Source organism: Lucilia cuprina, chromosome 5 (assembly GCF_022045245.1).
Source record: "Lucilia cuprina isolate Lc7/37 chromosome 5, ASM2204524v1, whole genome shotgun sequence".
NCBI lineage: Eukaryota > Metazoa > Arthropoda > Insecta > Diptera > Calliphoridae > Lucilia > Lucilia cuprina.
In genome coordinates, this window is record NC_060953.1 from 27,413,968 (window position 1) to 27,486,056 (window position 72,089).

At 30.5% G+C, this 72,089-nt stretch overlaps 2 protein-coding genes across 2 annotated transcripts in view; both read left to right on the forward strand.

The window, feature by feature from the left end:
• Window positions 1–5,782, forward strand: part of LOC111679326 (vacuolar protein sorting-associated protein 13D) — a 476,071-nt gene extending 470,289 nt beyond the window's left edge. The window contains exons 12-13 of the mRNA XM_046952421.1: window positions 5,120–5,434; window positions 5,777–5,782. Of these exons, the coding sequence (XP_046808377.1) occupies window positions 5,120–5,434; window positions 5,777–5,782 (321 nt within the window). The remainder of the gene's footprint in view (window positions 1–5,119; window positions 5,435–5,776) is intronic.
• A 5,054-nt stretch (window positions 5,783–10,836) lies between these two features.
• LOC124420343 (vacuolar protein sorting-associated protein 13D-like) lies at window positions 10,837–49,827 on the forward strand. Its single transcript, XM_046952827.1, has 4 exons — window positions 10,837–11,155; window positions 27,865–28,362; window positions 43,889–44,992; window positions 49,656–49,827. Exons 1-4 carry the CDS (start codon window positions 10,895–10,897, stop codon window positions 49,710–49,712), a joined length of 1,920 nt encoding a protein of 639 aa, XP_046808783.1. The 5' UTR covers window positions 10,837–10,894; the 3' UTR covers window positions 49,713–49,827.
• Window positions 49,828–72,089: the final 22,262 nt, after the last annotated feature.

The following is a 72,089-nucleotide window of genomic DNA, read 5'->3' on the forward strand; positions in this document are numbered from 1 at the left end:
AGTTTATTATCAACTAGCTTTACCAAGTGTGCTTCGCTACCCTCATCGTAATGGAATAAAATAAATATCATTATTGTAGATGTATATATATCTGCAATATCAAAAATTCCCCTTTTAGAGAACTCTTTAAGTTTGATTTTATGATTTTAGTCTCAATATTACAGAAAATTAAAAAAAACAGCTGAAGAACGAAAAAGTACCAGACAGTGCCTTTTTATATAGTTTCATTAAATCAGGATGACGCATGTTTAATTTTCAACCAGAAACCAAAAAAATCGCATAAAGATTTCTATACAATCAGGAAGCTACATGTCTAATTTAATGTTTTTAGGTTCAATATTATAGAAAATTCGAAAAGTATTAGTAAAAGAACAAAAAAGTACCAGAGTATGCTTTTTCAATTTTCGTTCAATTGGGATACTGCGTGTTTAATTTTATGTTTGTGTATTCAATATTTTAGAAAGATCTAAAAGTACCAGTACCAGTGAAGTACGAAAAAGTACCAAAGGACCTATTTTATTTAATTTCATGTTCCTAAGTTCAATATTATAGAAAATTCAAAAAGTACCAGAAAATATTCCAGTTTAAATTTTCATTCACTCAAGTCCCTGATTGCTTTTATGGATTCTAAATAACTCCGGGCTCCACATGCTTAATTTCATGTTTCTTGGATCAATATTATAAAAAACACAAAAAGTACCTTTTGAAGAACGAAAAGGTATCAAAAAGTCCCCTTTTATATGTTCTCACTTAATCCAGGCTCTACATACTTAATTTCATGTTTCTAGGTTCAATATTATAAAAAATTCAAAAAGTACCTTTTGATGAACGAAAAGTCCCCTTTTATAGATTTTCATTTACTCCGGGCTCTACATGCTTAATTTCATTTTTCTAGGTTAAATTTTATAGAACTCAAAAAGTACCTTTTGTAGAACGAAACAGTACCAAAAAGTCTCCTTTTATAGATTCTCATTTACTCCGGGCTCTACATGCTTAATTTCATGTTTCTAGGTTCAATATTATAGAAATTCAAAAAGTACCTTTTGAAGAACGAAAAAGTACCAAAAAGTCCCCTTTTATAGATTCTCACTTACTCCGGGCTCTACATGCTTAATTTCATGCTTCTAGGTTTAATTTAAAGAAAACTCAAGAAAATACCTGTGTGGAACGAAAAAGTACCGAAAAGTCTCTTTATTATTAATTTCATGTTTCGATTTCAATACCAAAGAAAACTCAAAAACTACCAGATGGAGAATGAAAAAGTACCAAAAAATATCACTTGGTACCGGGTTTCCAAATAACACCTCATTAGCATATTTAGTGTTTCTAAATCTAAAAATTTTATCTAAATTGGATCATTGTGTTTGAATAGAATCAAATTTCCAGTTTTTACCCCTTTTGGTACTTTTTTCTACCCACTAACGAAATAAAAATTCTTTTCCAAAATGTTGCAACATCGTAGTAGGAGCCAGTTATTACGTATTTATATGTATAAGTTAATAAACCAAAATCAATGTTTTATGAAAAAAAGTACCAAAAATAGGTACAATTTTCACCCCTTAAACATCCGAATAACCAAAAAGTACTAAATTTATATTTTTATTTTTTCGTCAAGTTATGAAGGAGTCAAATATATTGTTTGAATGTTTACTGGTTTAAAAGATACATGGGGTGCAAAACAAGTACCAAAATACAGTTTTTACCCTTTTATTCCCTAAAGGGGCCGAAATTGAAAAAAAGTACCAGACACCTGTCCGCATATTTTTTATATGAACGACGATAAGCTTTAAATTACTTTTGTATTTTTTCTAGTTTAGGAGATATGAGGTTACCGATTTTATCCGTTTTTACCCCCTAAACATTCGAATTTCCAAAAATCCCGTCTTAGTGGATCTATTTGGTGGGAGACCAACCCCCTGTCCAAATTTCAGCTCTTTAGCTTTAACCGTTTAGGCTGTGCGATGATGAATCAGTCAATCAGTCAGTCAGCAACGTTAGAATTTTATATATATATAGATATTTAGGAAAACCTGTTTTACCCGTTTTCCCCTTTTTACCCGTAAATGTGCAAATTTCCAAAAATCGCTCCTTAGTGGATCTACATAACCAAAAACACATTTACTGTCAAAATTTCATGATTCTAGGTTCAGCCGTTTGGGCTGTGCAATGATGTATCAGTCAATCAGTAACGCTACTCTTTTATATATAGATGTCCAAAAAAGATTATTAACTTAATAATGGTTTAAAACTGTTTTTATTAGAAAAAGGAAAATGAAATATATATTAAAATTTAAATTAGTTTTTTATTTAATGTATTAATTCTTAATAATATTTTTTTCTTTAGATCGCTAATTGTAATGCCTTTTGAAGAACGAAAAAGTACCAAAAAGCCCCCTTTATGGGTTCCCACTTAATCCTGGCTCTACATACTTAATTTCATGTTTCTATGTTCAATATTATAGAAATTTCAATAAATACTTTTTGAGGAGCGAAAAAGTACCCAAAAATCCCCTTTCATTGGTTATCATTTACTACGGTCTCTATATGCTTAATTTCACGTTTCTAGGTTCAATATTATAGAAATTTTAAAAAAGTACCTTTTGAAGAACGAAAAATACTAAAAAGTCCCCTTCTATAGGTTCTCATTTACTACGGTCTCTATATGCTTAATTTCACGTTTCTAGGTTCAATATTATAGAAATTTTAAAAAGTACCTTTTGAAGAACGAAAAATACTAAAAAGTCCCCTTCTATAGGTTATCATTTACTACGGTCTTTATATGCTTAATTTCACGTTTCTAGGTTCAATGTTATAGAAATTTCAAAAAGTACCTTTTGAAGAACGAAAAAGTACCAAAAAGTCCCTATAGGTTCTCACTTAATCCGGGACATACATGCTTAATTTCATGTTTCTGGATTCAAAATTATAGAAATTTCAAAAAGTACCTTTTGTAAACGAAAAAGTTCCCTTTTATGGGTTCTCACTTAATCCGGGCCATTCATACTTAATTACATGTTTCTAGTTCAGTATTGTAGAAAATTCAGAAAGTACCTTTTAAAGAACGAAAAAGTACCAAAAAGTCCTCTTTTAAAGGTTCTCACATAATCCAGGCTCTACGTGTTTAATTTCATGTTTCTAGATTCAACATTATAGAAATTTCAAAAAGTACTTTTTGAAGAACGAAAGTACCAACAAGTGCCCTTTTATAGGTTGTCACTTAATCCGGGCTCTACATACTTAATTACATGTTTCTAGGTTCAGTATTATAGAAATTTCAAAAACTACCAGGCGAAGAACAGAAAGGTACCAAAAAGTCCCTCTTTATGGTTTCTCACTTAATCCGGGCTATACATATATAATTACATATTTCTAGGTTCAATATTACAGAAAATTCAAAAAGTACTTTTTAAAGAAAGAAAAAGTATCATAAAGTCCCCTTTTATAGGCACTCACATAATCTGGGTTCTACATGCTTAATTTCATGTTTCTAGGTTCAATATTATAGAAATTTCAAAAATTACTTTTTGAAGAACGAAAAAGTACCAAAAAGTCCCCTTTATAGGTTCCCACATAATCCGGGCTCTACATACATAATTTCATGTTTCAATATTATGAAAATTTCAAAAGGTACCTTTTGAAGAACGAAAAAGTACCAAAAGGTCCCTGTTTATGGGTTGTCACTTACTCCGGGCTTTTCACGTTTCTAGGTTCAAAATTATACAAAAATCCAAAAAGTCCCCTTTTATAGATTCTCATTTACTCCGGGCTCTACGTGCTGAATTTATTTTTTCTAAGTTAAATTTTATAGAAAACTCAAAAAGTACTTTTTGTAGAACGAAAAAGTACCAAAAAGTCCCCTTTTATAGATTCTCATTTACTTCGGGCTCTACATGCTTAATTTCATATTTCTAGGTTAAATTTAATAGAAAACTCAAAAAGTACCAGTCGAAGTACGAAAAAGTACCAAAAAGCCCCTTTTATAGATTCTCATTTACTCCGGGCTCTACATGCTTAATTTCATGCTTCTAGGTTTAATTTTAAAGAAAACTCAAAAAAATACCTGTGTAGAACGAAAAAGTACCGAAAAGTCCCTTTAATATTAATTTCATGTTTCGATTTCAATATCAAAGAAAACTCAAAAGGAACCAGATGGAGAATGAAAAAGTACCGGGGTTCCAAATAACACCTCATTAGCATATTTAGTGTTTCTAAATCTAAAAATTTTATCTAAACTGGATCATTGTGTTTGAATAAAATCAAATTTCCAGTTTTTACCCCTTTTGGTCCTTTTTTTCTACCCATTAACGAAATAAAATTCTATTCCACAATGTTGCAGCATCGTAGTGGGAGCCCATTATTATGTATTTATATGTATAAGTTAATAAACCAAAATCAATGTTTCATGAACCAAAATCAATGTTTCAAAAAAAAGTACAATTTTCAGGAGATATGAGGTTACCGATTTTACCCGTTTTTACCCTTTTTTACCCCCTAAACATTCGAATTTCCAAAATCCCGTCTTAGTGGATCTATTTGGTGGGAGACCAACCAAATTTCAGCTATTTAGCTTTAACCGTTTAGGCTGTGCGATGATGAATCAGTCAATCAGTCAGTGACGTTAGAATTTTATATATATATAGATTAGGTGTTGATAAAAAATCGTAAGCTGATAAGAGCAAAGAAAAAATGTTAATACAAATTAAGGGAAAATAATAAGACTCGCAACAATTAAAGCAAACATCAGCAAGTAACGTACTCATACACATTTAGCTTGGTTTATGTATTGTTCAAGAATAACAAAACAAGAAAAAGGAAATTATAAGTTCCTGCAATATTTTTAGATTCAAAAATGTATACAACTATAAAAAGTAATTTTTTTATAAAAATCTTGCCTTACACTACCCATTTAAGTGGTGTAGGGTATAAATAGTAAAATGTCACTAAACATTCAAAGTCCTTTTTATCGAAACGATTTTTTTTATTATACCAGCCCTGTAGAAAATGAGCAACATGATACAAATAATAACCAGTCGTCTTACTTTTTTTGTTAAATTTGCTAATTTGTCTAAATTAACTCACACAATAATAAACATTACACTTTCAATTATTTTATTTGTAGGCTGCAAATGGTGTATATGGATTGCAACCTGGTTTTGATGCAGTTGTGGGAAGAATGGAGACTAGCTCAAGAGCTTCTAATTCAGAACATGTTCCATTTGAACAAAGCATTGAAATTCAAAAATTACGGCCGGGTTCAGGTCATCTCGAAGTAATGAATAAAATGGATGGACCAATAAAATCCATTCAAATTCACGATGTAAAATTTAATTCTGATGAAATAATACTAGCTCCAGATCCAATGTGGAATCATGCATCTGTTTTTAATAAAGGATTAACTAATAACAAAAATCTTCCCATTTTGGATGAACTGATGGTAAGACTTTGCAATTATGTATGTATGTATGTATGTATGTATGTATGTATGTTGTATGTATGTATGTATGTATGTATGTATGTTTTTGTATGTATATATGTATGTATGTATGTATGTATGTATATGTATGTATGTATGTATGTATGTATGTATGTATGTATGTATGTATGTATGTATGTATGTATGTATGTATGTATGTATGTATGTATGTATCTACGTATGTATCTACGTATGTATATAATTGATACATACTTGTCGTCGCCTGAAATGCAAATGAGCGACACTTTTGTTGCTATAAAAACGCAATTTTTTTACAAGTTGTATATCTGAATATTGGAACAGCGCTAATATTGGCGTAATTATTTTGTTTATTATTTGGGCGACATTTTTTTATAGAACGAAAATTGCGAAACATATTTCAAATCCGACTTTAGTATACATTTCTACAGGAAAATTTAAGATATAAAAACTTAATTTGACAGAATTTAGATGCATCATTCGTAAATATAATATTCAATGTCCCTAAAAAAATAAGTTTTAGAATTTTTAATTTATTGTTCAGCCGTTGTTGAGCTCTTTGCTGCGGTGGGTTGGTGTGCTGACGATTTCCCCGCACGGCTGCCTGTGATCGTGGTTGGGTTCGCTTCTGCTGAGGACGACGATTTTGCCGGGATCCCTGACCTGCATTCACGGGATGAAGCAGGGTGTGGTGCAGATCGCAACAGATCTGGCAAGCCCCCATCGAAATACAGCTCCCAATCTGATGGACCGAGAAAAAACAGTACTCCAATGACAATTTGCGAAACATCTTGCAGTAACGCAGCGGATGGTAGATGAAACAGACAATTCTGGATTTTGAGCTGGGTCCATTCTGGAAAGATATTTAAAAAAAACAAAAACAGAGGCAGATTAAGGTCGAAAAAATTGGCTTTGGAACACATAGACACGACATTGTATGGACAATAATATTGAACCTAGAAACGTGAAATTAAGCATATAGAGACCGTAGTAAATGAGAACCTATAGAAGGGGACTTTTTAGTATTTTTCGTTCTTCAAAAGGTACTTTTTAAAATTTCTATAATATTGAACCTAGAAACGTGAAATTAAGCATATAGAGACCGTAGTAAATGATAACCAATGAAAGGGGATTTTTGGGTACTTTTTCGCTCCTCAAAAAGTATTTATTGAAATTTCTATAATATTGAACATAGAAACATGAAATTAAGTATGTAGAGCCAGGATTAAGTGGGAACCCATAAAGGGGGCTTTTTGGTACTTTTTCGTTCTTCAAAAGGCATTACAATTAGCGATCTAAAGAAACAAATATTATTAAGAATTAATACATTAAATAAAAACTAATTTAAATTTTAATATATATTTCATTTTCCTTTTTCTATATAAAACAGTTTTAAACCATTATTAAGTTAATAATCTTTTTTGGACATCTATATATAAAAGAGTAGCGTTACTGATTGACTGATACATCATTGCACAGCCCAAACGGCTGAACCTAGAATCATGAAATTTTGACAGTAAATGTGTTTTTGGTTATGTAGATCCACTAAGGAGCGATTTTTGGAAATTTGCACATTTACGGGTAAAAAGGGGAAAACGGGTAAAACAGGTTTTCCTAAATATCTATATATATATAAAATTCTAACGTTGCTGACTGACTGATTGACTGATTCATCATCGCACAGCCTAAACGGTTAAAGCTAAAGAGCTGAAATTTGGACAGGGGGTTGGTCTCCCACCAAATAGATCCACTAAGACGGGATTTTTGGAAATTCGAATGTTTAGGGGGTAAAAACGGATAAAATCGGTAACCTCATATCTCCTAAACTAGAAAAAATACAAAAGTAATTTAAAGCTTATCGTCGTTCATATAAAAAATATGCGGACAGGTGTCTGGTACTTTTTTCAATTTCGGCCCCTTTAGGGAATAAAAGGGTAAAAACTGTATTTTGGTACTTGTTTTGCACCCCATGTATCTTTTAAACCAGTAAACATTCAAACAATATATTTGACTCCTTCATAACTTGACGAAAAAATAAAAATATAAATTTAGTACTTTTTGGTTATTCGGATGTTTAAGGGGTGAAAATTGTACCTATTTTTGGTACTTTTTTTCATAAAACATTGATTTTGGTTTATTAACTTATACATATAAATACGTAATAACTGGCTCCTACTACGATGTTGCAACATTTTGGAAAAGAATTTTTATTTCGTTAGTGGGTAGAAAAAAGTACCAAAAGGGGTAAAAACTGGAAATTTGATTCTATTCAAACACAATGATCCAATTTAGATAAAATTTTTAGATTTAGAAACACTAAATATGCTAATGAGGTGTTATTTGGAAACCCGGTACCAAGTGATATTTTTTGGTATAAATTTGAGCATTATTTAAGAATAAAGATATTCGAATTGAGCTGTAAACAAAATTTAAATATTAAGATATAGGGATGGGATATGTATAATATAGTGTTATACAATAAAAAGTGTTAAAATTATTAATTTGTTTCCAAATGTGTTCGTTTAAAAGTGTATTCGCTTAATATTTGTTTAATGAGCTTTTAATGTTACCAAAGTTATTGCGTAATTATAGGGAAAATCATTTTTCAAAGAGACGATTGAATTATTTAAAAGTTTTTAAAACTATATTTTTTCGAGCTTTTTAATTAAATTTATTTAATTATTTAAAAATTGTGAATGGCATAAAATTGTCAATAATTGGGTTTAAAAAAATCAAAAAATTTTTTTTCGTATGAAATTTATTTCAAAAAATAATAAAAATGAAAAAGACACGATGGCAACACTTCTTGAGAATGAGCGAGAATATATGGTAGGGTTCTATAGTTGAAACGAAAAGTCGACTTTTCGACTTTTTGCATTTTATGAAAAGTCGTCTTTTCGACTTTGCATTTAGTTAAAAGTTGATTTTTTGACTTTTCGACTTTTTTCATTTAATTAAAAGTCGATTTTTCGACTTTTAATATTTTATAAATAGTCGACTTTCCAACTTTTTTCGACTTTTCGACTATTTTCGACTTTTTCCGACTTTTCTACTTTTTCCGACAATTTTCGACTTTTTCCGACTTTTCGACTTTTTCTGACTTTTCCACTTTCCGACTTTATTCGACTTTTATTTACAAAGTCGACTTTTTTCATAGACGATAGTCGAGTTATCGACTTTTTTGGAACAAAATAGTCGACTTCGACTTTTAAAATTTTTTCGACAAAAAGTCGATTGTTCGATTATTCGAAAGTCGATTTATAGAACCCTAATATATGGAAAAAAGTAAGTGATGACAACATGACCACTATTAGGCGATTTTTATTTTAATACACTTTTACACTTCCACTTTTAAAGGTTCTCACATAATCCAGGCTCTACGTGTTTAATTTCATGTTTCTAGATTCAACATTATAGAAATTTCAAAAAGTACTTTTTGAAGAACGAAAGTACCAACAAGTGCCCTTTTATAGGTTGTCACTTAATCCGGGCTCTACATACTTAATTACATGTTTCTAGGTTCAGTATTATAGAAATTTCAAAAACTACCAGGCGAAGAACAGAAAGGTACCAAAAAGTCCCTCTTTATGGTTTCTCACTTAATCCGGGCTATACATATATAATTACATATTTCTAGGTTCAATATTACAGAAAATTCAAAAAGTACTTTTTTAAAGAAAGAAAAAGTATCATAAAGTCCCCTTTTATAGGCACTCACATAATCTGGGTTCTACATGCTTAATTTCATGTTTCTAGGTTCAATATTATAGAAATTTCAAAAATTACTTTTTGAAGAACGAAAAAGTACCAAAAAGTCCCCTTTATAGGTTCCCACATAATCCGGGCTCTACATACATAATTTCATGTTTCAATATTATGAAAATTTCAAAAGGTACCTTTTGAAGAACGAAAAAGTACCAAAAGGTCCCTGTTTATGGGTTGTCACTTACTCCGGGCTTTTCACGTTTCTAGGTTCAAAATTATACAAAAATCCAAAAAGTCCCCTTTTATAGATTCTCATTTACTCCGGGCTCTACGTGCTGAATTTATTTTTTCTAAGTTAAATTTTATAGAAAACTCAAAAAGTACTTTTTGTAGAACGAAAAAGTACCAAAAAGTCCCCTTTTATAGATTCTCATTTACTTCGGGCTCTACATGCTTAATTTCATATTTCTAGGTTAAATTTAATAGAAAACTCAAAAAGTACCAGTCGAAGTACGAAAAAGTACCAAAAAGCCCCCTTTTATAGATTCTCATTTACTCCGGGCTCTACATGCTTAATTTCATGCTTCTAGGTTTAATTTTAAAGAAAACTCAAAAAAATACCTGTGTAGAACGAAAAAGTACCGAAAAGTCCCTTTAATATTAATTTCATGTTTCGATTTCAATATCAAAGAAAACTCAAAAGGAACCAGATGGAGAATGAAAAAGTACCGGGGTTCCAAATAACACCTCATTAGCATATTTAGTGTTTCTAAATCTAAAAATTTTATCTAAACTGGATCATTGTGTTTGAATAAAATCAAATTTCCAGTTTTTACCCCTTTTGGTCCTTTTTTTCTACCCATTAACGAAATAAAAATTCTATTCCACAATGTTGCAGCATCGTAGTGGGAGCCCATTATTATGTATTTATATGTATAAGTTAATAAACCAAAATCAATGTTTCATGAACCAAAATCAATGTTTCAAAAAAAAGTACAATTTTCAGGAGATATGAGGTTACCGATTTTACCCGTTTTTACCCTTTTTTACCCCCTAAACATTCGAATTTCCAAAAATCCCGTCTTAGTGGATCTATTTGGTGGGAGACCAACCAAATTTCAGCTATTTAGCTTTAACCGTTTAGGCTGTGCGATGATGAATCAGTCAATCAGTCAGTGACGTTAGAATTTTATATATATAGATTAGGTGTTGATAAAAAAATCGTAAGCTGATAAGAGCAAAGAAAAAATGTTAATACAAATTAAGGGAAAATAATAAGACTCGCAACAATTAAAGCAAACATCAGCAAGTAACGTACTCATACACATTTAGCTTGGTTTATGTATTGTTCAAGAATAACAAAACAAGAAAAAGGAAATTATAAGTTCCTGCAATATTTTTAGATTCAAAAATGTATACAACTATAAAAAGTAATTTTTTTTTATAAAAATCTTGCCTTACACTACCCATTTAAGTGGTGTAGGGTATAAATAGTAAAATGTCACTAAACATTCAAAGTCCTTTTTATCGAAACGATTTTTTTTATTATACCAGCCCTGTAGAAAATGAGCAACATGATACAAATAATAACCAGTCGTCTTACTTTTTTTGTTAAATTTGCTAATTTGTCTAAATTAACTCACACAATAATAAACATTACACTTTCAATTATTTTATTTGTAGGCTGCAAATGGTGTATATGGATTGCAACCTGGTTTTGATGCAGTTGTGGGAAGAATGGAGACTAGCTCAAGAGCTTCTAATTCAGAACATGTTCCATTTGAACAAAGCATTGAAATTCAAAAATTACGGCCGGGTTCAGGTCATCTCGAAGTAATGAATAAAATGGATGGACCAATAAAATCCATTCAAATTCACGATGTAAAATTTAATTCTGATGAAATAATACTAGCTCCAGATCCAATGTGGAATCATGCATCTGTTTTTAATAAAGGATTAACTAATAACAAAAATCTTCCCATTTTGGATGAACTGATGGTAAGACTTTGCAATTATGTATGTATGTATGTATGTATGTATGTATGTATGTATGTATGTATGTATGTATGTATGTATGTTTGTATGTATATATGTATGTATGTATGTATGTATGTATGTATGTATGTATGTATGTATGTATGTATGTATGTATGTATGTATGTATGTATGTATGTATGTATGTATGTATGTATGTATGTATGTATCTACGTATGTATCTACGTATGTATATAATTGATACATACTTGTCGTCGCCTGAAATGCAAATGAGCGACACTTTTGTTGCTATAAAAACGCAATTTTTTTACAAGTTGTATATCTGAATATTGGAACAGCGCTAATATTGGCGTAATTATTTTGTTTATTATTTGGGCGACATTTTTTTATAGAACGAAAATTGCGAAACATATTTCAAATCCGACTTTAGTATACATTTCTACAGGAAAATTTAAGATATAAAAACTTAATTTGACAGAATTTAGATGCATCATTCGTAAATATAATATTCAATGTCCCTAAAAAAATAAGTTTTAGAATTTTTAATTTATTGTTCAGCCGTTGTTGAGCTCTTTGCTGCGGTGGGTTGGTGTGCTGACGATTTCCCCGCACGGCTGCCTGTGATCGTGGTTGGGTTCGCTTCTGCTGAGGACGACGATTTTGCCGGGATCCCTGACCTGCATTCACGGGATGAAGCAGGGTGTGGTGCAGATCGCAACAGATCTGGCAAGCCCCCATCGAAATACAGCTCCCAATCTGATGGGACCGAGAAAAACAGTACTCCAATGACAATTTGCGAAACATCTTGCAGTAACGCAGCGGATGGTAGATGAAACAGACAATTCTGGATTTTGAGCTGGGTCCATTCTGGAAAGATATTTAAAAAAAACAAAAACAGAGGCAGATTAAGGTCGAAAAAATTGGCTTTGGAACACATAGACACGACATTGTATGGACAAGAACAAACTAATCTACAGACTTTTCACATAACGGGAGCATGCATAATTTTACTATTGGTCGGGTCACGACGCCACTATATGTTCTAACACGACTCTTACGCGCTTATCCCGACCAACGTGTACGGCTTCTATTCTACCTAACCTCCAGTCGCATGGAGGAAGAAGCTCATCCTTGATGATAACGAAATCACCAGTCTATAGATCCCGTCGTAGATTCTGCCATTTGTACCTCTTGTGTAGCTCCAGAAGGTACTCATTTTTCCATCGTTGACCAAATTTATGATGTAGTGCTTTCATTCGTTCCCACCGATTCAATAACGACAAATTGTCAGGCGGTATTTCTGTCGCGAATACCAATGGTGCACCGCGGAGAAAATGACTCGGAGTAAGGGCCTGCAGGTCATCTGGGTCTTCTGACATCGGTGATATTGGTCGTGAATTTAAAACACTTTCTATTCGCGCAAGCAGAGTAGAGAATTCTTCAAAATTAAATTTATGTGTGCCAGCTAAAGTGGATTTTGAAGCTTTTGACGCCAGCTTCCCATAAACCTCCCATATGCGGGGCGCTATTTGACTATTTTTGATGTATTTTTAGCTGCTGGGCCAGAATATGATGTCTGTTTTTTCTCTCACCATTTTCTCGTAAAATGGCATTGAATATTTGACATTTTATCTATCTATAATAATAAAATTCTAACGTCACTGACTGACTGACTGATTGACTGATTCATCATCGCACAGCCTAAACGGTTAAAGCTAAATAGCTGAAATTTGGACAGGGTTGGTCTCCCACCAAATAGATCCACTAAGACGGGATTTTTGGAAATTCGAATGTTTAGGGGGTAAAAAAGGGTAAAAACGGGTAAAATCGGTAACCTCATATCTCCTAAACTAGAAAAGATACAAAAATAGTTTAAAGCTTATCGTCGTTCATTTAAAAAATAAGCGGACAGGTTTCTGGTACTTTTTTTCAATTTCGGCCCCTTTAGGGAATAAACGGGTAAAAACTGTATTTTGGTACTTTTTTTGCACCCCATGTATCTTTTAAACCTGTGAACATTCAAACAATATTTTTGACTCCTTCATAACTTGACGAAAAAATAAAAATATAAATTTAGTACTTTTTGGATATTCGGATGTTTAAGGGGTGGTACTTTTTTCATGAAACATAGATTTTGGTTTATTAACTTTTACATATAAATACATAATAACGGGCTCCCACTACGATGCTGCAACATTTTGAAATAGAATTTTTATTTCGTTAATAGGTAGAAAAAAAGTACCAAAAGGGGTAAAAACTGGAAATTTGATTTTATTCAAACACAATGATCCAGTTTAGATAAAATTTTTAGATTTAGAAACACTAAATATGCTAATGATGTGTTATTTGGAACCCCGGCAACAATTGATATTTTTTGGTACTTTTTCATTCTCCATCTGGTACCTTTTGAGTTTTCTTTGATATTGAAATCGAAACATGAAATTAATATTAAAGGGACTTTTCGGTACTTTTTCGTTCTACACAGGTATTTTTTTGAGTTTTCTTTAAAATTAAACCTAGAAGCATGAAATTAAGCATGTAGAGCCCGGAGTAAATGAGAATCTATAAAAGGGGGCTTTTTGGTACTTTTTCGTACTTCGACTGGTACTTTTTGAGTTTTCTATTAAATTTAACCTAGAAACATGAAATTAAGCATGTAGAGCCCGAAGTAAATGAGAATCTATAAAAGGGGCATTTTTGGCACTTTTTCGTTCTTCAAAAGGTACTTTTTGAATTTCCTATAATATTGAACCTAGAAACATGAAATTAAGTATGTAGAGGATAGATTAAGTGAGAACCTATAAAAGGGGACTCTTGGTACTTTTTCGTTCTTCAAAAGGTACTTTTTGGATTTTTGTATAATTTTGAACCTAGAAACGTGAAAAGCCCGGAGTAAGTAACAACCCATAAACAGGGACCTTTGGGTACTTTTTCGTTCTTCAAAAGGTACCTTTTGAAATTTCCATAATATTGAAACATGAAATTATGTATGTAGAGCCCGGATTATGTGGGAACTTATAAAGGGGACTTTTTGGTACCTTTCTGTTCTTCGCCTGGTAGTTTTTGAAATTTCTATAATACTGAACCTAGAAACATGTAATTAAGTATGTAGAGCCCGGATTAAGTGACAACCCATAAAAGGGCACTTTTTGGTACTTTCGTTCTTCAAAAAGTACTTTTTGAAATTTCTATAATATTGAACCTAGAAACATGAAATTAAGCATGTAGAACCCAGATTATGTGAGAGCCTATAAAAGGGGACTTTATGATACTTTTTCTTTCTTTAAAAAGTACTTTTTGAATTTTCTATAATATTGAACCTAGAAATATGTAATTATGTATGTATAGCCCGGATTAAGTGAGAACCCATAAAGGGGGACTTTTTGGTACCTTTCTGTTCTTCGCCTGGTAGTTTTTGAAATTTCTATAATACTGAACCTAGAAACATGTAATTAAGTATGTAGAGCCCGGATTAAGTGACAACCCATAAAAGGGCACTTTTTGGTACTTTCGTTCTTCAAAAAGTACTTTTTGAAATTTCTATAATGTTAAATCTAGAAACATGAAATTAAACACGTAGAGCCTGGATTATGTGAGAACCTTTAAAAGAGGACTTTTTGGTACTTTTTCGTTCTTTAAAAGGTACTTTCTGAATTTTCTACAATACTGAACTAGAAACATGTAATTAAGTATGAATGGCCCGGATTAAGTGAGAACCCATAAAAGGGAACTTTTTCGTTCTACAAAAGGTACTTTTTGAAATTTCTATAGTTTTGAATCCAGAAACATGAAATTAAGCATGTATGTCCCGGATTAAGTGAGAACCTATAGGGACTTTTTGGTACTTTTTCGTTCTTCAAAAGGTACTTTTTGAAATTTCTATAACATGGAACCTAGAAACGTGAAATTAAGCATATAAAGACCGTAGTAAATGATAACCTATAGAAGGGGACTTTTTAGTATTTTTCGTTCTTCAAAAAGTACTTTTTAAAATTTCTATAATATTAAACCTAGAAACGTGAAATTAAGCATATAGAGACCGTAGTAAATGAGAACCTATAGAAGGGGACTTTTTAGTATTTTTCGTTCTTCAAAAGATACTTTTTAAAATTTCTATAATATTGAACCTAGTAACGTGAAATTAAGCATATAGAGACCGTAGTAAATGATAACCAATGAAAGGGGAGTTTTGGGTACTTTTTCGCTCCTCAAAAAGTATTTCTTGAAATTTCTATAATATTGAACATAGAAACATGAAATTAAGTATGTAGAGCCAGGATTTTTCGTTCTTCAAAAGGCATTACAAGTAGCGATCTAAAGAAACAAATATTATTAAGAATTAATACATTAAATAAAAACTAATTTAAATTTTAATATATATTTCATTTTCCTTTTTCTATATAAAACAGTTTTAAACCATTATTAAGTTAATAATCTTTTTTGGACATCTATATATAAAGAGTAGCGTTACTGACTGTCTGATACATCATCGCACAGCGCAAACGGCTGAACCTAGAATCATGAAATTTTGACAGTAGATGTGTTTTTGGTTATGTAGATCCACTAAGGAGCGATTTTTGGAAATTTGCACATTTACGGGTAAAAAGGGGAAAAACGGGTAAAACAGGTTTTCTTTTATATATATATATATATATATATAATATATATATATATATATATATATATATATATATATATATATATATATATACTATATATATATATATATTATATATATATATAATATATATTATATATATATATATTATATATATATATATATATATATATATTATATATATATATATATATATATATATATATATATATATATATCTATATATATATATATATATATATATATATATATATATATATATATATTATATATATATATATATTATATATATATATATATTATAACTAACGTTGCTGAGTGACTGACTGATTGACTGATTCATCATCGCACAGTCTAATTGGTTAAAGCTAAATAGCTGAAATTTGGACAGGGGATTGATCTCCCACCAAATAGATCCACTAAGACGGGATTTTTGGAAATTCGAATGTTTAGGGGGTAAAAAAGGTTAAAAACGGATAAAATCGGTAACCTCATATAAAAATACAAAAGTAGTTTAAAGCTTATCGTCGTTCATATAAAAAAATGCGGACAGGTGTCTGGTACTTTTTTCAATTTCGACCCCTTTAGGGAATAAAAGGGTAAAAACTGTATTTTGGTACTTTTTTGCACCCCATGTATCTTTTAAACCAGTAAACATTCAAACAATATTTTTGACTCCTTCATATAATTCTAACGTTGCTGAGTGACTGACTGATTGACTGATTCATCATCGCACAGTCTAATTGGTTAAAGCTAAATAGCTGAAATTTGGACAGGGGATTGATCTCCCACCAAATAGATCCACTAAGACGGGATTTTTGGAAATTCGAATGTTTAGGGGGTAAAAAAGGTTAAAAACGGATAAAATCGGTAACCTCATATAAAAATACAAAAGTAGTTTAAAGCTTATCGTCGTTCATATAAAAAAATGCGGACAGGTGTCTGGTACTTTTTTCAATTTCGACCCCTTTAGGGAATAAAAGGGTAAAAACTGTATTTTGGTACTTTTTTGCACCCCATGTATCTTTTAAACCAGTAAACATTCAAACAATATTTTTGACTCCTTCATAACTTGACGAAAAAATAAAAATATAAATTTAGTACTTTTTGGTTATTCGGATGTTTAAGGGGTGAAAATTGTACCTATTTTTGGTACTTTTTTCATAAAACATTGATTTTGGTTTATTAACTTATACATATAAATACGTAATAACTGGCTCCCACTACGATGTTGCAATATTTTGGAATAGAATTTTTATTTCGTTAATAGGTAGAAAAAAGTACCAAAAGGGGTAAAAACTGGAAATTTGATTTTATTCAAACACAATGATCCAGTTTAGATAAAATTTTTAGATTTAGAAACACTAAATATGCTTATGAGGTGTTATTTGGAAACCCGGTACCAAGTGATATTTTTTGGTACTTTTTCACTCTCCATCTGGTAGTTTTTGAGTTTTCTTTGGTATTGAAATCGAAACATGAAATTAATAATAAAGAGACTTTTCGGTACTTTTTCGTTCTACACAGGTATTTTCTTGAGTTTTCTTTAAATTAAACCTAGAAGCATGAAATTAATTAATAAAAACGGACTTTTTGGTACTTTTTCGTTCTACAAAAGGTACTTTTTGAGTTTTCTATAAAATTTAACCTAGAAAAATGAAATTAGGCATGTAGAGCCCGGAGTAAATGAAAATCTATAAAAGGGGACTTTTTGGTACTTTTTCGTTCTTCAAAAGGTACTTTTTGAAATTCGTATAATATTGAACCTAGAAACATGAAATTAAGTATGTAGAGCCCGGAGTAAATGAGAATCTATAAAATGGGACTTTTTGGTACTTTTTCGTTCTTCAAAAGGTACTTTTGTGAATTTCCTATAATATTGAACCTAGAAACATGAAATTAAGTATGTAGAGGATGGATTAAGTGAGAACCTGTAAAAGGGGACTTTTGGTACTTTTTCGTTCTTCAAAAGGTACTTTTTGGATTTTTGTATAATATTGAACCTAGAAACATGAAATTAAGCATGTAGAGCCCGGAGTAAATGAGAATCTATAAAAGGAGACTTTTTGGTACTGTTTCGTTTTACAAAAGGTACTTTTTGAGTTCTATAAAATTTTTGTATAATATTGAACATAGAAACATGAAATTAAGCATGTAGAGCCCGGAGTAAATGAGAATCTATAAAAGGAGACTTTTTGGTACTGTTTCGTTCTACAAAAGGTACTTTTTGAGTTCTATAAAATTTAACCTAGAAACATGAAATTAAGCATGTAGAGCCCGGAGTAAATGAAAATCTATAAAAGGGGACTTTTCGTTCATCAAAAGGTACTTTTTGAATTTTTTATAATATTGAACCTAGAAACATGAAATTAAGTATGTAGAGCCTGGATTAAGTGAGAACATATAAAAGGGGACTTTTTGATACCTTTTCGTTCTTCAAAAGGTACTTTTTGTGTTTTTTATGATATTGATGTAAGAAACATGAAATTAAGCATGTGGAGCCCGGAGTTATTTAGAATCCATAAAAGCAATCAGGGACTTGAGTGAATGAAAATTTAAACTGGAATATTTTCTGGTACTTTTTGAATTTTCTATAATATTGAACTTAGGAACATGAAATTAAATAAAATAGGTCCTTTGGTACTTTTTCGTACTTCACTGGTACTGGTACTTTTAGATCTTTCTAAAATATTGAATATATAAACATAAAATTAAACACGCAGTATCCCAATTGAACGAAAATTGAAAAAGCATACTCTGGTACTTTTTTGTTCTTTTACTAATACTTTTCGAATTTTCTATAATATTGAACCTAAAAACATCAAATTTGACATGTAGCTTCCTGATTGTATAAAAATCTTTATGCGATTTTATTGGTTTCTGGTTGAAAATTAAACATGCGTCATCCTGATTTAATGAAAATATATAGAAAGGCACTGTCTGGTACTTTTTCGTTCTTCAACTGTTTTTTTAATTTTCTGTAATATTGAGACTAAAATCATAAAATCAAACTTAAAGAGTTCTCTAAAAGGGGAATTTTTGATATTGCAGATATATATACATACATTTACAATAATGATATTTATTTTATTCCATTACGATGAGTGTAGCGAAGCACACTGGGTATAGCTAGTATGATTATAAAATTATATTTACATTTTAAATTTTGAATTTTTTGGTGTCATCAGAAATACGTGTCTTTATTACACACTTATCCTAAGTTTCAATTAAATCAGTTGAAAACAAAATAATACTTATATTTTATTAATACTTTACTAAATCTTATAAAACTCATAATTAAAATCGCAGGTACTGCTAATATATGAGAGTTATTGACCAACTTTTTTTACTATTTTATTATCTTTTTTATTGTAAGTCACATGAAGATTTTATTAACATTTTATAATTTGCTTAACAAAATTGATTAAAGTTTGAAACTGGATTTATGACTATACCTTAATACTGTTTACGCTATCTAATCACAATAAAATCTCACATTTAAGTTAATACAAATTTTTTTAAATTAATATTCCAATTACACTATGCAACAAATTTTGGGTCTTCAAATCTTTCCCGAACAAGACTAACGGGAAATTAAAATAGACACTTAAAAGACCCAATTCCCCATAGGATTAAAAAAAGAGATCTCATTTATTATTCAATAGGCATTTTAAACTCAACCTTTTTCGGTAAAATTTTTTCATAAATAATATTAAAAAATTTTGAGCATGATCCTCTCTGATGTTGATGGAATTCGGTACACACATTTTTTCATACATACAAACATTTTATGTTCTCCAAAATTTCCAAAATCGATACGATTATTATTTTACAAAGATTTTATTTCTAATAGTTTACATTTCTAACAGTTTTTCTAAAAAGATTGAATTTGATATTTTTCTATATTACATATTTATCCGATTTTAATCATTTTAGACTTTAATTAATGCCCTTGACTTGTAGTTTGATAAAACTTTATTTAAAATATTATAGTTTAAAATAATGATAATTATATCAAAAAATGTCATTGAGTCAAGGATATCTTGAAAACGGTATCACTAATTTTTTTATTCCTGTACTAAAATTTCTTTATAATGAAGGACCGTAAAGGGATCATAGAAAATCTAATTTTATTAGACTAATCCATTTTACTTTATTTTAAAATTTTTAATTTTATTTTTTGAAAAGCAAATAAAATTTGAACATTTCTAGTAGAGTATTTACTAAATTCTATTAAAATAGAAATGAAATTAAGGCCCACAAAGTATAAACATTAATAAATTTAAATATTTAAGACCTTAAGAAATTGAGCAATTAATATATTAACTTATTTCATAGGTTTACATACATATAAAATACGTATATGGAAAAATTTTTCATAAAATCGCAAAACAAAAAAAAAACTCGATACATTATTTTCATACCCTTTGGGAATTTTAGTCTAATGATGGTCTACTTTCATTTCCCGTTGGTACCATTCGGGAAAGATTTTCTTATTGCACAGTGTTATTTTCTGTAAAATAGAAATTAATTGGTAAAATTTTTGTAACTTATTTTTGTTTAAGTCTATTCTCTCACTCAATTATTTTATCGTTCTATCTGGATTAGTTTCTACACATATGATAATATCAAAATTTCTTGAAAAAAATCGACTAAGGTTAGAAACACTAACTAATTCCGTATAAGACATACGCAATAGACAATTTACTTGAAATTCTATTCAAAACACTAATTTATGTTATGATAACGACAACTCATTACCAAGTAATTTATTAAACAACTACATTTCATACAATACTCATTACTAAAATTTGAAAATATTTTACTAGGTATTTAGTACAAAATCGAATGGTGTCCAAAAGTTTAAAACTTTGGATAAAAACGTAAAAAGACGGCGAAAAAATTAGTAAGTGACATTTAGAAATGAAGATCTAGGGTTTTACAATTTTGCAATTTCTAGACTGGAAGTCTTGTGTATATAATCCCGTAAATAATTTATTTGACATTTTATTCTTACCAGAGATTTATAATATATCAAATCCGAAGAAATAGACCTAGGGCACTATCGGGCCTATTGTGCGCTCCTTTTCATGAAAAAAAATTTTTTCACTGAGTATCGTTTCATTATTCCAAGAGGCCTTATGGTATACTCTCACCCATATTTTTAATTCAGTTTTTGTTGCGTCAAATGGCTTTGCGTTTTTCAGATTAACTACCTCTGGGAAAGTATTTAGTCGAAGCTTTTTTACAATCCAATACTGTCTTAGATTTACTTATATCACCTGATGACTGCGGGCGCCATGTCCAATTAACACATTCCGTTATTGCTCGGAGCACCGATGTGCCTTATTTATTATATCCTCTATGTGGTGTCTCCATTTCAATTTCCGGTCGAGGATTACTCCTTCACTTTGTCTGTCAAGGAATGATAAAACTTTTTGCACATTAATGAAAGCACCTTCGATGTCAATGCGTACCACTACTGTATATAGTTTGCTAACGAAGGATTCACCTATGTAATGGACAACTTCGTTAAAAACGCTTTCCACCGATCGACCCTTTAAATATTCACATATTCACATAGTTGCGCCTACGTACTAAACCACACCCCCACAGCAACACCCGTCAGCGGTGTAGGTATTACTTCGCGGCGGGTTTAAGCTTATGCTGTATTTGATATTATCTTTGTTTTATTGGCTACTCTTACAACGATTTACGGAGTTTTCCCTCATCACGAAGAGCTCGATTTATAGAGCATATGTATGCATTTATTGCGTCCCAATTATACTTCGTTTTTAGCTTAATCTGGAAAATGTTATCTGGACTAATATTTACTACTAAATAGGATTGTAATCTCATGAGACGGTCTGAGAATGTACATTTAAATGTAACGTGTTCTGTGGTTTCATCGTATTCTGAACATTGAAGACACCTTGATGAATTATCATGGCCGAAGCGGAATAAGTAACTTCTATAACCACCGTGTCCAGTGAGGAATTGGGTTAAGTCATAGTTCATCTCTCCATGTCGACGTTTTAGCCAATTTTCAATATCGCTGATCAGCCGAAAAGTTTATCGCTCTTTTGGAGTATTCTCCCATCTTCTCTGCCATTCCACCAATGCGTTAGATACTCTCGAAATTAATAGGCGGCGACTTTGACGAGGTCCACCTATATTGGGCATCATTCTTGTCAGGGCGTTTGCTACGCGTATATTAGCCTTTCCAGGCATTTACCCAACGGATCTAAAAGACTGTATGATTGTGGCTCACCAACGACTTTTCCGGATTTAGGAACTAAAATAAGTTTCTGTTTTTTCCAGGGTTCTGGAAATTTACCTTTAGACAATTCTTGAGCAGATGCACAAATATGTCCGGTCTTGTTTTCAGAGCAATTTTCAGTCCTTTTTTGGGATAGAATCTATGCCGGTGCCCTATTATCTCCGATTCTGAAACAAAGGCTTAATACTTCCTCGTTTGTAACATCTGGATCGTCCTGAGATGTTTGTGTTTCGTCATCTACGTAAGTTACTAGTACGCCTAGCTTTTAAGCATGTTTTCCTTAGTAGCGCTATAGTTTCGTTCCACCAGTAGTTCTCCTTCCGTTTTTAGTGCTTCTGAGATTTGCGATGCCGTTTCAATCGCCGTTCCAGCTTCAATGTGTTGATGTAGGAATTCCTACAAAATACCTCCTATTTTGGCCCTAACATAACCCAATTGTGGATGTTTCATTCCTTTTTCTTGCTTTATTTCTGCCGCTCTACCGATCAATTCGCTTTCCCAAATGTTTCTGTCTAGGTTCAGATATTAATGCTATGTATATCTTCAATTCCAGCATAGTCTGCTGTAAGAGCTCCTGAGCTCTGTGGTTTATATTGAGTTGAATGAACTTCATTTAAATCTTACGGTTAGCGCTTTCTTGAAGACCGGGCACCTGTAGCTACCTGCTGCGTGTTTAACAAAGTATGCAACATAAAAAACCATGCCGCACTATATCCATATGTTTGACCTATCTATCTCCGATTGACAGAATTTAGAGATATGACCATATATACGACATACCGAGCAACCGATTTTAATTTTGTTCATCACTAGGGCTCTTCTAGCTGCTTCTACTGGGAGGCTTATTTTAGCGGTCTGAGTAAAGCCGTACGACTTACCAATGGACTTACTAACTGACTCTTCCGGTTCTGGCATATCCAGAACCTTGGCAAATGCCTGGCATATTTCCAGCTTGGTGGTAATATCATCCATGTCCTTACATTCCACCAACATCTCCTTTTTACGACTCTTCACTTCAACCGCGCCATTGAGGGCATTTTCAATTTTGGAGTTGAACTCTTTGGATACATTCTTATTTCCAGTTTTAGTTCTAGTACAAATTCGCCTTTCTGGGTTCGTCTAACTTTGTTTACCACATCTCCCAGTTCTGTCAATGCCGGACCTGTTCTGATTTTCTTTACAATCTATGAATAGGAGACCGCTCTTTCGCCGATGTGATCATGGTATCTGGCCTAGGCCTGCGTAATCTAGCATTCTTTTTTTTCTTCTTTCTGTTAACTATTGTTCATTCGGGTTTCTCGTCCTTATTGCTTGGAATTCTACCTGTCTCAACTGTTTGTGTAATTTCGTTTTCCTCGGCTATGAGTGTAATTACTTTTGTCTTATCTACGCGTGTAATTTTCTTCGGCCTTATTTCGGTGTGTTTTGCTTTGCTCTCTTTGGTTTTGGTGTTTTAGGGAGAGCATTTTCCTCTAGGTTTCTTCATCCCGTACTTTGTTGTACGTTGACCTTATCGCTAACACTTGAAAGTTAATTTCAAGATGTACGTTTTTTTGTTTTATGTAGTCCTGAAATCAATTATCATTTTTCCGAGCTTATCGAAATTATCATCGATATATGTATCATTTTTTTTTCATTCTTAGCAGTGTTATGCATACTTGGGGGTTCATCTGGAATTACCTCTTGGGGTACTTCTGGTTGTACTTCCGAAGGAACTTCTGGACGATGGTTCGCAGGAGGAATCTTTTTAGTAAATAAGCTCTTCTTAAACATATCACAATTTTATACTGCAGGGGTTGCCCTGTTAGGTAAAATTTTTGGTAGGCTAGTGACAGAAGAAAGATAAGCTTCTTCTCCGGTATTATTGCCGGATTTACCATTGGTTGCTGAACTCGTTTTTAACTGGGTCTCAACTCAAAGTTGTTGTGTCAGTTCGATGTGTCGTTGCTTTATATGGTCCCATGGTTGTCTAAGCAAGCAGCGAGGCCATGAGAGTGTTGACGCGGGGGCCTCTCTGCGCTCAGAGGCGGACCATCATTAATCAGGACAAAGTCAACTAAACCTACACCACTAACTTAACGGCGACGAAGCTTTGATCGTGCTTTGAGGCTTGCCAGGTTTTATCGGGACGGGTTCAACAACAATATTAGCCCAGAAGCCATTTCTGTTAGGTTTCACCCCAACATACTGAAGTTCTGGAATACTGCAGCCAACAAACCAAGGGTTCATCTTAAACATGTTCGTTTGATCCAGCATACAATAATTAAAATATTACTGGTCTCGATCTTAATGCCATGAAGACAGGGATCCACGAAGGTATCACTATTCTTGCTGCACCTCTCTTGAGGGCACCCCCTGTGGAAGGATACCTAATTAACTGGCGGCCTACATTCACCATGTCGCAGAGTTGTCATCAAGCTTTTGTACCCTTTTATAATACGCTCTCGAAGTCTACCGCTCTTGGTCGGGGACTGCTTATCTATTGCAGCTGGCCTATATATCTATAGGTCGTTCAGTTATGTATGTATTTAGATATGTATGTATGTTTGTTTGGACTTTATGCCCTCATAAACGGCTGTACCGATTTTCCTAAAATTTTCACAGTGACTTCCTGTGTGGACACAGTGCCACGCCCACATACATAATAAATATTTAAAATCACATATCTCAGAAACAGCAACAGCTAGAGTTTTAAAAATTTTGCATGAACACCCACATGAACATATGAGAGAGTTTTTATATGGGGGTTTCTTGGAACCTCTCATATAAATTAAATACAAAAAGTTATAAATCTGAGAAACTATTAGAGCTGAAATCCTTAAATTTTTCGCTATCAACTCTGACATGTGAATATTTGAATCTAGAATCCTCAAATTTTGCACGAAGAATTTTCACATTCATGTGAACATGGGAGGTACCATTCCCCTATTGTGGACTATCAAAAGGGGCTATTTTCCCTTCCCTAAAAAATAAAAAACTGAATTATATACTCGATTATTTCCATGCAATGAGCTGGATGAAGAATTAGTTGCTTTTGATGCCAATTTAAGTTTTGAAATTGATAGATTAAGTTTAGAAAACAGCATTCATCATAATATGATGATTTTATATACCTGGATAAATGCAACAAAAGAACGAAAAGGCTAGAAATCTTAAAAAACTGACTTTTAACAACATTCAGCGAGCGGGTTTTTTCAATATAAAATTTTATTAAAACAAACAAAAGAATCGCTTAAAAACTCATCATTTAAATTGCATACTATTTTCAAAGTAACTAAGTTTTGCAATAAGTTTTTTGTTGTTTTTTTTTTTTGTTAATTATACCCTTCACCTTGTGAGAAGGGTTTGTCATTCTGTTTGTAATTTCTATAATATAATTTTCCGACCCCATAAAGTATATATATTCTGGATCCTTATAGGTAGCGTTGATTAAGCTATGCCCGTCTGTCTGTCTGTGAGTCCGTCTGTGTGTTTGTTGAAATCAGTTTTTAGAGGACCTCAGATATCGGCGAGATCCGAATTTTCAATAATTCTGTTAGATATGCTTTAGAGAAGATCGCTATTTAAAATCAGCGAAATCGATCCATAAATACCGGAGATATGAGCAAAAATCCGAGACAACCTCTGGAAATTTCATCAAAAATTGAGATTTTTTATTCATGCGCAAATAGAAATTGTTAAAAACAAAAACAAACTACATAATCATACGGTAAATTTTGTTATTGTACTCTTGCTTGAGCAGAGCAAGAGTAGCAGAGCGAAAGCAGCACTAGTATGTTGTTATTGGCTAGAAATTATGTATGTGGAGACTTGTTAAGTTAGAAGTCATAAAAGGGAACTTTTTGGTACTTTCTGATTTTTTAAAAGGTACTTTTTGAGTTTTCTATAATAATGAACCCAGAAACATGAAATTAAGTATGTAGGGCCCGAATTAGACGAGAACAAATCAATGGGGATTTGTTGGTATTTCTTCCTTCTGCAAAAGGTACTTTTTTAATTTTCTATAATATTAAACCTAGAAACATGAAATTAAGTATGTAGAGCCCGGATTAAGTCAGAACACATAAAAGGCCACTTTTTGTACTTTTTCGTTCTACAAAAGGTACTTTTTGAATTTTCTATAATATTGAACCTAGAAAATGAAATTTAGCATGTAGGGCCTTGACTAGGTAAGAACCTAGAAAAAGGAACTTTTTGGTACTTTTCCGTTATACAAAAGGTACTTTTTTAATTTTCTATAATATTGAACTTACAAACATGTAATTATGTATGTAGAGCCCAAATTAGTCGAGAACAGATAAAAGGGGACTTATTGGTATATTTCGTTCTACAAAAGGTACTTTTTGAATTTTCTATAATATTGAACCTAGAAACATTAAATTAATTATGTAGAGCCTGTATTAAATGGGAACCCATTAAAAGGAACTTTTTTGTACTTTTTCGTCCATCAAAAGGTACTTTTTGAAATTTCTATAATATTGAACCTAGAAACATGAAATTAAGTATGTAGAGTCTGGATTAAATGAGAGCCAATGAAAGGGGACTTTTTGGTACCGTTTTGCAATTGGTATTTTTTGATTTTTTGTAATAAAATTCGTACTGACTGGTTTTTAACACATCAAGGTGAAGGGTATATAAGATTCGGCACAGCCGAATATAGAACTCTTACTTACACCACTTTAATAGTGGGGGTATATTTGGTTTGTGCTGATATTTGTAACATACTAAAATAACATAAAAATATGTCCGTCCGTCTGGCTGGCTGGCTGTCCATTTAAACCTTGTACGCAAGGTACAGGCCGCAATTTTCATGATAATTGGATGAAATTGGACACACACTCTTTTGGCCCAAGGACGAAGCCTATTGAAAATGGTTAAAATCGGTCCATTATTTCGACTAGTCCCATACAACCGTACCCCCCAAATAGGGCCTTTTGGCTTATAATTAATTTAAATAATCTATTATGTTAACAAAAGTCGGCAAAACTTAGTTTTATAGAACATTAAATGACACTACCCATTTCTTCATTTGACCCTATCCCCCATACAAACTCTCCTTCAGAAAATGACTTAAAGGTCAAAATCCACTTACAAACACTAATAGAACTTTTAAATTCTACATAGAAGAAGACTTAACTCCCCCTACTAACATTTTTAAAGATAGGGCCATATTTTTCCCTACTCCCCTTTGAATCCTCTTGTAAAAAATATATTTTTTTGCCAAAAAAAGTAAAAATAATTCGAAATAAAGTTAAAAAAACAAACCAAATGCCTTATTTTTTAAATAATACCCATTTTTAACATACATACTGACTGGTGTAGGGTATCATATGGTCGACTATACATTCATTCTTGTTTTTTTATTAAAAATGTATTTTTAAAATTTTTGTTATAAAAATGATTTTACAACTGATAATTTCATAAAATGTGTTTTATTTTCTTCTTTATAATATAAAACCATATGCATTACATAAATGTATTATAAATATTAAATTCCTTGTTAATATATAAAAAATATAAAATAAATTAAGAAAACCCGGTTAACTGTTTTTTATACAAAACCGGTTTTTGGAATAGAACGGTTATTTCAATACTCTAGTACTGTACCATTCTGTTACCTTTGACTAATTAATACTTTTCGTTTATAAACTCAATACAACTTGATACTTTTAACAGTTCAATTTAACATAAAAATGTTTAATTAAAACAATTATATGAATCATTACAGGATATTATTCAACATTGCTTATATATTATACATACAAATATACATAAATAAAAATTTTATTGATTTTAATATTTATATATTTTAAGATCAAATTAACGCTGTCAAAAGGAGTGGGAATTTCAATAGTCACACGATCCCCTTGTGAAGAATTAGCGTATATAACATTAGAGAACATAATTGTTGACATAATCTTATTGCCCTTCGCTAAGTCGATCGATTTAAAAGTCAGAGACCTGCAAATAGATAATCAGCTTTTGGAAGCGCAATGTCCTATAGTATTGCACACTTGGAAGTCAAATACCGAAAATTCAGATCAAGAGTCATTAATATTGAGGGCAAAATTATTGCCAAGTCCAAATAAGAATGCTGTTATATTTGAAAATTTTTCTTTTGACATTAAACCTTGTACTGTTGTAATAGAAGAAAAATTTATTCTCAAAACTGCGTTATTTTTGGGATACAAAAAACATACTCAACGACATGAGAAGTTACCGGATAATCATATATACCATAAATATGAAAATCCATTTTCGAAAAATGCTAAAAGGTTTTATTTTGAAAGCTGTTTAATTGGATCAACACAGGTAAGGAATTTATTTTCTTTCTTTTTACATGATTTTTTGTTATATAGACTTTGTAAACACACACCATTGTAATATCGATAGAATAGTGAAATACACCCCGGGGAATCAATAGTGTTGGATACTCTACTGTTACCAATAAGATCCTTCGTTCACTCCTGTAGGAGGTCGAGTATCTCCAAAATAGATTTTGAAGCGCCGGCCCATATGTGAGAGTTGTATTACATTTTCGGTCGGAAATAAGTGATGTAAATAGTTAAGAGATCAGATGAAGTGATCATAAATCCTAGACACTTCAATGATTTTTTGACATTTGAAAATGTATTAAGTAGACATCGCACTGAATTTTAATGCCTTAAACATCAAGAGTGTCCGGTTCCTTAATATTTACACCAAACATAAATATTGAGGAAACAACATTATCTGCAATGAGGGTTGATATTTCTTTCTCTTTCTCTTACACACAAAGATTAAAAGTTGCTCAAAAAAAGTTTACCAGTGTGAACCAGTCTATGCGCTTATGTGTTAAAACCAATACTTGCGGGCGTTGAAATTGGTTCTAATAATATAAATAATAATATAAAGTCGCGATATACCGATTCATTCATATTTTTCCTCGGTACACTAATATCTAAAGGGCTTGACCTATAACTGAGTGAATATGAATGGCAGATCGGCAAAAGAGTAAATAGAGTTGAAAGTTTGACATAGAAGGTCGTTTATAAGAATAAGATATATAGTAGAGGAAAGAGCGGAGCCTTGTAATTGATTCGTTAAGTACCTACATGAAATTATTAATAGGAGGGATAATTGACCCTGCAATACATATTTATATGTTTTATACAAATAATTTGCTAAATATATATTTAATAAATATAATATTTTATGAAATACATATATACAAAATATTGTCTGCAATATTTTCCAAGTCGGTCACAACAATTTCGCAATTTTGAGCTTATCGCAATAAAATTAATTACAATTTTTGTTACAGTATTTCCTGTTCGTAAAATTGCTTTTAGTGTATTATAAGGAGCATATAAACTCCAAAATAATATAAAAATATATGAAACAGACAACTAAAACGCCAAACTATTTTTTAACTATTTTTGTGTATACAAATAGTACAAAGAACAAATAGTTAATTTTTATTAGTTTAGGCCAGTAGGTCTTCTGCAGAACGACCTCTATGGAAGCCGTACTGGCCACACATGACCTTGGGATCAATAGCGTAAATCAAATGCCACATCTCTCGTCTGCACATAACTTTGGGTTTTATGCAAGGCATACACGGTGCGACCATTAAACAACATTATTTACAATCAAGTTGCGTATATTGAACACAAATCTTTGAAAACAATCTCTGGGTAGGTAGGTTGATAGAAGGATGTATACTACATCCTATACCTGTAAAATAGAATCTATCTCAACCACAATGTCGCAAACCACAAGACGATATTTTGCTTTCCATACAAAATGTATGAAAACTCATTGTCGACAGCGGTTATGGTTCCAATTGTAATTAAGCTGTAAAATAGAATTTATCTCAACCACATTTACGCCAACCACAAGACGATACTTTTCTCCCCATACAAAATGAGTAAAAACTCATTGTCGACAGCGGTTGTGGTTCCAATTTTAATCAAACTGTAAAATATAATAAGTATTTTTTTGTTGCAACCAGGGATGTTTAAGTATCAAAAAATATTGCAGAGGATACTTTTTTGGATCTCAAAGTAATAAAATAATTTTTTTGCTAAAGGTTTATAATTTCTGAAATACATTTATATTTTATTTTTTGGATCTCAAAGTAATAAAATAATTTTTTTGCTAAAGGTTTATAATTTCTGAAATACATTTATATTTATATATTTTTAAAATGAAGTAGAATGGGCGTTATATATTGATACGGTAAATCTTTGCTCGTCCCTCAATGTTAACATCTTGGATATTATTAGATGAAGTTTGCTACAAAATTTCTTACCCAGAAAATGAGTGCATGATATCTCATAGCTACCATACAAATATTACCACGAACCTGTACTTTGTAAAATGTTATATTTATAGCAGTCATGGCACTGTTATAACGTCTCGTACTCAGCGCTTATTAATCCTTTAGAAGCGTCTAACTTAGTCTGAGAGTTTCGACTATTTTAACATTTTGTCTGATAATATTGAAGAGAATTCCAATACTTACTCTATAACTTTATTAGCTGTTTTCTACAACTTTTATTTAATGCATTTTCGAAAACAAGTGCATGGTACTTTTACACTTCAAACAGTATCAAAAAAATTACCATCGTACCAATTTTGCCATCCCTGGTTTCAACCAGAGTTTAAATATTAGTAAATGCTTTTATATTTTTATTTTTGACTTTGCAATAAATATGCATTTACCTCATATTTAAAAATATGCATATTTAAAAAATGGTTCTGTTCAAAATATTTCTAGTATTTTTGCTAAAAATGTTTACCCATACAAACTATTGCATATTACAGCTTACAGACAAATATAAAATGTTTTCACATACAATATATTACGCATCAACTCGCTAACATATTTATAATACCCACATTTATTTCATATGGCCTGCCTATAATATTAAAATATTTTCCTAACAAATTATTCGCAGGCAACAATATTGAAGCCATGTAAGCAGTAATATACGAACATGAAATGTACGCAAGCAGAGCATATATGTGCCGACGAAAACACGAAACAAAACCATAGTCGCGACTATCAGGTTACAATATTTTTACTATCAAACTTAAATATTATTTACTATAGGAAATGACTTATGGTCTAAAATTTAACATTTCATGTTGAACTTGAAAAATTATAAAATGTGAAAAATGTATGCAAGATATAACCAAATTTTATTTAGAAAATAATTGAAAACGTTTATATGTTTGTACATATATTATGGGAGAAATGTATGCATGAAATAACCAAATTTAAATTAGAAAATTTTTGAATTGAATTATTGAATGTATGTACATATGTATTTATTAAATTTATAATGTGGAGTATTAAAATGTATGTATTTGTATTTATTGTAAAAGGTAATATAATTAGAAAAATAGTATATAAATACTTAGAGGATCATATGACTGTAAAAATATATTTAAATATGTACAGTATCTCTCATAAGTATTCGAATTTAAGTATAATGTAAGAAGAAACCAAATTTAATAACATATTATGTATGCAAAATTAATAAATTAATTTGTTAAATTGTCTAGACAGTCCTTAGCTTTGATATCGCGCTTTTTAAACTTTAAAAAAATTTAGCATTATTTAAAAAAAGTCCATAAAATTACTTCACAAAAGTATTCGAATTTTTCCTGTATTTCATATATGTCCCTATTTTACGAAACACAAAAAATAGAATCGAATGGTATTTATGCTTAAAATTGTTTTTAAGGGTTACTATTAACCGAAAGGATATATTTTTGGCCCATTTGGTCCACAATTTTGGGGTATTTGTACCATCTTTTTATATATTATCAATAAAATTACGATTTTTGACCATATTTGCCTTTTTTCTATTTTTTAAGAGATAAATCTAAAATTTAATATTGGGATTTAATAGATTCCTTGAGGTATCTAAAAATAATAATTTTTGTTATAAGGATCTGTTTTTAAACATTCCAAGATATATTTTTGGTATAGTTCTTCTGTTTCTAATTGAATTATCTGTATCTTAAATCCTTTTTGTACCACTAGGATCAATATTTTCCGAAAAAGTTGGCTAGTATATATAATTATAGATATTAGCATTAATATGTTTTAAATTTTCAAGACGTCGTAGCGGTGTGCAACTCCAAAACAAGCCTTAACAAAACGTCATCCTATACAGTAGATTTTAGTTTTTACTACTCATAACATTCATGATTATGTTGCCCATTACAACAACACTGTATGTTCAAAATATTGGGTTTATTTTAATCATAGTAGATAATATTTAAATAGATATCAATATTTTTGAGTTAGACCATAATTATATGGTGACATTCAGCCTTGAGGCCATTGGTTATAAAAAGAAAGATTCCACTATATTGAATGGCGTTTCTTCGAGCCATGCTTTGGAGTTGTACACTTCCACAATATATTAAAAACTTAAAACGTATAACAGCTGATATCTAAAACAATATATAGAAGACAAGTTTCCCCGAAAAATTTTGACCCCATTATTATAAGAATGGACTTGAGTTCCATAAAATTGAATTAGCGATAGAAGAATGATTCCAATAATATATCTTGGAACGTTTAAATACAGATTCTTGTAATAAAAAATATTATTTTTAGATACCCCAAGGGGTATATTAAATCCCAATAACAAATTTTGGTTTTATCTCTGGGAAAAAGGAGAAAAAAATACAAATATTGCCAAAAACCGCCATTTTAATGATATTAAGTACATAAAAATATGGTACAAATGCCCCAAAATTGTGGACCAAATGGTCCAAAAATATATCCATTCGGTTGATAGTTACCCCTTAAATTAATTTTAAGCAAAAATACCATTCGATTCTAATTTTTGTGTTTCGTAAAATATGGTCAAATATGAAATACAGGAAAAATTCGAATACTTTTGTGAAGTAATTTTATGGACTTTTTTTAAAAAAAGCTAAATTAATTTAAGTAAATGTGAATTTTTAAAATTTTAAAAAGCGTGATATCAAAGCTAAAGACTGTCTAGACAATTTAACAAATTAATTTATTAATTTTGCATACATAATATGTTATTAAATTTGGTTTCTATTCACATTATACTTAAATTCGAATACTTATGAGAGACACTGTATGTAAAAAATTGTTTTTACAGGATATACTTAAACATATTGTTTGTAATAGTATGATATGGAATAAATTCAATATAAATCAAGAAACAATAACAATAAGTTTGTTAACAGGTAGTAATGCATTAGTAGTGTTTATGAAATGATCAATAATGAAGGAAATTACTTATAGGTATTTTAGAAATTTGTAACAGGAATGAAAAAAATTAAGAGGGGACATAAAAACATAAAATGTTGTTTTTGTAATTTTACATTGTGAAAGGTTAAAACAACAAAAATGTATGAGTGTATTACATACATATACATGTATGTTTTTCATATGCAGGTACATATACATATGTCACATTTCTATAAGTTATTATTCAATCTCGCAATTATCTTACAATAATGAATGAACAGGCGCGAAGAAAAATATATAGGTGTTAATAAATTTGCATAAGCCATTGCCAACCTTTTGAATTTACATGAGAGAGACTAAATAATAATGATATTTCTTTCCTCTTCTCTCCACCACCAATTCAAGTAAAGCAAAAAAAGGATCTTGCATAAACCATCGTTAAGGAATGTGCGTAAAATTATAAAGTAGGAAAGAGAAGTACTACTACAGGTCTTTATATGAGGAATGTGTTTTTGCATCACATGTACATATCTACATAACTTCTTCCCACCACCAATTCAAAGGTAAAGCAAAAAAATGACCTAGTTAATCCACCGTTATGGAATGTGCGTGAAAAGTGGGAAAGAAAAGTACTGTTACAGGTCATTTTTATGTTTTTTGTTATTGTTTCACACATACTTACATACATACATATGTATATTTATATCTGGTGTATATATGTATGTATGAATATTTTATTATTACATACTCACAATGATTTTGAACAATAATGAATGAACAGGCGCGAAGAAAAATATACATATCTATTAATAAATTTACATATTGAATTTTTGAATTTACATGAGAAAGTCTATATAATGATATTTCCTTCTTCTTCTCTCCACCACCAATTCAGGCATAGCATAAAAAAATGACCTTGCTTAAACCACCGTGTAGGAATGTGCGTAAAACGGTAAAGTAGGAAAGAGAAGTACTGTTATAGGTCATTTTTATGACGAGTGTGTTTTTTGTTATTGCTTCACACGTACATTTTCACATACAGTGAATCAACTAAGTTTTTTGGCTACCTGTTTCTTAAGAGAATTTAGATTTTTATTTATAAATAAAATTGGAAAAAATATGTAAAAAGTAAATTTTTGTTTTCCAATTAAAAATAGAGATTGTGTAAAATGGGAAAACCAAGAAAAAATATTAAAATACAAATTTTGGTGCATTTGTTGTTGCATTTTATTATTCTTCATCAGAATTTGCATGTCAAAAAAGTATTTTGCATATTGAGATTTTCGGTAAATTTCTTTGGGTTTTTTTAAAAAAATGATGTTTTAATTTCTTTTTTGAATTTATTGTTTTATTATTAAAAGGACGAGTGTTAAGTATTTTTCAATCGTAATTTGCAAAAATCATATCCTCATTGTATAAAAATGTGATGATATTTGCCTTACAAATATTAGTTTAGTGTAAATCAATGAAATATAATTATGAAATGCTTAATCAATAACATAAAAACATTAAATAGAGTAATTGATGAACAGACCTTAGGATGCTTGGAACCAATGTAAATTAAACTGTCGTGTAGTACAGGAAAAATATCTAATTTAGATATTTTAAAATAGAGGTGGTTATAATACCCTAAGTTCAACATAAGCAAAAATTTTCAGCTAATACATACACTTATAAATATTTAGAACCCAAATCAAGAATAACTATTCAGATCCTAATACGCCTACTGTATCTTATTCATAAAATAAAGCATTTAAAATATGAGGTTGAAAATCAGGATTTTATCATGTAATAGTTCTATAGTTGTATATGGCGATGTCTCCATACTCAGAGTGGCTAGGATAGTACTTAGTGTTAGATTTATTGAATAAGAATCAATATTCTACAATTCTAAATAAAATTAACATAGTACTCCCCAGTATAATGAGGTTTCCGTAATGTAGTTTTTGTTTATCAATACAAAATGACCAAAAAGATTATTTTTGTTATAATATATAGATTTATACCTGACTAAGCATTTTTTCTAGGTCCAAATCCATTGATTATCTAATATATCATGTATACAATTCAAGATTACTTATTATTTTCGAAATTTAATCAAAGAAACGATAGATTTCATATTAAGTCAAATATTGATAAATTCTTATTGGTATGTAGGATAATAAATCAGTTAAGAAATGTCCAAGAAGAGTCGTTCTACTACTAAAATATCTAAAAATGTTATTCTAATATATAGGAGTAATAAAAATATGAAATTTTATAAAATAATGCAGCAATATTGAAAAAATAACAAAAAACCCTAAAAAAGAAAAATTCTTTATTGACCTAAAAAATTACCAATACGTTCTCATTTTTTTCAAAAATTTCGTTAAAAAATATCACGATTTTACATTTTATAAGATTTACATTAAAGATATAAGATATTCTTTAAAAAATACAACAAACAAATAGTTTTATTTTGCTGTAAATAATTGTTCAGATAAAGTTTTTTCTTAAAATTTATAAAATTTTACATAGGCAAATTACTTAATTGATTCACCGTATGTACATGCATATGAAAAACATAAATGTATATGTATGTAATACACTCATACATTTTTGTTGTTTTAACCTTTCACAATGTAAAATTACAAAAACAACATTTTATGTTTTTATGTCCCCTCTTAATTTTTTGCATTCCTGTTACAAATTTCTAAAATACCTATAATTTCCTTCATTATTGATCATTTCATAGACACTACTAATGTATTACTACCTGTTTACAAACTTATTGTTATTGTTTCTTGCTTTATATTGAATTTATTCCATATCATACTATACTATTAAATACATACATACATACATACATACATACATACATACATACATACATACATACATACATACATACATACATACATACATACGTACATACATACATACATACATACATACATACATACGTACATACATTCAAAAATTCAATTCAAAAATTTTCTAATTTAAATTTGGTTATTTCATGCATACATTTCTCCCATAATATACATACATAAACGTTTTCAATTATTTTCTAAATAAAATTTGGTTATATCTTGCATACATTTTTCACATTTTATAATATTTCAAGTTCAACATGAAATGTTAAATTTTAGACCATAAGTAATTTCCTATAGTAAATAATATTTAAGTTTGATAGTAAAAATATTGTAACCTGATAGTCGCGACTATCGTTTTGTTTCGTGTTTTCGTCGGCACATATATGCTCTGCTTCCGTACATTTCATGTTCGTATATTACTGCTTGCATGGCTTCAATATTGTTGACTGCGAATAATTTGTGTAGGAAAATATTTTAATATTATAGGCAAGCCATATGAAATATATGTGGGTATTATAAATATGTTAGCGAGTTGATGCGTAATATATTGTATGTGAAAACATTTTATATTTGTCTGTAAGCTGTAATATGCAATAGCTTGTATGGTAAATATTTTTAGCAAAAATACTAGAAATATTTTGAATGGGAAATATTAAATGATTCGCTATACGAAGTTTTTAGCTGCGAATAATACAAGCTGTAAGTAATTCAATGTGAATTACCTACCAATGAGTGTCATCTCTAATTGGATTATTTATCATTGTTGTAGGCAAATAAAAAATTAAATTACAAATAATAGAAAATATATTACTTAATTTGTTAAAATAATGTAACAAATATATATTTGTATTATTCACAAAAATATCAAAATAGTAAATTTATAAAAACAAACGGATTAATTCGGTATTGTAATATAGAAGCCGAATTAAGTAACCCTTGGTATAATGGTTTTCGCACACAAATACTAAGTGCCTGGGCAATGTTAGTATATGGTACTATAGAGTACTCCAAGATTGTATGAACGAAAAAATTCATTAAACAGGCCGTCTCCCCTCTGAAATTGATCTATGGCTTGTAAATCTTGCAACAAAATTAGGCTTATACACGCAGAGAAAACACATGGTTGTGTTCTAAGAGCAACATATTATGGTTGAAATTATGATTGTAGTCTTAATATATTATGGTTATTGTTACAATTTTAAAATATTATTAAATACAGTTGAATTATTTTATCATAATATTTTTTTTACTTTAGTATTATTTGTTATACATGAACATGATCCAATGTGATCAAAATTTTGTTAAGAAGTATGTATCGAAATCAAATTTATTTACTGATTACTGAATCAGTAAAATTAAAGTTTCTAAAGAAGTAAAAACTTACAATAAATGACACGATTCACAAATTTTAGTTTGATTCACAAACAGTGTGACCATTTTGGCATTTTTGCAGCTAAATTTAGCATTTTTTATTTTGATTTAGCTGTAAAATTTTAATTTAGCATTTGGCATTTTATTTAGCATTTTTATACCCATCACCATCAGCAGTGGTGATAGAGGGTATATATCAGTTTGTCATTCCGTTTGTAACACTAAGAAATATTCATCTAAGACCCAACAAAGTATATATATTCTTGATCCTTATGAAATTCTGAGTCGATCTAGATATGTCCGTCTGTCTGTCTGTATAAAACACACTAACGTTAAAACGAAGCAATGGAACTCCACAAAATTCACTCAAAATATTCATTGTTATCCTAAGCAGTTTGGTATTGAAAATCAGCAAGATCGGTGAAATAGTTTCAGAGTTATGAGCAGGGAAACCAAAATATGCAAATGCATGTTTTTTGTGGTGCATCGTATGGACTAATGGATAAGATATTTACACGTTTCAGACCAATTTGAGAATTTTGGCATCGATTTGTTAGAGCATATTTTTGCATATTTTACCCATAAGAGCATAATTTTGCATGATTTGTCTTTTTAGCATATTTAAGGCATATTTTCGAGTTTTTTGAGCATATTTTACTCTTTTAGTGCATATTTTGATGTTTTCGCTTTTTTTCGTTTTTATACATTTTTAATTTTCTTTTCAAAACTTTATTTAAAATAAATAAAATTCTATTTTTTTAGCTTATTTTACAATTTTGAAAAAAAAAATTCGTTATTTATAGTTTTTTATTCAATAAAGCATTATATTTTAAATCGGACATAAAACCGATTACTTTTGATTTCATGAGACCAATCCATTTTTATAGTTCAAAAAACTAATTATTGGAATTTATGACAACACCGATTAAAATTTCAGTTAAAAAGCTATGAATACAATTGGAAGAAATGTGTCAAACTTTGTCGTTTGAAATATGTTTTTTGGGGATCAAATGGTTTCATGTTATTTATTGGTTATCTGAACGTAAAACGGAATTCTATTATACTAGTTCTTCAAACTATGAGATGAAACATTTATAAAAAAATGTTGTAGGATATAGAATATGACATTAAACATTAATATTTCATTACAATTTCAGTCCTTTTGAGCTTTTCAATGTTAAAAAATAATAAAAAATTTTATTTTTGGAGCATATATTTTAAATTTTAAGAGCATATTTTGAGTTTTTTACGGCATATTTAAAGCGCTTAAAACTCTTTTTTTAGAGCATGTTTTCGGTTTCCCTGGTTATGAGTAAAAATTTAAGACAACCTCGAAAAAAATGGCGATTTTTCACATATTTATTTGTACTTTTTACAAAAACTACTGTAGATAAATTGATGAATTTTATCAGAGATACATCTATTGGTGCCAAAATCAACATTGTTAAAAATCGGAAAAATCGGTTCATAATTTCATATACCTCCCATACAAATGTGCATATTCCCGGAAAATGTGTTTATTGTTAATAACTTCCGTTACAATATCGATATCTTCACAAAATTTTATAATTTGAAGTTTTATATCAATACAATTCATATCAAGGAAAACATTTTTCCATCGGTCCACAATTGGTCATAGCTCCCATACAAGGTCCCCTCCCGGAAATCACTTAAACGCGCACAACTCATTACTAAATTGAGATATCGATATAAAATTTGGTACAAGTATTGCTCATATATACAGAAATATTACAATGAAAGATTTTTTCGATCGGTCCATATTTGGTCATAGCTCCCATACAAGGACCCCTCCCGAAAATCACTTAAACGCACATAACTCATTACTAAATTAAGATATCGATATTAAATTTGGTACAAGTATTGCTCTTCTATATAAAAATATTAGAATAAAAGATTTTTTCGATCGGTCCATATTTGGTCATAGCTCCCATACAAGGTCCCCTCCCGAAAATCACTTAAACGCTCATAACTCATTACTTAATTAAGATATCGATATAAAATTTGGTACAAGTATTGCTCTTATATACAGAAATATTACAATGAAAGATTTTTTCGATCGGTCCATATTTGGTCATAGCTCCCATACAAGGTCTCCTCCCGAAAATCAGTTAAACGTGCATAAATCATTACTAAATTAAGATATCGAAATGATTTCGTACTGAATGTGCTGTCAGTATCGCGCTTTGCTTAAGCAAATAAAATTTGACGAAACTTAACGAAACTCTCCTAAGTACATTATAGTTTGTAACATACGTTTTATATGTGTTCGCTCAGTTGCTTAAGCTGACTTAAGTTTATGTAAGCATTTTATAGTTATTCCTCTACCCCACATTGTATCAGCGGTTGTATCGTGTATGCGTTGCTTAATACGTAATTTTGTTCAGATATTTGCAGAAAATCGAGGCTTATTAATTATAAATAAATTTTTTTTCCATCGGTCCATAACTGGTCATAGCTCCCATACAAGGTCCCCTCCCGAAAATAACTTAAACGCACATAACTCATTACTAAATTAAGATATCCATATAAAGTTTGGTACAAGTGTTGCTCATATACAGAGAAATAATATTGTGAAATGTTTTTCCGATCCGTCAATAATTGATCATAGCTCCCATATAAGGTCCCTTTTAGAATAACACATATACAAGGTTCCCTTCCGAAAATCGGAAAAAACGCACATAGCTCATAACCAAATATTAATATCCATACATTTAGCATAAATATTGCTTTACGAACGATCCATATTTGGTCATAGCTCTCATACTAGGTCCAGAAAATCACTTAGATTCACAATATTTTTTACCAAGTAATGATATAGATACAGAATTCTGAAATTTTCTCTTTATATACATAATTGTACATAGCTCCCATACAAAGTCGTTTTACGAAAATCTCTTAAACGCACATTACTTACCAAATAAAGCTATTGATACATAATGATACATATACAAAAATTATATTTCTCTTATACTAGGCCAGCCCCAAAAAGCGCTTTAGCCGTATTAATGTTTTGAAAATCTCTAAATCTTTCACACACATGCATACATGCAAATTATTAAACTTATAATGTTCAATAAATCTTGGAATTGTAATAGATTTAACTTTTGGGTTTTTTTCTATTAAAGACATGAGAAAACTACTTTCTACAAATATTTGATCAATTAGAAAAGTAATAACATAGAAGTGGCTGGTGGAGGGTATTTAAGATTCGACACAGCCGAATATAGCACTCTAACTTGTTTTTAATTAAAAAATACATAAATTTCGAAAATATTATTGACAATTTATTCCAGAATTATAAACTTAAGGATTTTAATATATCTCTCAATTCATTTCATACATTCTCATATATATTTTCCGAAAAAAATCTTGGAAGTATGAATTAGAAACCTGACATCTATTCACCGAGATTTAAAATTAATTCAACGGAATTTTCAATATTTTTGTGACATGAAAACAATTTTTAAAGTGTTTTGAGGAAGACAAATAAAATTGTTTATATAAAAAAAGTAAAACTAGAAATATTATACTTTTCCTTCCGAAAACACATATAGGTTTTACACCATGAGCAACTATTGTAATTAATAGAGTTTTAATGTAATTTTTGCATTCAGAAATATTTTAAAGCTAGAGACATTACATATTGCTAAATTTACAAAAATTTTGAAATAATTTTTAGCATTTCTGTTTATCTTAATACCACGGAACTTAATTTTTTACTCTACTCCACTATACTACGTTTGAGTATACTATTCGGTTAAGAATCATTTTCTGAATCGATTAAGCCATGTAAGTCTAACCGTCTGGTAGAGGTTGAAATTTTCAAAACAATAAGCACGTATGCTTTTTGATCCAATGACAAAACCTTTTAAAAATGGTTAAAGTCCTTTATTTTACCTATCCCCCATACATATACATATGTATAAAGCCTTTCTCATATGGTCAACCACGCAGAATATACATTCTTACAATGAATTTCAGTTACAAATTAAAATGAATTGTTCATAAAAATACTTAAAAAATTTTAGTTTTTTTGGCATTTTAAAATCAATTTAGCATTTTTTCTAGCATTATTTTGGATGGGATTTAGCCGCAACATTTTTCGAGACCTGGTCACACTGTTCACAAAACATAAGTACGATATACTATACAAAGTGAAATATTTATACATATAATGTTATAAACCAAATAAGAATTATTTCAACTAATTTTATTGTCGTGTAAAACAACACACACACAAAATAATATGTGTGAGGTATGTGGCTAATGTTGTTTTGTCATGTACCAACAGACATGTAACAACATAACATATAATGGTTATTTGTAAATTTTTTACCATTATTTAGTTATTGAAAAAATAATTATTTTTCAGTGAATCATACTCAAATTTATAATTGCCATGAACATGAAAATGGTTACAGTAACAGCAATATTGTTTAAATATAATTAAAATAACAATTATATACTTTTGATAACAATATATTGTTACAGTGAACACAGTTTAGTTACTGTAACCATGTCAAACTAAGTTTTTTCTCTGCGTGTAGGACAACGTTAACAGGTGCTACAACGGCTCTGAAATTAAAAAGTGCATTTACAAGGGAAAAATATATGAAATGCTGAAGAAATAGATCAAAAATTCTTACAGTTTAACTGTACTCTCTGCGGATTTCGGGAAAATCGCATTTTTTTGTAAAATTTTATAGAAAACATATTAATTTTTTACTGTTGCACATTTTAAACAAAGTATTTTTAAAGTATTTAAGACCAGATAATACAAAATATATATTCGAAATTTTATTTAAATCGGACATTTTTAACCCATAAAATTTGGAGTTCAAAAGTCAAATTTTGTGAATTCTTATTATACCATGTCGAAATATTACTTGTTGCCTATGTTTAATAAATACGACTTTTATTCTAAGTATGAAGTCTTGTGTTTAAAATAACAGCTATAAAAGTAAAATTACTCTTTTAAATACATGAGACAAATTTAATCCCGAAGTTCAAAAAATCTTAAAAACACTATCCATTTAGATAATATAGCATTTTCCACTATTCTGCATTTCAATTTGAATCGAAATTTTCTTCGTTTGGCAACTTTGATATTCTGCATTTCGATTCGACTTTCCGCCACATAAACAACAACTTACAAAAACATAATTACGATCGAAATTCAGAATACACACAATCGTAAAGCATTGAAACGAAATGGAATTTTCTTTTAAAAATGTTCACATCAAGTTAACTCCATAGTAAAAAAGGGTTAAAAATGGAATTTTTTATACTTTTGGTAAATATCGCCCACAAATAAATATTATTTCGATATGATACATTGAGAATTCCCAAATATTACAAAATTTGACTTTTGAACTCCACAGTTGACGGGTTAAAAATGTCCGATTTTAATGAAACTTTGTATATATATTTTATATTATCTGGACTATAATACTCGGAAAATACTTTAATTAAAATACCAAAGTGAAGAATTAATACATATTCTCTAAAATATTTATCTATAAATTCCCATGAGATCTCCTAAAAATTGTAAAATTTGTTTAACAAAGATTAAAAACGTTGGAAAAATCAAACTTTTTTGGCCAAGTTTGCATTATCTTATAAAGACAAAAACTAAACTCCGAGTAATATAGATATAACAAAATGTTTTTTTTTAATATAAAAAAAATATATTTTTTTGGTCACATTTCGAATTCATGTGTTATGAGACACATTAATGGCCTGGGGAATTTGCCATAACTTTAAAAGTTTTCAAGTTATTTAAATTATCAGCATGAATCTCAGTTATCGATTCATACGTTCAACTTTTCCTAAGATTTTTAAGATTGAACTTATATCTAACAAATAAATGTATGTTATGGAAATAGCAGAGAATTATAGGTTTTCGAAAACATAAAATTGTCAGTTACTTTTTCAATCCGTCCAGATGTTAAAAACTGGAAAAGACGTGCGCAGTTTTTAGTTTCGTCGATGTCTCCGACCACTCCCGATGATGGTTTAGTCCAGAGCAGTTTCTGAGGTGACACCAGCCCAAACATGCGTTGCACCTTAATTGGTTGGACATATTGTACAACCGGTTCTGGCAAACTGAACAGTACTATGGTCCGGGATTTATTTCGAATCCGGCACGAACCAATAAGATACGGAGCAGCAATACCGGAAGATGTTGTTCTTATTTATTTATTTATAAAATATTTACTTGTTTATAAATCATGAATTAGTCTAGAATTAATAGAAACACATTTCAATTTTAAAAAATTTAAATCACACTATGTATTGATAGGGCTTAATTTTAGTTATAACCTTTATATCCAACCTAATTAATTCATGATATCTATTTCAGGTACGACTAAGCGTTTTAACAGCTCCTAAATTAAGTACTGAGCTAGTAGAAATAAAGAAATCCTTGGGATTAACCCTTATTAAGTTCGAAGATGCTATTATAGAATTTGATAAGTTTTCGGATAGACATCATTTTGAAACATTAGAAGTGTATGCGAAGGCACTTAAAGCTCATTATATAAATCAGTTAAAGTGGCATGCGGCAGCTATTTTAGGAAGCGTTGATTTTTTGGGAAATCCTTTGGGATTTGCAAATGATTTATCGGAAGGAGTATCTGGTCTCATTTTTGAGGGATCAGTCAAAAGTTTAGTTAAAAATGTTACACACGGTATATCAAACTCCACTGCAAAGTTAACGGAAACCTTATCAGATAGCCTTGGGAGAGTCGTTTTAGATGAACACGATAATGAAACAAGACAAAAAATTTTGGAAGTAGCACATCCTACATCGGGAAGTCATTTAGCTGCTGGTTTAAAAGGTTTTGGTTTTGGATTGCTTGGTGGAGTCACGAGCATTGTTCGACATACTTATGTTGGTGCTCAGTCTGATGGCCTACCTGGATTTTTTAGTGGCCTCGGCAAAGGCATTGTGGGTACGGTTACCAAACCATTGATTGGTGTTCTGGATTTAGCTTCTGAAACCGCTACCGCTGTTAGAGAAACAAGTAGAGGTTCACACCATTATCTGCCAGATCGGAAACGTTTGCCACGATGTGTAACTGGAGCACCAGGTGGACTTTTACCTTTCTATTCCTATCGACAAAGTAAAGGTCAGCAGTATCTTTATATAATAAATCGACGAAATTTTGGAGAAAAACTTATATTTTATGAGCCAAATCTTTGCAATGATAAAGAAGCACAATTAAGACTTTTGGTATCGACAGAATATGTCAGAATTTTTTCAAGATGCGAAGAGGATCCTGCTATTATGTTTGAATGTCATTTAAGTGAAGTTTTATCCTGTCATCCAATTACAACTAATACGACTATATCAAACAAAGTACTACCTAGTTATTATATTGAGATATCAACAAATGTTCCCAAGATTACGAGGCCAAGAGTCAGATGTCAAACTGAAGATATTGCTGAAAGAGCCTCAAGATGTGTAAGTATTAATTTATTTTTTATTTCTTTTAATTATTCCTTCGAAATACTGATTAAAAATTAAAATTTTCAGACTAGGGTAGAAGGGGGTTCAAAGAGGCGCATTTCTTTTCAAATGAAGTGTTAATTAGTTAGTTTGAAAAGAGGGTGTATATATAGATTATTCTATAACAAATGCTTTTACAAATTACCCAGCAGTTCGACAGGACAGTCCCGAACTGACCACTTAACTTATCAATTGTGGTGGCCCCTAGCCACCTGACTACCTAGGTGAACGACCATTTTAGTATGGGCTTGTCCTACGAGGAAGTCAATCGTCACTCTACACCCTACAAAGAGACAGTAAAGAGACGATTGCCCGTCGATACCAAAAGTCTCGCTTACAAAGGGTACACTAAAGTGACGACTGTCTTCATTCTCGATTACAAAGAGTTTATTTGTGACAATAGACCAAAAACATACGAATTGGAGTCAGCCAGGTAGTAAGATATTAATGGAACTAAAATTTAAAAATTTCAAGTGTCTACTCTCTAGAATACTATGGGAAAATAATGTGACGATTTACCCGAAGGATATAAATTTGAGTCAACCAGATGGTGGCATATCAGTAGAAAGTAATAATCGTTTCTCCAAAAGATGGGTAAAATAACTACTTTCGGAAGTAAAAAAACAACTTTTAAGAGTATAATCTCTAGGTTACTTGAGGACAGTAAAGAGACGACTGTCTGCGCTCCCGCTTACAAAGAGGAAACTAAAGTGACAACTGTCTTCATTCTCAATTACAAAGGGCACATTCGTGACGAAAGATCCAAAACATACGAATTACAATCATCCAGGTGGTTAACTATTAGTGGAAATTACTGTCTTTTTCGTATGCATTGACTCTTTGTCGAACTGCTGGGTAGCTGCTTAAAACAGTAAAATCTAAAAGTATCAAAGATATATGCAAAAAAAATACATACGATCAACAAATTGTAACTAGTAGCGCTCTTTTTTTATATAAATTGGATTTTTTTTAATTGGTAGGATGCGCTTGTAAAAATTTGAGAGCGTAGAGGTTCACACCATTATCTCCCAGATCTTGTAAAAATTTGAGAGCGTTTATTTTTAGGTACTCATTCTCTCAACAGCATTACTATACTTTAAAAATATTTTCATACATCTTATAAAAAAACATGTAAATAGGCAACAAAAAATAAAAACAATAGAAAATATCAGAGAATTTATAGTTACTGTCGTATCTTTAATTATGGGCCTATGTCGTTTTGACAACGTTTTTGTTTAAAGTTACAATGTTTTTTTGTTAGGGGATGCAACATTGTATGTACATTTTCAAAAACATTAAAAGTCATATTAGCATTTTCCCCAAAGAGTATATTTAAAATGTCGCCAAAATTAGTTATGTACGTATGGTTAATATGAACAATAAATCTGGTTCTTTAACTTAAGGAATTTATAAAATACAACTATTAAAAAAACGATTATTAAAGTTTAAATTTAAATCGGGCTCGCATCCAGAGGGGAGAAAAGGGAAATTTAAAATACGTGGTATGAAAATCCCATTTTTGACATTATTTGAGCGGGAAAATACCTAAATTTATTTAATAAAACCCTTCATGTCACCATGTTTCGATATTACAAAAACTCTTATTTGGCATTTATTTCAACTGATATGGAACTTTCGGACGACATAACAGATTTTGTAAATCTTCCCGTTTTGTATAAGGTCTAAAATATATAATTGGTCGAAATTGCGTTTTTGAGATAGTAATATATTTTTTTCAATGTCAATTAAAGACAATTGAAAACAAATTTGGATAATTTGTTGAAGAAATAATAACTTTTCAAACTCAATTTATACAGCCCTATTGAAAATATTTTAAGGGGTTTAAACTTTTCTGATTCCTTTTAACAACAGTAAAGGATTACAACTTCACGTTCAAATAACTATCAAAAAAAATAACATAACAATTAATTCATGAGTATGACTTCAGAAGTAATGAATTTGTAATGAAATAAATTCTACATCTTTTTCGATTCATTAGAAGTTAGTTTTTTGTTGGGATATAAAGATGTAGGTTGAATATAGATTACAATGGAATAGTGATAGACAGGAATACCACAAGCTGTTCATGAAATGTGATTGCAGGAGGAATTGACATATTGTTAAACATAGGGCTTAATTTAAACTTGTGGGAGAGTGAGCAAAAAAATTAAAAGTTGAAGAACTCAACTTACTATTATTTAAATATGATAGTATTTTCAACGGTTTGTCTCATCAGTAACACCAACTTTAAGAAACGGTCATTTAAACAATTAGTTGCATCTGTTTATGGGTTAAAATTAAACATTTTCGTATCAAATAGATATGTAGGAAATGCACTTAATTTACTGTCAGGAATGAAAATATCATATTGTAAGTTTGCAGGTCCAAACGTACGTAGATTTTAATGAAGATTTATGTAGGGGCCAAAAAACGTTGTATTTACTTTTAAAAAGTTCAAATAATTTTGAAAAATATGTTGCATAAATAATTTTGATAACTTAGATTTTAATCTTTTTTCGGAATTTAAACTTAAAATCATCACATTTTCTAAAAGAATTCGTTGATCAAAGCAAATTATACATTATGATAATAGCAATAGAGTTATTTTTTTGACAGATATTTAAACTACAAAAATATGGTTTTATTTGGTAGAATATATATGCAAGTTTTCCTTTAATATGTTATTGAAATTTATTATAAAAACGCATTAGGTATACATATTTTGGACGTGGCAACATATAGTAGTCCACATTTAGATTTGTAGGATTCTTCAATCAATTTTTAAATTTAAATCCAATGAATGGAAATTTTATTTTTTATGTATAAAAACCACAAAATTTTTATATTTATATTATTCTCATATTTATATTATTCTCATTTTGTCATGAATGTTTTAAATATTTTAGTGTTGTGTATAACACCGTACAACAAATTGGGAAAAATTGTTGCACACATGAGCAAGACCATATACGTTGGAAACTACATACTTGATGTAGTTAAACTACATTTTAGGTTTTTTATTTTCTGATCGTTTTTTCCTTTAAAAGGACTTTAAAGTTTAAAAGGAAGAGTAAGTATAATTATATTTAGCTTAAATTTGGTTTGGTCTAGTAGGTCAAAATAAAATAGTTTTAAAATGTTAGAGTAAAAAAACTGAAAAAATGTCCTTTTAAATTTTAATCCTTTAATATCCTTATTTTCTATAGTCAGTTTTTTAGAAAAAAATATATGTTATATTTACAAATATGGAGTTGCAGACTTCCAAATTTCATGTCTTTATCTTTATTAGTTCTTTGTAAAAAAATTAAAAGTTAAGATGTATTCAAATTAAAAAAATTTTGTTGAGAATATTTTGTTTAATTTAATTTATTATTTATACCAATTACCTACCCCCATTATCCCAATGTCTGTTAATTTTTTATCCTAACGTTAAATTGACAGTTTTCAGACAAAATATCGACCAATTAAACATAACCGGTGGTTGAGATAACAGGCCTTAAAATATATAAAATTTTATTTCGTATGATTATGACGGTTTAGTGATTAAAACATGCATGTTCCAAATTCTAAAATCCACTTCAGGATAATATGATAAGCGCAATATTATTATAAATGTAAAATATATAATGTAAAATATAAATGATATGCTCGGCCCAGCCCAGCTATACTTTCCTAACTTGTTTAAATATTTATGTATATACTTAGTGGTTTACTAATTGCACATGATATACCTTCGCCCTGTTATATTTTTTAATGAAAACTATATAATAAACTACTTTGATAACATTATTGGGAGGTCAACGGTATTTTTAAAAGATATTTAGAATTTAGAATAACTATAGAGTTCGGAATAATTATGTTAAACTAAAAAGGAAAATGTACTTTCCCAGAAGGGAGTTTTAACATGAAAAGATAAAAAATGCAAGATATCCTTAATCGATTTTTATCCTTTCATATTCTTTAAAGTTTCCACTTTTTTAACTTTTTATCATAGAGATAAAGAAACTCGGTTCCACAATATAAAATTTCTAGTTTTTCTACATAATATTTTAACAAAAAAAGGATTTTGAAAATTTCAGAGGGGAAAAATTTATTAATTAATTTATTGAGATATTTAAAAAAAATTATAAAAATTAAACAAATGTAGCTATGAAGACCAAACTTCAGACTTTTGTACTCCATTCTAATGTTCTTATTATGAATATTTTTTGTATAAAATTTCAAGGATAATAAAGGATAAACTTTTATAAGGAAATTTTTTACATCTTTTTATTCTTAAAAAATAAAACAGTTTGATACCCATATTGTTATAATAGGGTGGCTAAAAATATTTTATAAAAATTTTTGAAAATTGTATGCACCTCAAATTTTAAAGTCCTTTAAAAAGGACAAACGATCAGAAAATGAAAAACTGAGTACGCAGTTATACCATATAAATGATGTGCTTTCGTATGTATATGGTTTGGATCGTGTGTGAAAAATGGTGTTGGACGGTGTAATGAAACAAAACTTTTTTTAAATGAGAATTAAAGTATAAATTATAGTTTGAGCCCTTTTTTATAAATAAAAAAATTAATATTAATTTGTTTTTAATATGGGATATTTTTTATAATTACAGATAAATTATGCTAAAGCTGTCTACGATGAACGCGAACTTTCAGTGGCAACATTTTGAATTTTAATAACATAACGATATGTATGATATATAAAAACAAAATAGAAAACTTTGTATAAAATATTTTATGTAATATATTTGTTATGGTGAAATTAAGAAATAATAAATTTAACAATAGTTGTGTTTTGTTGCTAACATACAAATGTAATTTCAAATAAATTTAAAATTTATAATCGTTAGGAGTTAATGTGTAAAAATATATAAATTAATTTTAACGTCGATAAAAGTGCTACCAATTCAAATATAAAAATACAAACATCAATGTCTTCATGTCAAATAATAAAGAAATGTTATAAAATTAAATTTAAATTAAAGGAAATTACAAAAGGAAATCTAAATAAATTCAAGATTTTTTCTGTAGAATGATGCCAAGTCTGAAAATGTTCATTTTGTTGCTAACTTTGAGCGTTAACAGTCCTTGATAGTAATAAAACACAACTATTATAATAAATATTTGTTTAATTAATGATAATACAATTAAATGTACGTAAGTAATTATTTTTATCTATTAACCAGCGAAATCATAATCAGATAATGCGAATTTAATTCCCACTATTGTTAGGCTGATTGATTTTCCCTATATCTTCAGTTCATAAAATTTACAACACAATTTTCACAAATATTCAGTACATACTTAGTAACAAATTCAAATACAAAGATTATTTCTCAAAGACCTACCTTATTGCATTACGCTATAAATTACAAGGTGATATGGTGGGATAGGTTTTTTGACAAAAGTCAATTTCGAAAGTGTTTCTATGTATATATAATCCATATTAAAACGGCCATACATTATTTTTTGGATTTGGCATCTTCGATTAAAGTTTTCTACACATATTATGATTTGAAAGTGTCAATCAAATCAAAAACTTTTTCATCGGAAAAAATATAAAAATATTTCAATTTTAAAATTCAAAAATATGATAAATTTTAGTAAAAATATGTATAGGGTAGAAGGGGGACCATACGCCACCTTTTTTGAGGCGGCCTAACAATATATATTCTTAATTTTTTCTTGGTTTTTCTAAACTAAAAAAGTTAGCACAAAAAGTTCACACAGTAAAATATTTTTACAGCCCTTTGAAAACCAATTAATCATGTCTGCCTCCCATCAAATGTAAAGTTAATGTTTCAAATTTTCAGGGATGGTAGATAATCGATAAACAAAACAAAATTTGATAATGCGATAAAATCGATTACTAGGTTTTGAAGTTATTCGAATTGACAGATGTGCCCCTATGGCATATGATCCCCCTTCTACCCTACATAGTTACTTAAAACTTTGAAAGTACTGAAAATCCCACATACAGGCCTGTCACAGAATTCCATTCCGAACGAAAATGGAATTATCTTTCCTAATTTTCTTCTTAAACAAATATTAACACATAAAAACAATTCCGGTATAACTAATCTCACTTTAGCGAAAATCCGATATAACGAACAGCCAAATTTTTAACATTAACTACATTATATAGCGAACGCTTAAAAAATTTTATACGCGATTAACGAATAAAAAGAAAAACAAGTAAGAAATTATAGTCGGGCGAGGCCGACCATATAATAAAATGTCATTTAGTTTTTATAATAAAGATTTATTGTTGAAAAAAAATGTGGACATTTAAGACAAATTTTGACATTTAAGACACTTTTTTTGATAGTTATAGGGGCTAGGGTCCAATAAGGCCCTATAATTATAAATTTTTCATGATGGTTAACAAGGCTAGTATGGAACTTTGTTTTGGTATAAATACCGTAAAAATCCAGCTTGGCTTTATATTGATATTGTTAATGTCAAAAACTTGATTAAACAATTATAAATAAAAAAATTATTTATTTAGTTACTAAATTATATTTTTTTTTAAAGGTTTATTATAATTTCTCTTCGTGACAATATTTTCAAATAATACATTAAAGATTTATTTATTTCTTACTTGCTAAAATTTAATATATACTTTTTTAGAATAATTCTTATTATAATGCCTTGGGATATACAATATTTTTTGTTTTACCCTCTAGTATAAATAAAAAACCCACTTAACGATTTTGAAAATTCTAACCACAATAGTTTTCCAGATTAACAATATGTTACATATGAGAGATGCCAAGCAAATTATTGCAAGTTCGCCTATTTCTATCTATCTATAAAAAAATTGTATTATCTAACAGTTTTAAGATAATCGAAATTTTGTATTTAATTCACATATGTGGTGCCAGGCCCCCATTGAAAATCCGCCCGTTATTTTCTAAATGTTCACATGAATGTCAAAGTTATTCATATAAAATAAAATAATAAAGATTCTAGCTCTAATAGTTTCTTATATATACGATTTTTCTATTTAATTCATGTTGGGGCTTCAAGCTCAGTCCGTCCTTTTACATCCAAAATGTTCAGATGAATATTAAAGTAATTTATGCAAAATTTGATGAATCTAGTTCTATATTTTTTATAAACAATATTTTGTATTTAATTCATATGGGAGATGTCAAGTCCCCATTATAAGTTCGCTCGTTAAACCCTAAATGTTCAGATGAATTTCAAAATTCTTCAAGTAAAATTTAAAGATTCTAGCTCTAATAGTTTCTCAAATATACGAATTTTTCCATTTTATTCATGTTGGGGCCCCCCAGATGAAAGTCCGTTTTTTTTTCTTAAACATTTTCAGATGAATATTAAAGTTCTTCGTGCAAAATTTTAAGAATTTAGTTTCCCAGATAAACAATTTTTTTGTTTAATTAATATGGGTGGTACCGCCCCTCATAGGTTAGGTTAGGTATTCAGACTGCAAAGACGCACATTTGGGTCCTATTGGCCCCTTTGTGATACCTGTAAAGATAATAGCAGATATCTGAGAAAGAGTAGGAGTTTTATGATCGGAATGCATTAATATTATCCAGTCTTAACCTGGATAGTTCTGACAAATCATCCAATGCTCTCTTCCCTAAATATTCGAATCGTGTGCTTGCTAGCGCAGGGCATTGACAGAGAAGATGTTCAATAGATTCTTCCTCCTCTTCATCTTGACAACTTCTACAAAAGTCGTTATGGGAAATACCAAGCCTTCTTGCATGGTTTCCAAATAAGCTATGTACCGTAATGACAGCAACAAGGTTTCTGATGTGAGGACGGTTTAGTTGCAGAAGATATGACGTGCGTTTACTGTCCAGACTTGGCCATATCTTCCTTGTGCTGATGTAAGTTGGTTCATTACGCCATCTTATCTGTGAAAGTTCATACAATTTTCCTTCTATTAGGTTTTTTCAAACTTTTAGCGGTATTCAGCAAAAGATGTCTATGTCCCTATCGGACATTGATGCTCCTATTTTCGCTAACTCATCAGCAATACAGTTGCCGGTCAAACCCCTGTGTCCCAATACCCATCTGAGCACGATTGTTGAATGTCTCGCCATCCTGTTTAAGGATGCCCGGCATTCCTGGACTAGTTAAAATGTAGTGTATACACCAATCAGATATTTGATAGCAGCTTGGCTATCGGTACAAATTTGAATATCTCTGTTTGATATCCTGTAGTACCAGAGCCAATTTGCTGCTCTTTTTATGGCTGAAAGTTTAGCCTGTAGTGGACTACAATTATCCTGTATCCTAAAATTTATTATAATTCCAAATTCAGGAATGAAAATAACACCCCCCACTCGTTCCCCTTTCTTAGAACCGTCCGTATAAATCAAGAGGGTTCTTGGGGAGCTGTCTTTCTCTGGTACAGAGTTTACGGATATGATATAGCCGAAGTCCCTGTAGAGAAAAGGTTTGGGTGTGCAATAGTCAATATTATCTAGAAGAAAAGATGATTCCTCTATAACACTCGCATGACCGTATGGCATGTACGTCCAAGCATTTATAGAATTGATTCTACCAGTTTTCTGGCTGCCAGATCAGTTGGGATCCAATTAAGCATTGCGAATAGAGATTTGGTCGATGTTGTTCGCAGTGCTCCTGTTATAAGGATTGCAGTCTTTCTTAGTACCTTGTCCAGAAGTGTACAACTTGATTTAGTGTCAAGTACTTTACACCATACAACTGCCCCGTAAAAGAGAATAGGTTTAATAACCGCCTCATGTATCCAGTTTACCAGTTTGGGATTTAGTCCCCATCTCTTGCCTATGACTTTTTTGCTTATATACATACATTGCCATTAAGGCTTTGTTCATCCTGGCTGTGATGTTGTGTTTCCATGATAGTCTACTATCAAGTATCACCCCAAGTATTTTGCCCTATCTGAAAGTGAGAGTACGACCCCGTTTAGTCGAGATATGGCAAAATTATCGATTTTGTATTTCCTAGTAGAGTACAAGTTCAGTTTTACTAGGGTTCTCGCTCAAACCACTGTCAACGCTCCACTGGCTTAATAAGTTGAGTGCTGATTCGAGTTTTTGAGATATCGTGTTCAGATGGAAACCTGATACTGCTACCGCAAGGTCATCCGCGTATGCGACAGTCTTGTATCTTTTGGTGTCCAATTTCTCGAGTAGGCTGTTTATGGACCATAAAAGTGGTGATAAGACTCCACCTTGAGGTGTTCGCCTAACTGCCATTCTTTGAATACATGCCATTCCCATATTAGAACAGATGATCTTGTATTGAAGAAGGTCATTTATGAATCCAATCGTTGATGTATCAATGCCAAGCCCTTCTAGAGCTGATATGATGATGTCAGGTTTTACATTTTTAATGGCTTCTTCTATGTCCAGAAAGGCCACTAACGTGTATTCCCCAAATTCTAGGTATTTTTCTATATATCCCATTAACGAGTGTAAGGCCGTCTCAACTGATTTGCCTTTGGTGTAGGCATGTTGTGAGGGTGATAAGAGCATTGGATCTATTGACGATTGTGGACGTCAATAATTCTCTCTAGAGTTTTAAGAAGAAACGATGATAGACTTATGGGCCTATAATCCTTCGTTTTAGTATGCGTTGTTTTTCCTCCTTTGGATAAACGCCACATTACATTTGGTCCATTGTTTCGGTACGTAGGACCAAGTAAGGCAGGCTTGAAATATCCCAATAGCCATGGTATAATAAATTCTGCATTATATTGCAGGTCAGCTGGAAATATGCCATCCGGGCCCGGTGACTTATATGGGTTGAAGCTGTTTATTGCCCGTTTTATCATGCCCTCGTCTATGTTTATTCCGACCGGGGTCTGACAATATGTTCGTGGTCTTTCCATTGTTGTATCCAATAGTAAGTTACATGGGAAATGAGTGTCCACTAATTCTTGTAGGGATTCCGGCGACCACCAAGAGGTTTGCCCTTACCCTTTGGTACCGAAGGTTTGCACGTTGTTCTAGTTGCTTGATTAAAAGAGCTTGTAAGTTTATCCACGGCTCTGTCAATATCTGCTGTATCGTGTATTTCTGGAATAGTTTGAAGTAGACGTGCCAGGATCGACTTTGTTCTTCCCATCTTGTCTTTCTTCTGTTTAGAAAGGGGGGTTTCCATTCCTGTATTTTCTCTATCAAGAATACGAAATATCTATGATCTGAAAAGGAACAGTCTTCCGATACTTTCCAATCTTGGATTATGTGAGAGTGACTTGTATTTACAAGCGTTATGTCCAGTACCTCTTGTCTATTTGCAACTACAAATCTAGGTTCTGAACCTCTAATTTCTACTTCAAGATTATGGTTTAAAATGAAGTCTAGTACGAACTCACCTCGTGTATTGATGTTTGTGCTACCCCATATTGTATGGTGGGCGTTTGCATCTACGCCTATTATAACAGGGATGCGTTTACCGTTTGCTGCACTTACTACCCTGACGACCGTGTTACTTGGCGGGGGGTCGTGCGCCATATAGCAGGAGAGGATCCATATTGTGGATTCCCGCATTTCCCATGCTGCAGTTACTGTATCTTCATCACTGTAATCAGATAAAACGAAGATATTTAAGGTGCTTTTAGCAAGTATGCAAGATCTAATATTACCTGTGTCTTTTGCGTATAGTAATTTATAGCATTTTACATTGATTCCAAATATGTTGCCGATATGGGTCCACGGCTCTTGGATCAATGCTATATCCTCCCCTTGATATCCAAGGCGAAGGTGTAATGCTGCCGAAGCTGCTTTAGCAGAAGCTCGTCTTCGTCAATTACTTTGCCTTGGCTGTCAAATAGATTCCCAAGCAGTTCTGTGCTTGATTGGGCAACCATTTGACTGTCAGGGTTAGTGTCGTCGTCTACATTTCCTCCGCCCGTGCTTACCGGTTTGGGACGCGTCCGATGGGAGATCTGACAACCCCTCATGGGTAGTCTGCCAATTTAATACCCAAAATATTTATGTTAAAATTATTCGTGCAAAATTTTAAGATTCTAACTGTAATAGTTTCCAAGATAAACGAATTTTTGTATTTAATTTAGCGCTAGTCCGAGCACTTTTTATCCTAAATAATCATATTGACAGTAAAGTGGCTCCTACAAAATTTGAGGACTCTAACTGTTATATTACCTCAAAAAAACGAATTTTTGTATTTAAGTAATATGGGAGCTGCCGCTCCATGGGTAGTCCTCCAATTTATTACGCAAAATTTTAACATGGATGTTAAAGTTATTCGTGCAAAATTTTAAGTCCCTAACTGTAATAGTTTCCAAGATTAACGAATTTTTGTATTTAATTTGTATGGGAGGTGCCACTCTACCTAACGTTAGTCCGACCACTTTTTATACTAAATAATCATATTGGCACTAAAGTGGCTCCAACAAAATTTCCAATTTAATGTTTTTAGGTTCAATATTATAGGAAATTCGAAAAGTATTAGTAAAAGAACAAAAAAGTACCAGAGTATGCTTTTTCAATTTTCGTTCAATTGGGATACTGCGTGTTTAATTTTATGTTTATATATTCAATATTTTAGAAAGCTCTAAAAGTACCAGTACCAGTGAAGTACGAAAAAGTACCAAAGGACCTATTTTATTAATTTCATGTTCCTAAGTTCAATATTATAGAAAATTCAAAAAGTACCAGACAATATTCCAGTTTAAATTTTCATTCACTCAAGTCCCTGATTACTTTAATAGATTCTAATTAACTCCGGGCTCCACATGCTTAATTTCATGTTTCTAGGATCAATATTATAAAAAAACACAAAAAGTACTTTTTGAAGAACGAAAAAGTACCAAAAAGTGCCCTTTTATAGGTTCTCACTTAATCCAGGCTCTAAACGCTTAATTTCATGTTTCTAGGTTCAACACCCTGTCCAAATTTCAGCTCTTTTGCTTTAACCGTTTAGGCTGTGCGATGATGAATCAGTCAATCAGTCAGTCAGTAACGTTAGAATTTTATATATATAGAACTCCAAAAAAGATTATTAACTTAATAATGGTTTAAAACTGTTTTATATAGAAAAAGGAAAATGAAATATATATTAAAATTTAAATTAGTTTTTATTTAATGTATTAATTCTTAATAATATTTGTTTCTTTAGATCGCTAATTGTAATGTCTATTGAAGAACGAAAAAGTACCAAAAAGCCCCCTTTATGGGTTCCCAATTAATCCTGGCTCTACATACTTAATTTCATGTTTCTATGTTCAATATTATAGAAATTTCAAGAAATACTTTTTGAAGAGCGAAAAAGTACCCAAAACTCCCCTTTCATTGGTCATCATTTACTACGGTCTCTATATGCTTAATTTCACGTTTCTAGGTTCAATATTTATAGAAATTTTAAAAAATACCTTTTGAAGAACGAAAAATACTAAAAATTCCCCTTCCATAGGTTCTCATTTACTACGGTCTCTATATGCTTAATTTCACGTTTCTAGGTTCAATATTATAGAAATTTTAAAAAGTACCTTTTGAAGAAGGAAAAATACTAAAAAGTCCCCTTCTATAGGTTATCATTTACTACGGTCTTTATATGCTTAATTTCACGCTTCTAGGTTCAATGTTATAGAAATTTCAAAAAGTACCTTTTGAAGAACGAAAAAGTACCAAAAAGTCCCTATAGGTTCTCACTTAATCCGGGACATACATGCTTAATTTCATGTTTCTGGATTCAAAATTATAGAAATTTCAAAAAGTACCTTTTGAAGAACGAAAAAGTTCTCTTTTATGGGTTCTCACTTAAGCCGGGCCATTCATACTTAATTACATGTTTCTAGTTCAATATTGTAGAAAATTCAGAAAGTACCTCTTAAAGAACGAAAAAGTACCAAAAAGTCCTCTTTTAAAGGTTCTCACATAATCCAGGCTCTACGTGTTTAATTTCATGTTTCTAGATTCAACATTATAGAAATTTCAAAAAGTACTTTTTGAAGAACGAAAGTACCAAAAAGTGCCCTTTTATGGGTTGTCACTTAATCCGGGCCCTACTTACTTCATTACATGTTTCTAGGTTCAGTATTATAGAAATTTCAAAAACTACCAGGCGAAGAACAGAAAGGTACCAAAAAGTCCCCCTTTATGGGTTCTCACTTAATCCGGGCTATACATACATAATTACATGTTTCTAGGTTCAATATTATAGAAAATTCAAAAAATACTTTTTAAAGAAAGAAAAAGTATCATAAAGTCCCCTTTTATAGGCTCTCACATAATCTGGGTTCTACATGCTTAATTTTATGTTTCTAGGTTCAATATTATCGAAATTTCAAAAAGTACCCTTTGAAGAACGAAAAAGTACCAAAAAGTCCCCTTTATAGGTTCCCACATAATCCGGGCTCTACATACATAATTTCATGTTTCTAGGTTCAATATTATGGAAATTTCAAAAGGTACCTTTTGAAGAACGAAAAAGTACCAAAAGGTCCCTGTTTATGGGTTGTCACTTACTCCGGGCTTTTCACGTTTCTAGGTTCAAAATTATACAAAAATCCAAAAAGTACCTTTTGAAGAACGAAAAAGTACCAAAAGTCCCCTTTTATAGGTTCTCACTTAATCTATCCTCTACATACTTAATTTCATGTTTCTAGGTTCAATATTATAGGAAATTCAAAAAGTACCTTTTGAAGAACGAAGAAGTGCCAAAAATGCCCCTTTTTTAGATTCTCATTTACTCCGGGCTCTACATGCTTAATTTTATTTTTCTAGGTTAAATTTTATAGAAAACTCAAAAAGTACCTTTTGTAAAACGAAAAAGTACCAAAAAGTCCCCTTTTATAGATTCTCATTTACTTCGGGCTCTACTTAATTTCTTGTTTCTAGGTTCAATATTATAGGAAATTCAAAAAGTACCTTTTGAAGAACGAAGAAGTGCCAAAAATGCCCCTTTTTTAGATTCTCATTTACTCCGGGCTCTACGTGCTTAATTTCATGTTTCTAGGTTTAATTTTAAAGAAAACTCAAAAAAATACCTGTGTAGAACGAAAAAGTACCGAAAAGTCCTTTTATTATTAATTTCATGTTTCGATTTCAATATCAAAGAAAACTCAAAAGGTACCAGATGGAGAATGAAAAAGTACCAAAAAATATCACTTGGTACCGGGGTTCCAAATAACACCTCATTAGCATATTTAGTGTTTCTAAATCTAAAAATTTTATCTAAACTGGATCGTTGTGTTTGAATAAAATCAAATTTCCCGTTTTTACCCCTTTTTGTACTTTTTTTCTACCCATTAACGAAATAAAAATTATATTCCAAAATGTTGCAGCATCGTAGTAGGAGCCCGTTATTATGTATTTATATGTAAAAGTTAATAAACCAAAATCAATGTTTTATGAAAAAAGTACCAAAAATAGGTACAATTTTCACCCCTTAAACATCCGAATATCCAAAAAGTACTAAATTTATATTTTTATTTTTTCGTCAAGTTATGAAGGAGTCAAAAATATTGTTTGAATGTTCACTGGTTTAAAAGATACATGGGGTGCAAAAAGTACCAAAATACAGTTTTTACCCGTTTATTCCCAGACACCTGTCCGCTTATTTTTTAAATGAACGACGATAAGCGACGATAAGTTACAAAATTATAAAATTTTTCTTAAATGTTTATTATAATTTCTCTTGGTGACAATCAGGGTTCACAAAAATTATTTATGAACACATAAATTTAAACATTTATGATAAATTGACACGAGTGTACTTTAAAAACTTTTTGTTGTATGCTCACTTTTGCAAATGAATAGCTAAGAATTGTTTTCGTTTTAAGCATTCTTAAATGTAAACTTTTTTTTATTTTGGTACATATTCCCGTATATGAATTTTGAGAAGTAAAAAATGTAAAATGTATAAATTTGAGAGGCCTTCTCATCATTCTCATTAAAGTATATACTCATTAATGTTGTTTTTTGTTTTTTCTAATATGTGTTCGGACTTTTTGTAGTTTGTTTCTTATTTTCATATGTGCGTGTTTTGGTTTTTGTAAAGTAGCAAACTTTACAAAAATGAAAAAAAAACAAAAAATGTTTTCTCATTTTTTTTTTTTCATTTTAATTTTTTCACAAACAAAAGATGTTTCATCATTCTTTTGCATTCAATACATATGTATGTGGAAAAATATTTTGATTTTTTAGTTGTTAGGCACAACTTGTGTCTGTGTTTTTGTCATAACGGTTTACTTTAATGATGTTTTGTTTTGTGTTGTTTTTCATTTGTTGTTATAGGTATTTAAGTTAATTGTACTGCTTTATTTGTTTTTATAACGATTAATGAAAAACTGTGTACCTAAATATACAGTGTCTTATATAAGTATTGGAATTTAGGTATATTATGAAAAGAAACCAAATTTATTATTAAATAAATTAAATTCTTTTTTGTGTTTTGTATAACAAATTTTGTAAAAGTTTACTCCAAAAAGGTAGTTTATTATTTTTTTTTAATTAAAACAACATATATATCCTGTAGGATTTTGTGAGTTAACTAAAAATCAAGTTAACTTTTTGCTAACTTATTATGACTAGCTTCAAAAATGATCGAGGGAATGAACAAACATTTTAATAAAATTTTAAATAAAAAATAAAATAGAAACTCATAAAAAATTTGTCAAACAATTTGTATTGAAAAAATTAAAAATGAAATAAACAAATACATCCCTATTTCGGTGCGGATCAACATATTTTTGTTTGCATAACAACAAAACATTATCGTTTACCCTTCTCTAATTTATTTGGAAGTATCCTTCTGTGTATTCTTTTCACATAAAATAAAGTAAACAAACAAAATTTTGGCAAGAAAAAAGAAAAATAAGCACGACAAGTACCGGACAAAAAACCAGAAATAAACATACGTATATTCATATATACATATATATGTAAGAATGTAGGTATGTAGGCAAGAGCATAATATATTTTTAAGCTCTGTGATAGAGAACAAGAGAATGTTTTTTTCCCTTCATACTTATCCAACGCATCATAAAAAACACAAAATTGTTGTTTAACCAGTCTTTGCACATATACTTATTTCATTCTTTCATGCAAAAACACGAACACTCTCAATCTCGACATTTTACATTTATTTATCAATAGAACTATAAACAAATTTTACATTTCATTTTAGAATGCTAGTGCAAAATAAAACTTTATGCTCTTTCAGTTGTGAGATTTTTACAAAAATTTTATTTCTCAAAAATGTGCATGTGCATGAAAAAAGTTTTTCTTATAATCTCAATATTGTGCGAAAATAAAAAAAACATCAATAATAGTATCATGCAAGAATGAATAAAACAAACTTTTTTGTTTGTTTTTGTACACGAATGGAAGATAACAAAACAAAGTAATTTTTCGTTTTTCATGTGCGTGAATGTTAAGTGAATGAATATTTGGAACCCTGGTGACAATATATTTCATTTAAATTATAAAATACATTAATGATATTTTTGCTTCTCATGTTGATAATTTAAATTCTCAAGTTCAGTTTTTTTAAGAGTTTAATTTTATCTCTTAGATTGAGTTTGAATCTAAGAATAAAATTAAGTTAAGGAAATAGCAGGAAATTAATTGAAAATTTTTGGAAAATGTAATTCCGATATAATGAATTTTTCGATTTAACGAAAGGGCCTGACATATCATTCGTTATACCGGTATTTGCCTGTAGTTTAAAGAAGTGGTGGACAGACACATATTATCAAGTATATATTTACGTGTAGCAACAGCACATAAGTTAATTAAATTATTGATTTAATTTAAATGCCAAAGGATATTGCCTTTAAAATCGTTTGTATAAAATATTTTACTTTCAAAAGGTTATAGGTCAATTTTGATAGTGTATAGTTCAATATCAGATATATCAGACAGCCTCGTATTAAAAATTAGTACAACTAAACTCTTTCTGTTTTCTAGCGAAAATTATTCGATTGATACTCGTTTAGATCAAGAGTTATTTACGTGATTTAAAGCAAGAATATATACTAGTGCCTAAAACTGATATTGCATTGATGAAGAATTGCTTACAAATTATTCCATGATGAAGAAATTTTAAAATTGCCTTTTGTTTTATGCACTGTATATTACTAACTAAAGGCCTAACTATAATATGCGTACACTAGTATATAAAACTTATATGACAAACTATAATGTACTTAAAAGAGATTCGAAAGTTGCCTAAGCAAAGAGCGACGCACATTCCATATGAAATCAGTTCATTGTTCATTGGACACAAATAGTTATTTTAAGTTAAGGAGCATTCGTGAATTCTTTCGCCTCTTACTTGTGGTAATTTTCGTTCGGTTTTGACATTTCCTTAAGCTAGCTTATGCACGTTATAGTTGGGCTTTAAAAAATAGTAAAAAATCATTTTTTTGTTAAATATGATATAAAAACACAAAAATAAATTTATACGAGATTTGAATTGGCAAAAACTAAAGCAACTTCTTCATAAATTTTTTTAAAATAAATTTTTAACATAATAATTCTTAGCATATCCATATTTTTTAGGAGCATTACTTGAACCTTTGAAATGCTGTTCCATGGGTATTTTATGCGTTAGTTTATCTTATTATGTGAATAGCTCTCCAATGATCCAAAATTATAAAATTGGGGTTCTGATCAGGAGATCGAGTTGTTGTGAACATTTTATGACACCTACCTATTAACTGTCAACATTTATGTTGTGTTTTTGGCCATTTTCGAGTTGGAATACTTCAAAATTATACAATAATCGGTATGTTTTCAAAATTTTTAGATTCCAGACCATTATTGAAGCTCCTTTATGCCTCCATGTATACCTACAATACCCAGGATTATGAGAGCTATTTACCGTCTCATATTAAAGTTTGTCATGTCTGGTAGCGTCTGTTTCCCTTTGGGACGGCTATCAGACGCTTTCCACGGCTACTCTCCCCTCACTGAGAGGGGTGGTCATGGAAAGCAAGTCCGGCTGGTTCTATATGTAAACCGATTTTGTCCATTTTGAATACCAATCAATCTGCAACAAAAGATTAGGTCCTATCGTTCTTTTAAGAGTCTGACTGACAGACAGACATGTCTAGATCGTTTGAGAATAAGGACCTATAAAATTTCAATGTTACAAATGAGATCAAAGATTTATAGTCGAAACTACATAATTTTATTTAAATGTTTCACTTTTCTTAGCTTTTTAATCACTTTCTGGTTAACTGTTTTTCAAATCAGCCAAAAAAACGAACAGTTAAAAAGGCGTTTTGTAGTTATGTACATCGGAATTTTATGGTACAGCCAGGATGTATGATAACTTCTGTAAACAAATTTTCAGCATTTTTATAACTTTTTGATGATGTAAAAATATGATAAATAAACATTTTATAAAAGGTTCGGCGATGTCTATTATCGGTTGTGTATCGATTTTTTTTTAAAGTAATGTAGTGGCGATTGTACCCAGGTTGAAGATTTTCATGACAGTAAAGTTCCTTACCTTCCCTGATGACAAGTTGGTTTTTAAAGACACTTAATGGAGCTTCCACATGAGGTATCAAGTCCGTAGCATCTTGTTCTGCGCTATGCATTGTAGTGCCAGAAGATTCTACTTCGCTGGCAGTGATCGTATCTGAGTTTCGCTCATTTGCAGTAATTGTGTCCGAATTTCCTTCCGATGCAGTGTCTGTATCGGAGGAATTCGGCATGTTTATTGTAGTCCGCAGTCTAGAAAGAGCATCTGCCACAACATTTAATTTACCAGGCTTGTAAGTCAATTCGTGGTTGTACTTTTCAATTCTAGCTTCCTATTTAACTTGGCGTTGTGATTTCTGTTTTCCAAGGCAAAAGTCAGTGGTTGATGATCTGTATATATTTTTATCATTTTTGCTCCGTAAAGGTAAGATCGCAAGTTGTCAGGTGCCCACTGACAATTCAGTCACCGATTGTGTTAACGAATCCATAATAAAATAATAAGAAAAAATTTAAGACTCACCACTTGGTTTTATTTGCACTTTTCTTCAATTAAGCTGCCTTGTATATATTGTTGATATATGTATTGTATGCACAGATCCTTTTTATTCTTGGTTTTATTTTGGCACAAGTAGATGACTTACGTCAATAGCATTCCTGGTAAAATAATGCACTTTAGTATTTAGAATTAACTTTCTTGTTTTTTTATTATTTTAAGAATATTTTTATTTTCTTTATAATTTTCTTTTTATTATATCATTGTTTCACGTTTTTTTCTTTTTCATTTAAATTCTTTACAAAGTGATTTTTGCACTTTTGAAAATTTTCATAATTTTATTTTATTAAAAAATTTATTTTCTTTAAAAATTTTCTTATTTTAGATGTTTCTCAGATTTCAATAATTATGTAATTTTTTCATTTTTTGTTATTTTCAATATTTATTAACAATTTTTAATATTTTTCAGTGACTCTTTAAGATTTAAATTTTCTTTTTCATACTTATTTGGTGAGTGCACATTTTTATTAATTTATACAATTTTTCTTGATTATAGTCATGGTTGGAGGATCGTGTTATCCGGTTTCGAACAGTATACTGCCGTACTAAGGCACGATTTACCTCACCCCGTGAATTTTTCCACTTTTCATTTTATTAACAGTAGAGGAACAAATATTACTTCCGTCTTCACTTAGTTGTGCAGGTTCTTATGTTGACTACAACTTGTAAAGATTTTTCCTGGTTGTGACAAGTTGGAGATTTCACGTTTTACCAGCGGACTCACTTATATTTTATTTGGTAACATTAACATTTTTATGTACTGGAGGGCCTGGGTTCAGGATCGCAGCACACTGGATTTTTTTTTTAATCCATATTGGTCACTTTTTTCACATTATTGCACTTCACTCAATGTATTTCACGTTATTTTGTCACTTTATAATATTCATAAAAAAAAATTCTAGAATTTTTTGACCGTGTTCTTAAGGGAACGGAGGCGGTACCTGATTGGCATTCTAAGACCATCCTTTTTGTGGTTGAGGAAGGGCCGTGTTGTCCTTTTTAGTCGGCATCAGATCAACTGAATTCAACCTACTAAGGCACGACTGACTTCACAGCAAAATTTTCCTTTTTTGATCTCCATATGGAATTACCAACAGAACAAATAATGCTACCAAAAAAATGTCTATCAAGGAGTTGAACCTCAATGACTCTTAGAAGACATTCACCAATTTTAATAGAAAAAATGTTTCACCTGGATTGTATTATTTAATTATATTAGTAATACTGGAGGGTCCCGTAGGAATCGCAGTATCACCTTTTATTTTTATTATTTTATGTCTGCGTTTCCTACGGGAGAAAACGCAGAACATATTCTATTTAATTATTGTTCATGGTCCTGGAGGGTCCCTTGGGAATCGCAGAACACACTACTTAATGATACAATCCAAATGATTTAGGACACCGCATTTTAAGGTCCCTGCTCGGGCGCCAGTTAAAGTGTCCCTTGAAGGGAACACTAAAAAGTGAAAAGTGGTGAAGGGTATACAAATTAAAGTTTACCCAAAATATTTCATTACCTAATTAAATTTTGCCATGAACATTACCTGAACCGTAAATTTTTTCTCAGTATCAATTAAAAGATTGAAGTTTTTAATTATTCCTTTTATTTATTTGTTTTAGGATTTGTTTTATAACCCAGAATTTGTTTTATTTTAAACTGTGAAATTTTACAAACATGGTTGTATATTAATTCTGTTTATGTTATAAGCTACACTAGCCTTGCATACAATGTATTCAGTAGGGTATCAAAATTTACACCTACTGAAGAATACTTTTCATTCCGGATGGTATGAATAAAATTCTTATTTATATACAAAATAACTCTTTAAGAGGTATACAAATTAAAGCATATGGTGTAACATCAATTCTTTTAAAATATCATTTATAAATTACGGTAGCTTAATTTGAATACCGAAGGAATAACGAAACGTAATCCATTTTAGTGGTATTTTATTGCTCTAAAAAAATGAATACAAATCAATTCTCTCTATATCCCTCATTTAGTCTATTTAAATTCATGCTATACTGGTGTAAATCTAATTCATTTTTGGGTTTGTTATACATAAACACCAGCCTGGTGTAAAAATTATCCAAAAACTTTTTACTGGGTACACCACTTTGGTGGGGTAGAGTTTTTGGGCTTGTGCTGATGTTAGTAACATACAAAAATATTTGTCCTAACCTTAAATCAATACCAATCTGAATTTTTCAAGGTAATTGGATAAAATTTTGCACACCCAAGGACGAAGCCTATTAAAAATGGTTAAAATCGGTCCATTATTACCTAGCCCCCATACAATCGTATTCCCCGAATATGGCCTTTGGGCTCATAATTAAGTTATATGTTCTATTATGTCAACAAAAGTCGGCAAAACTTAGTTTTATAGAACTTTTAAATTCTACATAAATGATCTTGAAGTAGATGGTTATTCCTCTACCAACATCTATAAGGATTGGTTCATATTTACCCCTATTTTGTCAAAAATAAGTAAAAATATTCCTAATAAAGTTAAAAATATTCCACATTTTTAACATACTGACTGGTGTAGGGTATCATATGGTCGGCTATGCCCGACTATACATACATACTTGTTAATGTTGTTTTTTGTTTTTATTTCTTAAAAAAAACAAAACTAAAGTACCGTTTATCTTTTGCGTATATGAAAAAAAGAAGAAAAGTTTTACAGCTTAATTATAAATGGAACAAACCGCTGTCGACAATGAGTTTTTGTACATTTTGTATGAAGAGCAAAATATCGTCTTGTGGTTGGCGACATTGTGGTTGAGATAGTTTATATTTTACTTTTATTGCGATCGCTGGCGTTCCTCTCATTATTCTTTTATTTTCTTGAAAATAAATCTGGCATTTCTAAACGGCTGATCCGATTGGTATAAAATTTGGCGTGAGCATAGCCATGGAGTATTTGAGTATTTGAAGATGAACCCCGCAGATGCCCCAGGAACGGCGCTGTTTCGGCGCAAGGTAGGGTACCTACTACATGTAAAATAAAAATTTTACCATACCTTGGTCCGCCTTTTTTTGAATCCCGGGCGTAATTTTGGACCAAACGGTTGTTGTTAGTTAGACAACAAAATTTCCAATAATATACAATATCACTTCAATATCATTTACAGATCCAAAAATATACGTTTTTTAATTTAAAAATTCAAAAATTTTAGATTTTTGCCGTTTTTTGCCAATAATGTGTTCAAATCTTTAATTAATAAAATAAAATTTTCTTTAAAAACATATAACAATTTTATAGTTTTCTAAAAGGTATCTTTACGCAGAAAGCTTTGGCGTAAAAAACTTGTCCCATTTTTTGAAAATGTTGCCGCTGCGTCCTTCCGAATAATACCTATTTTTTATTAAAACTTCAACTTTGGGCGACATGTTCTAAAATCCAAAAGCTGGGATCAGAAAACAGAAAGCAGTTTTGGAAACCTCAATATGTTTTATATTTACTCCAAAAGTATTTTCCCAGCCCTGAAAGAAATGTGGACCCTATGGGCAAAAATGTAAAAAACCCCATTTTTGGGATTTTCATTCCTATTTTTGGGAATTGCGGGATGCTCTTTGGCCTTTTCAATTTTTTTTGCATTTTCTTATTTGAAATGACAAATTTAACAAGCGTTGAAAATTTCATTGAGTTTTGTTCATAAATAAGGATTTTGTCTTATATTACATATTTGTTTACTTTCTAAAAGTATGATTCATATCAAAATTTTATTAGGGTCGCAGATAGCTACAACAATTTAGTCCATATTTATGGAAATTATCTATTCTTTACAAAAATTTTCAAGCCAATATCTCAATTAAATTAAAAAATATGTTCATTTAAACCTGTATCCTTTAATTTCATATTTTAGTAATTTAAATCTTATATTTACCTATTTTCTATTTGTTTGCTTATCCTTATAATTGAAAGGTCCTATTATGCTTAAATTTTCAGAAATTTATAGCCATTTTTTACCTAAGTTTTGTTCGACAGATCATTTCGTTCTGTTTCTTTTATGATCATTTAGGTAAAAATATACAGGTAATGATAATTTCGATTCATTCACTAATAAGAAATATCAATAACTGAATTACAGACAATTCGTAATTTTTTACTTTGGAACACCTGTATCGGAAATGACAAGAATTTGTATAGAAGTAAACTTCTCAGATTTTAAGTACCATATTTAATAATAATATGGAGTGTATCTTCAAAAGGGCCAGAAAGAATTGAAGACATTTCAAATTATATAAAAACTACATATAGTAGAAAAATAGACAAAACAGACATATCAAGAATTGAAAACTTTTTAAAACTTTTTGATGTAAAAAGTAAGTCTGTGGATGGAAATTTCGATTAAAATTTTGTAGTTGGATGAAAACTACTGCGGAAATTTCAATTTACAACACATCAACAGGAGCGCCTTGCAAGCCATACGAAGACTTATGTTCAAGGTAAAAAAAAAAGATGGTCACACAAAAACTTTTTTCAATCTCAAATGAGGAAATTGCTGATACTTTTAACGAAATGCTGAAAAAGGAAAATCAATCTATGGATGCCGTACATATTGCAACTATTCTTCCTAATGCATCACCAAAACGACTTAAGCGAATTGTGGAAAGTATACCAACTCCAACATCACAATCAAACCAGAATACAAACAAGCTTGTGGAAGTCGGACATTAGCAGACTACAAAAGTGTATTTATGACATCATTAGTGCCATTACAAATTCGTTCATATTCCCTTAATCCATCATCGTCAAGCATCGAAAATTCATTTGAAGATATAAGGATCAATACAACTCCGGGTTCAAAAAATTTTTTTAGACCCATTGGATTTGAATATATAAAGGAGTCAAAGAAAACAACAAAAGATTTAGTGGAATATTTAAAAGATGAAATAAATGCACTGGAGCATTCGCATAAAAATAAAGGAATTCTCTATTAACGTATCATATCAGCTAAGCTTAACAATGATTGATGGAAAGGTCAGCAATGCCATAACAGAAACTTCTTCCTTCTGGAGATGCTCAATATGTAATGAGAAAAAGTCGCAATTCTCAAATATAAACAAAAGCAGAAGTATTAATGAAGAAGTCCTGTCTTTCGGAATTTCACCACTTCATGCCAGAATACGATTTTTGGATTACTTTTTACACATAGCATACGACCTCAAATATAGAAGTGTGCCAGAGAATCTTACTAAATCAACAAAAAATAATGAAGAATTGAATGAACTGAGAGCTGCGGAAAAAAGCAGAATCCAAGAAGAATTTAAAGTTCAGATGGGATTAAACATCGACAAACCACTTCCAAGTTGCGGTAGTACAAATGACGGTAATACTGCAAGAAGGTTTTTTCATGATTGTGAAATTACTTCAAAAATAACTGGAATCGAAGAGGAGTTGCTTCGAAGAGTTAACACTATTTTAATGGCACTGCATAGTAAACATAAAACTAATGGAAATCGATTTGGGGAATATACATCTGAAATTTCTAAATTACTTGTATCTCTGTATCCATGGAGGGAACTAACAACAACAGTACACAAAGTATTGTGTCATGGTCAAATAATAATTGAATCGAATATTCTTCCACTTGGAGAGTTAACAGAAGAAGCCCAGGAAGCGAGGAATCGAGATTTTAAGCATGTTCAACTATTCAGCTCAAGAAAATGCTCCAGGCAATCACAGAATGAAGATATTTTTAATAATTTACTTCTATCTTCTGATCCTGTTCTTTCAACTATGCGAAAAAGATGGATTGGTCATGAAACTCTATCATATCAAAACAAGGAAGATTTAAAGGACTCATATTACCTTGTGGATATGTATACCGATATGACAGATTATTTTATAGAAAATAAATAGTGTTAGGAATTAATTATATAAGTAGGTTGTAAGAATTAATTGTATAATGTTTAAGATAAACAGTTCAAATAAAAAAGCTATTATACTAACTGATGATATTGTATTATTTCGGTGGACGGGAAAGGTGGTTTGTGTGAAGTTATTTAGGTGTTTTTGTGCGTGGCTCATAATAAAATTATAATTTTTCTATTGTATATACAATATTATAGTCTTTAATAAAATAATTAACTAAATAATTTTTAAAAATTGTCCAAATATTTTATTCAACACCAAATGTATGTTCTGTCATACTTAATACTAAAATATGAAAAAGATGAAATTAAATGACACAGGTTTAAATGAACATATTTTTGAATATAATTGAGATATTGGCTTGAAAATTTTTGTAAAGAATCAAAAATTTCCATATCTAACTAAAAAATATATTAAAGGATAAATATGGAATAAATTGTTGCAGCTGTCTGCGACCACATTAAAATTTTGATATAAATCATAGAAAATTTTGATATAAAAAATAGAAATTAAAATCCCAAAAATGGGATTTTTACATTTTTGCCCATAGGGTCCATATTTCTTTCAAGGCTGGGAAAATGCTTTTGGAGTAAATAGAAAACATATTGAGGTTTCCAAAACTGCTTTCAGTTTTCTGATCCCAGCTTTGGGATTTAAGAACATGTCGCCCAAAGTTGAAGTTTTGATAAAAAAAAATAGGTCGTATTCGGAAGGACGCAGTGGCAACATTTTCAAAAAATAGGACAAGTTTGTACGCCAAAGCGTTCTGCGTAAAGATACCTTTTAGAAAACTATAAAATTGTTATATGTTCTTAAAAAAAATTTTATTTTATTAATAAAAGAGTTAATACGCATTTAAGTCCAAAAACGGCAAAAATCTAAAATTTTTGATTTTTAAATTAAAAAACGTATATTTTTGGATCTGTAAATGATATTGATGTGAAATTTGTATATTATTGGAAATTTTGTTGTCTAACTAACAAGAAAAAATGTGTCTTTTTGGTCCAAAATTACGCCCGGTATTTAAAAAAAAGCGGACAAAGGTATGGTAAATTTTGTATCACGAAATTTTTAAATGCCTATAACTCGGATATTATAAGAGATGTTTTTTCAAGATCTCGTCGAGCGCTTTCAGAAAATATAAAAATCTTTGTATTTGGATGAAAAAAAAATGGCACGAGTTTAAAAAATTTACATGTCGTAGGTACCCTACTTTGAGCCGCCACAGCGCCTGGGGCATCTGTAAGGTTCATCTTCAAAACTTAAACTCGAATACTCCTATGGTCACGCCAAATTTTATCCCAATCGGATCAGCCGTTTAGAAATGCCAGATATATTTCCAAAAATGTCGATTCTGTCAAATGTTCAGAATATTTTGTTAAAAATCTTGCAAAGTTGCAAAAACGGGGTCGTTATAATGCGCATTTTTTGGCATGTGTTATTATTAATGCCAAATATTAAATGGAATAAATATAAATTAAACATGAAAAATAAGATGTCTTTTCCCGTATTTTATTCAGAATAGTTTTTTAATCATTCCTTTTTATATAAAAATAAAATGTTGATTTATTGCAACACCTGTTATTATTATTTTTTTCATAAAAAAATAATTTTAAACATTATTTTGCCTTGTCCAAAAATGTGGTCTATCAGCAGTCGCTTAATTTTAATTCGTCGCTCGCTCTTTTTGTATGATTTGTCTACAGCGGTTCCAATTGTAATTTAGCTGTTAAGTTGATCTTTTGTAAGCGAAGTTGTGTTTTGTTAAAAAAGTTAGTTTATTGTAAAAATTGAAAATAATTGTGATGATCTAAATGGCAGAAACGAATTTAAAAATTAACATTACACAATTTCCTCTTAATTGTTTACAGATGCTGTGAGGGACGATGGTTGAAAATTTCAAAAGAAAATTAATTATACCCTACACCACTATAGTGGTGTGTTGGTCCCACACCCTTTAAGCATACCAATCGGCTCAGAATCACTTTCCGTTATATTCGTCATTCCGTCAGTCTGTGTGTACATGTAAACCTGTGCGCACGTACAATTTCAATATAATTTTATGAAATTTGTCACATACTCTTCTATTGGCCCAAGGACGAAAGCTATAGAAAATGGTCTCGTAATTATGTTAAATGTTCTATCATGTTAACAGGTTAGGTTAAGGTGATAGAAGGATGTATACTA

Bases quoted from the DNA above. Each gene is read 5' to 3' on its own strand.
- LOC124420343 (XM_046952827.1), top strand. From the start codon at position 10,895: ATGGAGACTAGCTCAAGAGCTTCTAATTCAGAACATGTTCCATTTGAA. The intron at 28,363-43,888 runs GTAAGGAATTTA...TATCTATTTCAG, and splicing joins GTTTAATTGGATCAACACAG to GTACGACTAAGCGTTTTAAC. The intron at 44,993-49,655 runs GTAAGTATTAAT...TTATAATTACAG, and splicing joins CTGAAAGAGCCTCAAGATGT to ATAAATTATGCTAAAGCTGT.